Genomic DNA, 60,925 nt, shown 5'->3' with positions numbered 1-60,925 from the left:
TGCCAGGCGACTTCAGTGGGGCCCATTGGAGAAACTGCCCGAGGAGGAAACCAATGTCACCTTTCAGTATCTGGGCTGCAGGAGGCCACTAAATAACGGGAAGTAAGAGTTTGAAATCTGTAAAATGCCAAATGGGCAGAGGCTGTAATTTGGAGAGGATTTCTCCCAGCTCTATCAAAAGCTTAGGACTCCAGGGAGGGGCGAGGTGGTCCTGAAGGACTGGTGATGTCCCCAAGAGCCAGGCATCTTGTACTGCAGATAGGTTTCGATGAAGGATGCTTGTAAGAAGGCTGTTTCTGCATGTTTCTATAGAGCAAGAGTATTTCTCCCTACATTTCTAAATAGAAAGAACATTACTCCCTGTTCTTACAAACATAATGATCCTTTCTGTGATCAGGCTGGAGTATCAGAGCCAGGCAGTGACATTTAAATTTATACATTTGAAATTCAAATAAGCACACGTTACATGATCTGGAAGAGAAAATGGCGCAAACTTTAGAAATAAAGCCTATTTTATCTTTAATTACCTTTAACTATGTAGTGAATGGTGATAAACAGAATGATTTTGGAAGCTTATAGACAGGAAATGTGACATTAACCACTTCTCTGTATCATCCTTCGTCTCTCAACATAAACGCATCATCTCAGTGGCTCATGGTTAAGCACTGACCTGTGCTTAAACTGGCTCCAGCTCTTACTCTGGACAAACTTGAACACAGTACTCAGTCCCTCTTTGCCTTACCATCGGGGCAAGCTATGCAACTCTCTGACAGTGTAGTTTGCTATTTTCCTTCTCGTTCTCTTCCTATTGTTTCTCTGGGCTGAGGCTGGGAGATAGTAGTGACCAAAAAGAGGAGCACACTTTTATTCCTGAAGGATAATTTTGTAAGGCACAGATTTCTACTTGATAGGTTCTTTTTCCCCCCTCTCAACATTTTAAATATTTCACTTCACTCTCTTCTTGTTTGCCTGGTTCCCAAGAATTCAGATGTAGTTCTCATCTTTTTTTGGTACCAGGGATTGAACTCAGGACCTTGGGCTTGCAAGGCAGGCACCGGAACCACTGAGCTAAATCTCCAGCCCTGTAGTTCTCATCTTTGTTGCTCTATAGGTAAGTTTCTTGCTATTGAAGAGCATAACACCATCTGTAGGTTTTTATAGCTGAGGAAGCTACCCTCTATTCCTAGTTTGCTGCATGTTTTTTTAATCATGAATGGGCATTGAATTTTATCAAATGCTTTATCTGCATCTATTTATGTGATCTTGTGGGGTTTTTCTTTAACCTATTGACATGATGGAGTCCATGAACTGATTTTCTAGTGTTGAACCATAGAATAAATCTTGGTTCTGGTGGGCACATTTGCATACATTGCTGGATTCTACTCCCTAATGTTCCATTGAGGAGTTTTATAGCTATGTTCATTAGAGATATGGTCTGTGGGTTTCTTTCTTCCTAACATTTTTGTCTGGCTTTGGTATTAGGAATACTGCTGTCCTACAATGAGCTGGGGAGGATTCCCTTTGCTCTTATCTTCTGGATGAGATTTTAAAGAATTGGCCTGGCATGGTTGGTGCCTGACATGGATTTAGAAGAAAAAGTCATTATCACTTTAAATATTCCTTCTGATCCTTTATCTCTTCTTCTCCTTCTGGTATTCTCATTATATATATGTGGTATTTGCATAGTTGTTCCACAGTTCTTGGATATTATGTTACATTTTTTTTTTTGCCCAGACTTTTTCTACATTATGGAAGCTTTTATTAACATACCCTTAAGCTCAGAGCTTCTTTCCTCAACTATATCCAGGCCACTAATGAGCCCATCAAAGGCATTCTTAATTTTTGGGATAGTGAGGGTTTTTTTATTGTTGTCTCTAGCAGTTTTTATTTATTCTTCCTTCGAATTTCCATTTCTCTACTTTCATACCCATTTGTCTTCATAGTCTCTATTTTTTCCTTTACAACCAGTAGCATGTTAATCATAGTTATTTTAAGTTCCTGGTCTGAGAAGGCAGATATCTCTGCCACATCTGAGTCTGGTGTGATGCTTGGTCTGTGTCTTCAAGCTGTGAGTTTTGCTTGACAGTGTACCTTATAATTTATAGTCATGAGCTGGATTTGGTATGCTGGAGAGAGGAGCTGCACCAAGAGGACTTCAGGAATGTGGTGTCAAGGTGTGAAGGGGGAGGAAACCTCCTACAGACCCATGATTAAGTCTCAGGCCTGGTAAGCCTGTGTCCCCGTGTTGTGGGAAAGTGAGGCAGCTCAGTGTTACAGCCAAGTGTTACAGCTCTGTGTTACAGCTACTGTGATTTGAAGACATGAGAAAACTGAAAGTCACTCAAAGAGGTGGAGGAAAACCAAGCTTCATTAGCTGGCTGGCCCAGAGGAGTTTAATCACTCCAAATTCTGAGCCCCAAATAGGAATGGGAGCAATCTTATATAGAGATCTATGGGGTGGGGGTGGGGGTGAGCATGCTCATTCAAGTGGATGGGCAGAGTTAACAGAACATTCTTGAAACCTTAGGTTAAAACATCATGCAGCATGTACAAACAGTTACATTTCTTGAACAGAACATTTTATGGCAAAAACATGAGGGAGGGAGGCAAAGGCCTACCCTCTTGTGCATTATTTCCTTATCACCTGGGCTGTGAACTTTACAAGTACTCTTCAGTTTTAAGTTTTCCTTTAGTGGGACAAGATGCCCAGAGCAGGTAGGGTTGGCTATTTCCTTTCCCCTAGGTTGGTTAGCTCTGGTGAAGCCCCATAGTTCAGGCTCTGTAAAGTCCTTTCCCTTACAGCAAGCCTTATTAAGACAAGAGGATGCTCAGGCAATGTGTTAGGCCCTGGATAATCAACTTGGCAGGTAGAGAGGTTTATTTGGTTCATGGTTTCAGAGGCCTCAGTCCATGGTGACTTGGCCCTGTTGCTCTGGGCCTGTGGCAAGGAGACCATCATGGCAGGAGAGTAGGGTAGGGGAAGCTCCTTATCTAGCATGCATGAGGCTAAAAATATAGTAAAATAAAGTAATGCCAGGAGCTACAATAACCCAAGAGAGTTATGCAATTTGGCTTTTTGGCTTTTTTTTTTTTTGGTACTGGGGATCTAATTCAGAACCTTGTGCTTGCCAGGCAAGTGCGGCACCACTGAGCTACATCCCTGGCCCGGCATTATTGTTAATAGAACACTGTATATATGAAAATTTTGATTATAACATAATTAGATGATTTTGCTGAAATTAAGGTTATAAAATAAATTACTGAAGTTTTACCATAGTAGTTTTAATTTTATTACTTATCCAAACATCTCCAGCCTATCACCAGGCTATGCGGATACATGCAATAATAATTAAATCTATTAATCTTTGATATTTTGTTTATTCTAATAAAACACAGTTTTACATATTTAAAACTTTTTTATCTTCACAAAGATACACTTTTTTTCAAGGTAGGGCAGCACACACTTTGGAAGTTTGAGCATTTGATCTATGACTGTTAACTAGCTGGCCCACAAAAGCTCTATCCATGGCTCCAGTCTCTTCAAGTGACATTTGTGAATTTAGTGACACATTGACTTAACTCAGAGGAGCCTGTGAACATGACACAGAGGATAACCTTTATTTAAAAACTAACTTTCACATGATACCATTACCTGTTCTCCTCTCTAAAAGCTAATTGCTGCGGTGTTTTTAGCATGCCAGTTAACCTTTGGGTGTTATCCATTATGCTTGGCCAGAAATACTATACCTTCTAATTACTACCTCCAGTATTACCAGAAAAATAAAATTTTCAGTGCAGTAGTAACATGACACTGCAGGAGAGAGCCACATAGTTTAATGACAGTTTGATGTATTTGATTGCCTCTTTGGAACTCTGGTTTTGCAATTTAGAAATAAAAAGATTTATAATCCTGAAGAAAAACAGGCTCAGCTCTGTTGATGCTGTGAGCTACATTCTGGGCCTGTGCATTCACCCTGCTAGGTTTTGTTTCTGGTGGCTTCGATACTACCACCTGGTCATCTTTAGTATTTAATATCTTATTTTTTTGTAGAAAACCAGCTGTGTTAAGTGAAATATTAGAAATAGTATTTCCACTAAGGCTGCTAGCATCTAGCAAAGGGCTTTTTATTTCAAATTTAGTGGTTTAGAAAATAACTGAACAATTTTCTTACTATTTTCAACAACACTGATGGAGCTGGAGGACATTAACCCAAGTGAAGCAGGCCAGACACAGAAAGCCAAATACAGCGTGGACTCTAGAGATGCTGAACGTATAGAGGTGGAGTAGAAAGGGGCTGTCGGGGGCTGACCGCTGGGGAAACGGAGATGAGGTCAGAGGATGCAAACTTTCAGTTGTAAGAGGATTCGGTTCTGAGGACCTAGTATACACATGTGAGGGCAGCTGATAACACTTAGTTACTTCCTTCATTGCCAGGACAAAATACCCGGCAACCACAACTTAAAGAGAGGTTTATTCTGGCTCACATCTTCGTCTACAGTCAGCGGGCTCCCGCACTGAACAGCAGGAGAGAGAGCCTGGCGGAGGCACCGCCCACAACATGGCGGACCGGAAGCAGCGCGGAAGGGAGGAGCCACAGGGAGACGAACCCTTCCTGGCCACGCCTCTTCCAGCCAGGCCCCGCCTCCTACCGGCCACTCCGGGGAGCCTCCAGGATTTGATCACCTTCCGAAGTTCGCACCTATGAGTGCAGGAGGCTTCCGGGGGACAGACTGGTATCATCCATGACAGATACTGGGCGTGCACTTGAAATTTGCTAAGCGAGCTGATCTCTGCCCTCCCTTCACCCCACCGAATGGTAATTATGTGAGGTGGTGGATCTGTTACTCCATGAAATGATTGTGACAATCATTTCACAACGTGTGTGCCAGATCGCCATGCTGAATACCTTGAATATACACAAATTCAATTTGTCAGTTCTCTCAGTAAAGCTAGGAGGAAAGTACTAGAAGAAGGAAGAGGAGGAGAAAGCCCGCAGGGGATAATTGTGTATAGTAGGACAAATGAAAGAAACCATGAATCAGTTTTTCCCAGAAAGCGGAATTAAGGAAATGTTGCTACCTCGCAGTTCCGTGGGAACGATGATACAGAGCAGGCGGGCTCTGGGGCTGGCTGAATGCAAAGCTGTGAGAGACCCAGAGTTCCCAGCATGCTGCTGGTTCGCAGGTGGTACCAGGAGAACTTAATGCAATAGATCTTTCGTGTTTTCACTTTAAGGCAGAGGCAGATTTACTACGAACTAACAAAGCTTAACCTTCAGGGACCTTTCCAAAGTTCTATCCACTTTGATATTTGAAGTCTCTTTTTCTTACCACAGATGCCTGCAGTTGTGTAAACTGAAGAACCTGACCCTGGAAATGCCAGAGCTGAGACTGGGGAACGGGCTCCCTCGGGCGGGTCTCCAGGCAGTTCACAACACTCAGGAGTCAGGTTGATTTCCGTTAGAAAGGGGGTTAGTGCAAGGGGAGGTTGCAGGCCTGTTTAAAAATTTATTCATTACAAACCTTGTAGAAGGAATTGACTTTCACATTATCACTTTGACAAGACCGACAACTTTGTTTACCGCCTGAGGGGAGGCGGCCACTGCGCAGCCGCTTCCACACGAGTCCTCGAGTAAGGGTGGGCGCCAGGGCCAGCTGGGCAGCTGTGACCCTCGGCCTCTGTCCCGGGGACCCTGCCTTCCAACTCAGAGCTCATGGGACCCCCGCTACCTGGCTCGGCCTTCCCCTTCTCCAAGTTCACCATCTTCTCCCAGGCAGGACCCCCACCGTATCTGTAAGCAGAATGGAGTTGCCTTCGAGGTGGTTTCGGCCTGTAAATAATTCCTCTGATGGACAACTAAAATCACTATGAGGATGTGGGTCAGCATTTGTTTCTTTGTAAATATAGTTTGGGATGATCACTTTTATTGTAAGACATGACTCTCACTTACATGACTCTACCTCTGCTCACATTAAGTGGATTATAATCTTATTTTAAGGGTAGTATTTTATTTTAAAGGATAATATTTTATGCAAAAAGAGATGACTTAACAAGGAATCATAAATAAATTACTTCCATTTTAGTGACAACTCTGGGTAGGATAAAGGTTGCATTTTAATTGGATGAACTAATGTATCATTGTGTAAACGAGTACAGGAGAATTCTCCCTGCAGCTCAGCATCTAGGGACCCAGCATAATTATGAGACAAGGAGGAAAGTCATTCGGTGCTTTCCTAAACAAAACGTTAATGGGTTTGCAACAAAAATGCAGTTGGCAAGTCTAGGCTTGATCTGAGTGAGATCGGGATGTGGGGAAAGGTCAGAGACAGATAGAGATGAAAGGTATATTTCCAAGGAAGCATAAGACACGGTGAGCTTTGGGTCCCTTGAAGTTCAATGGCGTAAAGGCCGTGTAAGGCAGAGACCCAAGGGCAGGGGGACAGTAACTTTTTTTGTTCACATGAAGCACACATTACTTTTAAAACTGTAGTGTGGGCTGGGGATTTAGCTCAGTGGTTCCAGTGCCTGCCTCGAAAGTGCAAGGTCCTGAGTTCAATTCCCAATACCAAAAAAAAAACCCCCAAAAACCCCAAAAAACACAACTGTAGTGTGTATACAAGAGCATAGGGCAAGAATGAAATCAAAACACAAAGGAAAAAACAATCAGAGTCAGGTGCAGTGGTACACGCCTGTTATCCCAGCACTTAGGAGGCTGAGGCAGGACAATTGCCCCAAGTTCAAGGCCAGCCTGGGCTACATAGTGAGTCTGAGGCCAGCCTGAACAATAATGAGATCTTGTCTCAAAAAAACCCCAAACTAAACAAAACACCAGTGAGGTACTATTTCACAGCTGTTACAACAGCCGAAGTTAAAAACACCAACAACACCACAGGCAATGGCAGGGTGGACTGGAAGCAGACGGCCACTTCTTGAGGACTGAGCTCATTGCCATCCAGTGACTGTGCCCCTTGGTGTTTCTCCAGAGAGCTGAAAATGCAGGTCTGCGTGTGTGTACAGCGGCTGTATTCACACCTGCGGAGACGTGGGCGTCACCAGGACTGAGGTGAGGGCCCAGTCCCTCCGGGCTGCAGCGTTCTGCTCCACCGCGGAAGTGGAGATCACCAGGTCCAAGCGCTCTTCGGAAAAGGGGAGACCCGAGTGCCCATCTGGAGAAAGCAAACCCCCAGGACAGGCGTAGATCAGGGGTCCCGGGGGCTGCGGGGAAGGAGGGGAGAGCAGGCGGAGTGCGAGGGTCTGCAGGGTGGGGAACCTGTCCCGTTGACCCCGTGGTGTGGAAGTGGGTCACGTGTCTGTCAAGCCCCTCGGGCTGCAGGACAGGGCACCCAACAGAGAGGCGGCTGTGGGGACAGGGATATCTCCCCACGTGGGCCACCCTGGCGGTGGCAGGGGGCCCGGGAAGGAAGGGAACATGGGAACCCTCACCCAACTGTCCTGTAACCCTAACCCTGCTCTAAAAACAAAATCCTGCAGTTCTGGGAGAGTTCCCTGAACAAGTCTGGCGTCTGCACTTTGAGAGTCTGAGGGTTAAAGCGGGGGAGAGTTAGGAGGTCCCTAGCAGCCTTTAAAAATTAGAGCCAAGGAGTTGAGATTACAGGAGTTTAAAGGTGTCCTGAAACACCAGTTAGGCAGTGGATGAACTAGAAGGCAGCGAAGCTTGTGGATGTTGCTCAGTGGTAAAGCACTTTGCTAGCATTCTCAAGCCCTGGATTTGACCCCCAGCACCAAAAAACAAAAACAAAAAAACCTCTTTGCTGAGCATAGTGACACACACCTGTCATTCCAGCTACTCAGGAGGCTGAAGCAGGAGAATCTCAAGTTTGAGGATACCCTGGACAACTTAAACTGAGGTGGGATATTAGAAATAAAAGATAGGGTAGAAAGGAGAGACAGAAATCATAACTAAAAATTGTAATTTTAAGAAGACCGTGACTTTTGGCCCTCAGCTGAAGTCATCCAAGGCGATCCCTATCAGCATTCCTTTGATTGAATTTAGGTTCCTTCCCTTCCAGAACCATCACACCCTGAGTTCCTCAGGAATAGTGCAAGTCCGTAAACGGGCTTCACTGAGACAGTAAAGAGCAGGAGCCTGATCCTAAGATAAAGGAGCAGGTTGGCAGAATCCAAAGACTGTTTAAAGTAGCTACTCAACAAAACAAAACCCATGGCTGCCCATACCTGTGGTGCGCTGGGACCCTCCTGGGGGTGGCTGCCTTTCCACAGGGGTTCCAGGCCTCCTACAGAAGCATAAACGCTCCCCATCCCGGGACATGAGCATCTCGTTCCCCAGCCCAAGACCCACACTGGGCTCCCCAGTGTCCCGAGTCTCTGTCTGATAAACCCTTCCCGCGCCTCTTACTGTGCATCCTGAAAACTCTTTCTCCGAGATGGGCATCAGTGACCGGCAAACCTGCTCTGCAGAAGGGCTTCGGGGACTTTCTCAACCCCAGCCCAGTGAGTGGCAAGACCTGGCCTCCAAATAGAATGGGTGGGGGCTGGGAGTGTAGCTAGGGGTAAAGGCCCTGGCTCAGTCCTGGTAAGGAAAAGGATCTCAGGAGGGTGGGGAGAGGATTCCCCAGCCCAGTCCCCTATGGGCCTGCAGGGGAGACTGCATCCGGGTCTGGACAGATGGCCCTAAAAAACCAGAGCCCAAACCAGGCCACAACCGGCACAAGTGTGATCCTGCCTACTCTAATGGGAAGCTCAGACAAGGCGGGGAAATTTCTCCGAGAGTGTGTGCCTTGATCGAACTTCGTCCAGGCTGGGAAGCAGAACTCTCATTCAGAAACACACCAGAGAGCTGTACCTGTCAGACTGCAGAGGATGTTGGGATAGGCCTCCCTGGCTTTTCCTGTGGGAATACTGGTCTAGCTGGTTTTCCTGTTGGACTGGTCTAACTGGTGGGGTGCTGGCAGGCTGTGGGGTTCAACAAGAGAAGCTGTGGTTAGAGATGTTTTGCATCTGTTGCGAGCTGCAGGGAGACTGTACAAGGGAGGAAGACCCGCATCACCTTGGAGTTAAGCATGAGGATTGGATCTGCCCTGGTCACTTTACTTAGGACTTGGTTCCCTGCAGAAGCCGATTTTGTGTGTTTTTTCTAAACCTGATTTGCAGACATTTTTGGTTCTGGGTGGGATGGAAACTCTTAAACTGGGAAATTGATTTTCTTTTGGAATGGGAGCATTTCTTCTGCTTGCTCCCATGCCTTGGTAGTGAGCTTTTAAAAAATATTTTTCCTGATCATGAGTTCCTGAGTTCAATAGTGACTTTCCTCAGAAGTAGGCAGTAAGAAAAACGAGTCTAGGGCAGGAGAAACCTGGAAAGGGAATGAGGTGTTGGTGACATTCCAGACTGAAAGGGCCTGGGGATGGCACAGGAAACACGCCAGCGGGTCTGGTGGCTGTGAGTCTGGTCCCTGAAGGTGGCACAGGAGGCGGTGGCAGCGTGAGGCTAAGAGCGAAGGCTTAGCTTCACACATCCTGGGTCCCAGCTCTGTGTCTTGGAAGCCGGCTGTGTTTGTCTGTCTGGAAATCAGCTCAATAATGAGCACACATTTCCCGCAGGCTGCTGTGAGGCTGTGCGCTGCAGTGAGATGATCCTTTGCACACACCTTTGTGTGCACTGGGTCCGTGAGGGGAGCCCCGGAAGATCCTAAGCATGCAGCACCCATTTGTTTCTGCTGTGCCCTGCGTGTCGCTGAGTAGAGACCCTGCGTGCATCTGTGTCCAGCACCTAGAGGACAGCTGGCTGTCCTCGTGTCTTCCCTGAAGTCTCTCCTTCTCCAGTGGGCTAGGTTTGTTCCTCAGCAGTCTCAGCGTCCCTGGAAGGTGGCCTTTCCGAACCTAGACTCGGACCTGGCATCTCGCTGCTTCTGCAGCACTTCTTTTGGGCAAAGCGAGTCATGAGAGCAGCCCAGATTCAAGCATGGGGAAGATGCTGCCTCTTGGGGAGAGGGGTTCAACAGTTACCCTGCAAAGGGGTGGATGGAGAGAAGGGAATGACCACCCCTCAGGAAGCAATCGTCCACACTACTCCGTGTAAGAACAGCTTCCTCTGCATTTCTGGCTGTCATGGGTCTGCATCGCCTCCGAGCTGGCAGCTCTGTGGCCAGAATGTCCTTCCTTACGCCTCCATGGAGACCCCGCTTTGCACAGGGCCTCTGAAGCACAGAAACGAAGGTCACGCAGGCTGCATCCTGCACAGGAAGCTGCAGGAAGTCTGCAGTTTCCTCTGATTTGTCACAGTTCTACCTTAGAGTAAAATAAAACATTGTGTATTTGTGGCTGATTTGTTTTAAAGAGCACATGATCAAGACTCACTTGGGCACGAGACAGCAGTCACTGTCATTGCGCCCATCCATTCATCTGTGCATATTCAGCATCCACTAAACAGCTTCCGCAGCTCGGGCGCACAGCTAAAGACGATGAAGAGCCTGGGATCTCAAGTCATGAAGATTTGAATCTAAGCCTCAGTTTACCACTCGCCAACCATGTGCCTGGGAGAGTTATTTAATTTCTGTAATTCTCAGCTTCTCCATCTGAAAATGAGTGTACTTATCCCTACCTCACAGGGCAATTGTGACAATGAAATTAAATAGCAGGCATAGCGCCTGGCTTCCAGTAGGCACTCAGCTATTGTGGTCATTTTTGTTGGTGTCATGCAGGAGCGACTGCTGCCTTGGGTGTTTCCTGTGTCCTTGTTGTCTCTCTTGTTATCCCCTGGTTTTGGCAGTTCTTCCTTCTTTAGGATGAGCGGTGTTCTGCGTGGACAGTGTTGCGCAGTGTGGCAGTTGGAATAAATGGTCTTTGGAGGCTGATGTGTCTGCTACTGAATCCTGGGTGACCCATTTACCAGCTGTGAATTCAGACTCGGTTTATAAATCAGAGCAATGAGGAGTATAATGCGTAGCTTTCAAAGGAGGGTTACACAAGCAAATGCTCACAAAGACGCTCACATGGGGCCCAAGCCCAAGGCTTCCTGTAGGAAGCCGTGGATTCTGGCCCATGCATTTTTGTGTAGCGTAGTGTCACAGGACGGATCTGAAGATGCTTGAGTGAATCACTCCGGCACTGGTAGTCTGCGCCACAGAGTATGGAGAAAGGGACAAATTCTGTGGCCCCAGGGTACCTTGCTCCAGTGGCCCTGGGCTCACTTCCTCCCTGTTGCTCCTGTGTCCCTTCGATGAGAAATAGAATTCACTGGCCAGAGATTTAACTCAGTGGTTCCGGTGCCTGCATCGCAAGCACAAGGTCCCGAGTTCGATCCCTGGTACCAAAAAAAAGAAGAAGAAGAAATAGAATTCACTAAGAGTGTAGAGGTGCGTTTCCTTCCAGCATAAACAATCCATATTGCTGACAGTCTTAGCTTCCCAAGAATGTGCCAGGCCTCCCTGTCCTCGGTGACCGAGTAGGACAGTCGGGACAGTTCAGGTTGGAAAGAAACTGCCCTCTTCTATCTGAGCGCGACGCCAGTTTCCTGTGGTGTTCATCAGACTTCGAAGCTGCTGTGAACTAAAGGGACAGGCAGCTCAGTAGCATTAACTAGTGTTGAGGGGTCATCCCCTTTCACTGTCTCCAGTGTTGCTCCGTGGTGGAAAGGAAGTCTGGAGCAAGCCACTTGTTTCCATGTTTTGGTGCCTTGGAAGGCTTCGAAAATCCAAGTCTTGTTTTGGGGAGATGGAGAGAATAGAGCCTGTCTACATCTGGCCCTCCTGGCAGAAACCAACCACAACTTTACCAGCATTGGGCTATTTTGTATTTGTATTTGTTTATAGAATGTAGAAAGATATCTTGGGGCTTTTTTTGTTGTTGTTGTTGTTTTAAATCCCGAGTCTTGGCAAAAGATAGCTCCCTCAAACAGGACGAGAGGGAGAGGGCTGCAGAACGACCAACAGCCTCAAATTGGCGGGTTGTGTTTTGTTTTGCTTTTCCTTAGTGTCGAGAGCTTGCACTGGTGCTAACAGTGCACCCAGGGACGCCTGCGGAGCGAGCCCTGACCCTGCTTGGCTCTGGGGCGAGGCCTGCTGTGTCTGGGGACAAGCCACCACCTGCCACCAAGGGCGTGTCTGCAGCGCAGGCTGGCAGGACTAGGCTCCGCCTGAGCCTTAACATTCCTTTCTGTTTACCCTTTCCTCAGCAGGCTCGCTTGCCAGTTACCTAACAGTGCACCACGTCAGCCACGCAGCGGAGTGAGGAAAGTATTTGGTGGGTCTTTCTTCTCACCCTGTGAGGGAATTGCTTCACTCCCGGGCAGGCCGCACCCAGCGATTCTGACCTGAACTGAGATAAGATGCTTCCTCCTCGTGAGTGCAAGCATGGTAAGCACTTGTGCAGCATCTAACATCTCGATGAGCTGCTGGCGACACATGGGCTGCCTCCACCGTGTGTGAGAGATAAGGCTCTGGACAAAAGAGCTGAAGTGACTGGGAGAGCCCCGGCCAGGCTGGGTGGGAAATGCATTGCGTAATGAGCGAAACACCTTCGCTGTTAGATGTGTCACTATGCAGACATCTGTGAGCACCGACACAGATCTTATCTTTATGGATATGATAAAGGAAAATCAGACTCCAACACAGCACAGCGGGCCAGGGTTAAAGCCCCTTAGCATGTCATCGTGGTGCCAGACACCGCCCCGGGACAAAACCGGAAGTGGGGAGGATGTGTCCACGTCACTGTGTCGATTCCCACACACAGTGTTTTGACAGCATTGTGACTTGTGTCGCACACCATGATGAGGTCAATCATCATAATAGCGAGTCTATCCTAGTATAATAATTGAGTCAAGTAAAAAATACATCTGCACTGTAAGAAAAATAAAGGCACGCTGAAATTACTTGTGGACAAAGACGAATGACACAGAAAAGAAGAGGAATAAAAATGTGTTGCAAACAAGTTCACAGAATTAGACCTAAAGAAACATTTCGCGGCACTGGGCCACATCTCTCTGTGGATTTTCTGCATCTTCGCCACACCACTGCGAAGTTTCTGGAGTGCTTGTTCTGGTGACAATTACAATCACATCTAGGGGTCACGTTGCTTCATTTTGCTTTGTTTTTTAGTCATTCCTGGCTTTACTGACGGCTTCCAGAAATTGAGAGGCTTGCCCAAGGTCACAACATTGGTGACAGTCGGGCCACAGTGAAATCTGTGGGACCATCAACCCCCAACCCCTGCCACCACGTGCCTGTCTGCTGTCAGCTCCCGTCCTGCCTTTCGCTGGCTGCTCCATGCTATGCAGTTCAGAAACCACAGTGAAACTCATGTCAAATTCCAGGAAACGGCAGCGCGGTTGCTTGGGCTGCCAGCCCCAGCTCTGGCACGCAGCAGTCCTGCATCACAGGGCACAGGCGACCGATCGTTTCCATCACGGCAGAAGACTGCAGCACAGGACTGAATCCTGGGCCTTTCAGGAAACTCCGGTGCCTGTGGGCAGGGCTCAGGCCGCAGAGAAGCTGCAGTCTTCCTCCGTGGCTGTAGTCACACTCCAGGGTGGCAAGCCCGATGACCCTGAGACATCACCTCCCTGTTTCTCTAGTGGATTCCCCAGTTACTCTGCTCCTCCCACCCTCCTAGCACGTTTGTAACTACAGTAGTCCCTCAAGATACAACCGGCCTGATATACAAACAACTTGGGTTAGCACAGACTTTTAACTTATGACCAAAGCCTTGACTATACCCTTTCCCGTGTGGGGTTAACTGAGAAATCCTGGGCCAGTGTCTCTCTAAGGACACCGAGATCTCCCTGGAAGAAGGTGTGGCCTAAAATTATACAGGATAGAGACTCTGAAGACACCTAACCAACTTGAGTTTCAACCAGTCCTCGCAAATGAATTGAGTTCGTAAGTCAAGGATCCACCATATTCGTTTTACTGAATCCCCTCTCTGAAACATCGAGGGTATTTCTGACTTGATTCTGGCTCTAAGTTCTTAACCTGTAAGCCACGCAGAGTGGTGAGAAGGGTTAGGATTCAGCATGAGAACAGTGATTCTCATCTGGACCCCAACAGAGTGATATGCAAGGCAGCCGGGGATCCAGGCCGGCCCTGTGCATGTTAGGGAAGTGCTCTACCACCGAGCTGCACCTCCGCCCTGAAACTGGAGTCATTATTGACCAGCACGGCTGCCTCAGCAGCCACTGTACTTTGGGAAGAAAAGATGTGCCTCTATTTTTTTCCATGGCAAACATTTATTACTTACATAATTTAAAAAACTTTAAATGTCTGAAGTCATAGATCTGCTCTTAGGTTTTAGTCTCATCACATTTATTTATTTATGTATTTATGTATGTATGTATGTATTTATTTATTTATTTGAGACAAGTTCTCACTATGTAGTTCAGACTGCCCTTGAACTCACTATGTGGCCCCGGCTGGCCTCAAACTGACAGAGATCTTCCTGCCTCAGCCTCCATGAGTCCTGGGAAGAAAGGTGTGCACCACCATGCCTGGATCTCATGGTAAATTTTTGCCTACCAGAAATTAAATCTGATTTCATACGAATGCTAAAAAGTTAATTAGGCTAATTTCACAATTAATCAACTGCTCTCAGCTCCAACAAAAATGATGTTGCACGCACCGTATGTAACACACCCATGGTAATGCCACTCGTCAATAGTTAAAGGGCTCGAGGCCACAGAGGCCAGGATGCCCTCGGAATGGAATCTTTCCTGCGTTGGCTGAGCAGAGCCTCTCCCCAAAGGGGAAATGTGCGGCCACGAGGGCCTGCTTGCTGCCCTGCCCCTCCCGCCGCTGACTGGGGAAAGACAAGATCAAGGCTTCCGAAACCACGGGGGAAGGCGCTCCCCAGACAACCAGCAAAACAGCAGGACATCTGCAAAAGCATTTTAAAGTTCACTTGTATGCTTTAGAAATTGCCTGAAGAGCATGTGAAAATGGGAAAATAAAGAAAACCCACCAGATTTCATTAAGAACAGCAGCGATTCTTGGCATGTGAGCTGTACCGGCTGTGCTGAGCCCCAAAGCTGTGCCCTGCCCGACCCCAAGGCCACTGTGAGGGCAGCTGCAGCACCCTGGGGAAGCAGAAGCCCCCGTGTGGCCTGCAAGACCCACATGAAGAGGCCACAGGCAGCCCACGCCTCACTGCTGCTCCAGGACACATAGCTGCTGGAGGTGCACTGCCCGGAGGGACTGCAGGCACCACACTCAGCCTCTGGGCCATCCTCTGGCCGTGCGGCCTGACCACCCACCCGCAGCCCACCCAGACTTCTCCTGGCCCCTCGCCCTCTCTGCACCCTCCATGGGCTCTCCATGTCCACCCTGGGATCTGGGCAGAGCTGGAATCCAGCTCCAGCCAAGCGCCCTAACCAGCGGAGCTGCAGATGGGTCCAGCCGCCAGGTTCTGTTGGCTGGCTCAAGTCTGCCACACTCTGCCTGCACAGCTGTCTCCAGTTCAAGCCTCAGCTCTGGCATGCTCTGTATTGGTGAAGTTTTAAATAATATGAAAGCTGTAATGCCAAAAGAAAAATGTCAGATGCAAAAATTGTATACACAGTGTGATTTCAGTTACATGCACATATGTGTACAGACACACATCAAAGGAAATGTGGAAGCGAGGTACCACTGTTTACAATGGTGATTTCTCTTTGTTGAGATCTTTCTCCTTTTCTCTCCTTTTTCTCTTTCTTCTTTCTTTTGTACTGGAGATTTAACCAAGGCCTTAGCATTGACCTAAATCCTGACCTGTATTTCTCTTCCCTCTCCCTTCCCTCCTCTCTCTCTCACTTTCTCTCTCTTTCTTTCTTTCTTTCTCTCTCTCTCTGGATCTCTCCCTTGCTCTCTCACTTTCCCTCTCTCTCTCTCCCCTTCTTTATCTCTCTCTCTCTCTCCCTTTCTTTCGCTCTGTTTGGGAAGTTTTCTGTCATTACTTCTGTGAACAGTTTTTTATGTCACTTGTACTTTCTCCTGATTTTTCATGGATTCCTATCAGTCTTATATTATTCTTCTTTGCATCATCTAGGAGCTGCTGGATCAATTTCTCATGGTCCCTTACTATTTTTAAGAGATCTCTCTTTTCATGGTCACTGACTGCAATCCTGTCTTCTATATCTGATATTCTGTCTTCACATTTGCTTATTCTGCTGTGAATGCTTTCAATAGAGTTTTTAATCTCCTGGGTATCTATTTGAATCTGTTTCATGATTTCCATTTCTTTCCTATGCTGAGCATTCATGGTTTCCTTCATGGCCCTGAGCTCATCTTTTTTTTTTATCTGTTTCTGTTCTAGAGTCTCTAATCATGTCTCTCATTCTGCTCACCATCCCTGTGGCTATCTGGGAAATTATTTCTGTTTTGAATTTTTCTAGAGCTTCATTCATCTGCTTTGTTACTTCCTGTGCCATCAGTGTAGGGTGTCCAGGTGATTGATTATTAGACTTTTCCACCTCATTTCCCCCAGAATTTGCCTTTGGTGAGCTGGTAGCTTTTGTGTCTTTTGTGTCTTTTTGTGTCTTGCTTAGATGTCTTCTCATTTTTATTTTTGTTGTTGGTACTGTTTTTGGTTCAATTCCTGGGTTGATACTTCAGTATTGCTTAATGTAAGTATCTTTATTGCTTGTATTTAGAACCTTTATGGAATGATTGTTTCTCAGAAGTGTCTTCCAGATATATCTGGCCTTTAGGTTTTGAGTTGGTAATGATTCTTAGGCCATCACATTTTCAGTATACCTGGAAGGACAACTGATTCGATCAATCACAGCACCTTAGACCAAGTGATACAACCAGCAACAACAATAGCATCAAGCACAGTTTAGAAAATGACAATTTGTGGAAGTTATCAACCTATCACTTTTAAACATGTGAATTAAATCAAAATCAAGGGCCAGCCCAAAATATGTCTATAGTGAATAAAACCTTCAATATAGAAACTTCACCCTCAGGATGGGGACTTAGAAGGAGTTGGGGAAGGAGAGATAAGTAGGTATGATAGGGAAAGGTTAGAAGTGAGGCCAGAGGGCACAGGAAGATCATGCAAACTCTAGAAGGCTCTTGAAGAGAAGAGTAGAAGACAGAACGAAAGAACAAACACAAAAACAGAACAACCTAATAGCAATAAGGAGGCTAGAAATTTTATTCATTTTCCTTTAAAACTAATGACAATCAAGAGAAGGAAAAGAAAAGAAAAATTAAGAAAAAAAGAAATTTGAATTAGGACAGGAACGGGAATAAAAAGGGAGAGAAATGAAGAACAAGGTGGGAGAGGAGAGAAAGAGAAAGAAAAGAAAAAAAGAAAAGGGAAAATAAGGGGGAAAATTTGAAAAGAAAAAGCTTAGATAAAATTAGAAAAAAATGTTAAAAATAAGAAAAAATTACTTGGAAGATAAAAAATAAAAATAAAGGGCCTCCTTCAGGATATGCCTCTGCTGTCACAATAGACAACGTGCGCAGTGTGCAGATCTAGGTCAATGAGTCTCACCAAGCCAGCAGCTGTCCCCTGAGGTTCAGGCTGATTTCTGCCTACAAGCCCCAAGTTGAGCTCCCTGTCCTCCTGCAGGGCTGAACTCTGCAAGGCTCTACTGCAGGTTCCAGCTGCCCTTCCCCTGAAGATAGTCCATGTTCTGATGGGAGGTGGTGATCCCTCCAACTCACCAAGCACCATGGTCTGGTGTGTCTTTTTCGCAGAGATTCTCTTCACTTTTCCAGTGGGCTTCAGTTTTCATCAAGGAGTCTGAGAGAGGCCCTCTTTCTCTTGTTCACTTCTGCTCTATCTTCTGGAGCTCAGAACAATTTCTTTTCTGACCCACCGCCTCTCAGTGGTGTGGATCCAAGTGCTGGTTTGGCCCAGTGGGGAGGGGGCATTGGTGCCCGTGCTGCTCTGCTCCTCTGTGGCCGGCAGCTGGAGCCACTAGATGGCCCAAGTACCGCTCGGGACCTGTGTTCCTCTGCGGCGAAGGGGCTCTCTCTCTCTCTCTCTCTCTCTCTCTCTCTCTCTCTCTCTCTCTCTCTCTCCTCTCTCTTTTTCTTTCTCTCTCTCCTCTCTCTCCCTTCTTTTCTCTCTCTCTCTCTCTCTCTCTCTCTCTCTCTCTCTCTCTCTCTCTCTCTCTCTCTCTCTCCTGAAACAGGTTCTCTCTGTCACAAAATTATCCAGGCTCAAACATTCAATTCTCCTGCCTCGGCCTCCCTGAGTGCTGGGATTGCCAGTGTGACCAGGCCCCAGGACCTTCTGAATGAGAACCTTTGGGACTTAGCAGTCTGTTTCAAGCAGCTCTTGGGTGATTTTGATGTGCACTGAAGGCTGGGAAGCACTGATGTAAAGGTGCCATCAACCGGGCATCCTGCAAGTCCCTGGGACGGTTCTGTTGATGGGGTCTAACATCTTCAGTCCTGTGAAAGGCGGGATCAGGTTATAGTACAGCTGCTACAGTGAGGGAGGTGAGGGAGGTGGGCACATGTACTTGTTAAGTGATGTCTAGAGGTTCCCCAAAGCCTCATGCACTCAGAGGTGGGGCTTCGGGGCTGGATCATGGGTGTGTGGTGCTAGATTGTGGATGTATGATGCTGGGTTAGTCCACTGCTGAGTTTGTAGCTGGGTGTGATGCCAGGAGGTGAAGCCCAGTGGGAGGAGGGGGTCATGGTAGGTGTGGCCTGAAGGGTTTATGTCCCTCCTCCTCCCTGATGGCCATGCTGCTTCCTACCTGCCATACCTTGGACTGTTTCTCCTCTGCTGTGCCACCCTGCTTTGAAGCCAGTGGGCTATGGACTGAAACTTCTGAAAATTATGAGCCAAAATAAATCTCTCCTCCTTTAACTTGTGGATGTCAGGTATTGTGTCCCAGTGATGAGAAAGCAATTAAGACAATACTCTATTTTTAAATCCCTGGTGCACTTAATAGTCAGAAGCCTGGACTGACTGAAACCTAATTGATAGCCACCACCGAACATCAGATTCCCAGGGTTAGAAGAAGCTTGGTTTTCCTTTTTCCTGCTCAGCTTGCCTGACTGCTTCACATCCTCAAGTTGGATGCTTCTTCAGTAATTCTCCCTGCTCACCTGTCTGAAGAAGTGGCAAATTCCACCTGTGTGGAGAAGACCACAGCTGCTGGATACAGGAGCCCTTGGTTTCTCCTTGGAGCTGGAGTTTGTTCTAATGCACTGCACTTGGTTGTGTGTGGTGCTTTGGTCTCCCCTGCTGCACGGAGACCCAGACCCTGGCATGCAGGCAAGATTCACACCACCTTGCACACCCGTCTGGTTCAGAGCACAGGGCCTGGCTGACAGCAAGGGCTCAGCATGCAAGAACAAATGGACACTGCAGCTCGTGGGACACATTCATTCATCCCTTGGACAAGTGCTTTGCACAGTGAGCTTTAATACGAGAATGCACATCAGTAACTTTACCTATAGCAATTTACCAGATAAACAATGCATGCACTTAAATACCATGTGTGGTGCCATTTGTCATTCTGCTCATCTTAACTTCATCAATTTTTCAGGAACTCCCGGCAGATGGCACCCATAATACTGTCATGGGCTTGGAAGCTGGCTGGTTTCAACATGAACTTAAAAGTCAAAATGAATAAACCTTCCTTCATTCAATTAATAATAACTCACATTTATTTGGCATTTTCCCATTTACAAAATGCTTCTAAATCCTTGTGTCAGTTCTGTGACAAATTCTGTCAGCATACTGAGAGAATTTTACTATGCACTTCAGATTCCCGTGGATGTGCTGTTTAGTTGCACTGCAGGATAATTTATGCTGGTTAACGACGATGCCATTGGTTTATATTCTAAATACACCAACCTGGCAAAGACACAGATTGTCTGTGGATCCTTCAGACATGATCCTACCAGTGAGAACCAACAGAGCTCGGAGGACTAATAACTCCACGAACTGCTTCGCTGGCTCGTCACAGTCAGTAACAACCCCTCCCTCTATGCAGTGTGCTGTAGGTGCAAAGCTGTGTTGCATGGATGCAGCATCCTTTGATCCCTGCCACAGCCCTGTGGGGGCTGAACCTGCATGCGGAGGTGGCTGCAGGGCGTCGGCTTCTCTCCTCTCTCTCCTAAGGCTGATGCCAGCCTTCTGCCTACCCAGCAACTCTCTGGTGCTGTCTGAATAGCAGTATACCAGTTTCCCTTGGAAAGGCCACAGCTCATTTCTAAGGGCCCCAGGCTGGACACTCCCTTTCTCTCCCCTCCCAGGTAAACTGAGTCACACATCAGGAAAAGTGTGTCCCGGTGTTGCTCATTCTCTGCGGACCATGAGACTTCATGTGGTGCTGACAGGCCTGGAAAGAGGTCACGGGGAAATGGGAATTTTTTTTTTTTTTGGTACCAGGGATCGAACTTGGGTCCTTGCACTTGTGCAGCAGGCGGCGAAACCACTGAGCTAAATCCTCGGCCCGAGATGGGAGTTTCTAATGCAAGAAATAAATTGGTAATGGGCAACTTCTGGCACCCTGAAGATAATTCTAGACAATTGGCAAATGAAAGTCACTGCCGGTGGGTTAAGACACAAAATGACTACCTCTCAACCTAGCAATCCTTACTAATTCAGATTTGTCTACCATGAGATCTGAAAGGCAACCAGAGGTGGGGACCCTTGGGCCACCCAGCTCAGTGCTTTCTGGTGGCACCTGGGGGCTGTCAGTTCTGAACCTGAAGCACCATGGATGTGCGTTTTGAAGTTTGTTTAAACAAATCTTTTTTTTTTTGAACAGGGTCTCAGGGTCTCACTGAACTCACTGTGAGCTCAGGCTGGCCTTGACCTCACTATGGAGGCCGGGCTGGGTTCAACCATAGGGTGATCCTCCTGCCTCTGCCTCCCGAGTGCTGGGATTGCAGGAGTGTGCTGCAATGCCCAGCTTGAACAAGCTTCTCAGTAGGGCTCAGGTCCTGTAGAGGACTCAGGTAGCTGACTGGATCAGGCAGCAACAGAACCGTGTGCAGTAGCTGGGTGGGCGGTGGCTGACATCTGAGTGTCCCCTGAAAGTCTCAGGGTGCAAGGTGTTTGTAGGACAATGCTGTTGAGTCACACTTTCTAGGCCCTAAGAGAGGCGGCGATCTGATGGACCCGAGGCAGAAATGAGTCCGGACACACCAGACTGTCCCGGGCACCTCACTGCAATGAACTCCCGGGAGCTCGGGAGTCGTGGGCGTCTTGGATTTTTTTTTTTTTCTTTTTTTCCGATACCAGGGATCGAACTCAGGACCTTGTGCTTGTGAGGCTCGTGCGGCACCACTGAGCTAAACCCCCGGCCCTAGTCATGGCCATCCTGAGTGCTGTCATTTCACAGATGAGGAATCATTTCCTCTGGCCAGAAGTGTCTCGTTTTCAAAGGGACTCCAACAGGATGGGTTTTTGATGACTTTGGGGCCATTTCGCCGGACTGTTTAAGGACCCCCAGAGCTCCAACAGGAGGCTGCTGGCGAGACCCCTAATCCGACACCAGGCAGGACGGAACGGAGCGGCTACCTGGGCTATCCTCGGTGGGCTCCTGTGCAGGTCAGCGGGTCCCACGACCCCTGGCGATGTGCGGCTTGAACGAACGGGCCGGCTGCCACCAGTGTCCGGGCTGCTCAGTGTGCAGTGGTGCACGCCTGCGTCGAGGGAAAAGAGCTAACGGAGAGGAAGGAGTCCAGCCAGAGTCCAGTGGGACCCACGGAGGGCCTGGGTGGCCAGGGGTCTGTCCTGAGTCTTTCAAGCTTCTTCACTGAGAATTCTGCCCCACCGCTCATCGTGAAGCGGCCAAAGGCCCGAGGGATGGAAAAGCGTGGGGGGGTGGCTGGGGCGGCCGGCCGAATCCTAAAGCGTTAGGGCTTGGCCTCAAATGTCCCCCAGAGACTCATGGGTTCAGAAGGGGGCTTTGGGAGGGCAAATGGATCAGGAGGGGCAAACCTCCCCCATAGGTCCACGCCCTGACGAGGCACAGCCAATCGGGATGCTCAGGGGCGGGGCCCAGCGGAGGAGGGGGAACCTTTCGGGGAGGCTGCTGCCTCAGGCCCTCTTCCGCGTCTGCTTCCCAGTCGCCTTGAGTCCAGCAGCTTCCCTACCTCCCCCACCGCCGTGTTTCGGCCTTGGAGCCAGCAACCACGGACTGACACCACCAGAGCAGTGAGCCTGAAGAGATGCTTCCTCCTTCCGCTGCGTGTGGCAGGTACTCTGTCCTGACCAACACAGGCCAGCAGGCTCGGGTCCACGCGTCTGCTGCAGGCTAAGGTGACGCTGCGGGAAGCCTTGGATGTCGCCGCTCCTCCTGCGATGCTGAGACAAGGCTTCCCACCCCCATAACACTTTCGCCCCTTAGAGTTTCCTGACACAGCCTTCATTGTGTGGCAGGGCCACCGCCATGGCTGCGTTTCTGGACCCTCGTCCAGCAAACCCCACTGCTGTGTCCGAGGACTGGAGCCAGGCAGGAGCAGGAGCAGGAGCGAGTGCCACAGACGCTCTTCAGTCACCTGCACCGGTGCGGGAGGTGCCTTCCGGGAAACGGGTGGAGACTGGAGCTGGCACCGGAAGTTCACGGTGCGAGGGGCGGGGAAGAGCAGCAGAGGCCAAAACGTCAGAACCGGAACACGGAACCCTAACTACTACAGGCTGATAGCCGAGAACTTTCTGCTGTGATAAAAGTCCAAGTTACAGCAAGAAAAAGGGGGGAAAAGTGGATTTTGATTCCTTGGCCTGGTAAGATTGAGATCTTACAGTAAGTAGTCAAATTCCTACGGAGAGGGTCAACTGCAATAATTTTGCAAGTCAGCAGGTTTTTTAGTTTTGTTCTTAAATATTTATTTATTTATTTATTTGCAGTACTGGGCATTGACCCCAAGGCCTTTGCACTGATCTACAGTCCCGGCCCTTCTTTAAAAATTAGGTCTCCCCAAGTCACTAAGTTGCCCAGGCTGGACTCAAACTTACCGTCTTCCTGCTTCAGCCTCCCAGAGTTCCGGGATAACAAGCATGTGCCACCGCGCCTGCCTTGATTTTATTTTTAATGGACAAATAGCTGTCCGTACTTATGGATTTTAGAGGCCAGCCAGTTAGTGTTAGTGGCTACCACGGCCTGAGTCCAGGATGGGGCTGGGGTGAGGTGGCTTCCTGAGAGCTGTGGCACTGGGCCCACTGGGGGCCTGGCGATCAGCCATCCTCACAGACGCCAGCTCCCTCGGGCCAGGCTTAGCTGTGTCTCACCCTGGCTCCTCACACACATACCCAGCTGGGAGAATTAGCTGGCGTGCTGGGGCTAGACACCAAGCACTGACCACACTGACTCTGAGGTTTCCTCTCTGCCCTCCATGCCTGATTTAGCACTTTAGTGACTTTTTTTTTTCTTGGCTGTGCTAAGGATTTAACCCAGGGCTTCCCCCAAAGTAGGCATTTGTTCCGCCACTGAGCTACACCCTCAGCCCCCTTTCTAAATGTTTTTAATTTGTTGAGACAGGGTCCCACTCGGTGGCCTTGAACTTTCAATCTATGACCTTGAGGATAAGTGTGTCAGTCATTGTTTTCCTCTCTGTCTTACATGGTGAATTCTTCTTTCCTTTAAAAAAAAAGTAGTACTGGGGATTGAACCCAGATGCAGGGGACCATAATATTGATTATGCCCAAGGCAGGCTGTGAAGAGTCAACCCCGCAGTTGGCTGGTTTACAGAAGCGAGTCTGGCCGAAGCCCACGTGCAGAGGTCAGAGTAACTCGCACCCAGATTCTGTTCCCACAACTAAAACCTTCTGATTAGGACAGTGTGATAATTACAACCATGTATTCTATTTTGTTCCTGATTTGAGGATGCTTTGTCTTGTCCTTTACGAGCTGTGTTTACATTAATTTCCATAGAAACTGCACGTAGCTCGGCTTTACCCCAACTGATTGCCGATAAAAGTCAGAGCCTGAGACTGGCCAGGGCCTTTGTCGGTTGCCTCAGCGTTGGTCGTCCTGGCCCCCGCCCTCTCTGCTGGTTCTGCCTCTTAGGGTATTTATTTCTCGGGCCTGCGTGGCATACTGGTTTACAAATTTTTCTCTTTTTTTGGCACTGGGGATCGAACTCTGGTCCTTGTGCTTTCGAGGCAGGCGGTGAAACCACTGAGCTAAATCCCCGGCCCCTGCGTGGCATACTGGGCAGGGGACTGGAACCTGACTGCAGGGGTCCCCTTACCCAGGGTCTTCACCCTGGGCTACATCCCCAGCCCTGCTGTCAAGAAGCAAAGTGAAACAAAGGTGAAAACTCTGTACAGTCGCATCTGCCAGCCCGGAAGTGCTGAGGAGCGGAGCCTCGGGTGTGGGCGGCACATGGAGCTCGGCCCACCACAGGCTGAAGACTCGGGTCAGACCCGGCCACAGCTCTGGCCCCACAACCCCGACCGCTGGTTTGCTCCCGGTGTGCGGGGGCTGCGGGATCGGGATCGCTGGGGCCGTTGCCACTCCTCGTGCTACAATGCGATGATTATCAGGGCAGATGCTGTTATCTACACCTGTCATCTCTCCTAATCCTCCAGGTGCACCCAGAAGGGTGTCCCTCCCAGGGGAGCGGAGGAGCTCTGAGGGGCTGCCCAGCACAGGCACCCGGGACACAGCTGGGAGGCTGGGCTGGAATCCGTCTCCTCTCGGGCCTGGCTGATCTGATGCAGGAGACAGCCTCTGGGCAAGGAAATGAAATGGAAAAGGGAACAGGGTCCGGCTGTCTCCAGGACACGGAGGTGTCACAGAAGGGCATGGATGGGAGGGACGATCTCGTGCACCTTGTCCTTGAGCAGGCTTCCTGGAGAACAGCTGCCAAGGCGCCCAAACCTGCAATGCAACAAATGCAGAGGCTTTGAGGGGGAAGCTGGCGATCCACTGCCTGATCAGGGCAGGCCCGAACAGCTCTGTGTGCCGGAGAATGAAGGGTGGGTTCTTTCTGGTGCTGGCTTCTCTGGTTTCCCGTTTTGGGGACACTGCAAGTCTGGGTGACGTCCCTCTGAACGGGCAGCCCTGCCCTGCCCTGTGAGACCCCAGCTGCGGCTGGCACCGGGCAGGTGGGGAGAGCTGGGGTCTGCAGGCCGAGCGCACCTCCTGCACCCAGGCGCCTGCTTCCGGGATGCGTGGAGTGGAGACGCTTCCAGTAGTGTGCATGGGGCTGAGGACCTCTCCTTGCGCCTTCCCTAGACTTTCTGCTGGATTCGCAGGGGTCACTAATGGAAAGAGCCTTTGAAGAAAGTCTAAACTGCTCTACATACAAATAAAATCTTCCCACACCAAGCGTGGCGCATGCCTGTAATCCCATCACTCAGGAGGCTGAGGCAGGAGGATAGCTGTGAGCTCAAGGCCAGCCGAGGGCACTCAGTAATTTCAAGTTCAGCCTAAACTGCGTATGGAGACACTGACTCAAATAAAGAAAAATTTAAAAGTTCCAGAAGATACTGTATCTATTTGAAATGAATCCCTTTAGTGGCATGGACTCTGCAATAGAAAGCGCTGTATTAAAAGGATAGGAAGAATCACTTCCTGTCGTAAATACACATGGAAAAAACCCAGAGAGTGTTCAGAGACAGTGGCTTCTGCCCACCTTCTCAGGGAGGAGCTGTTGTCCTGCCATCCACACCCTCCTGCGCAGGAGCGGAGCTCGGCTGTCAGGAGGAGCCGGCGTGGCCAAGGCTGAGGGTGCAGAGACTTGCACTCACCGCCCTGGCTGCCAGGAGGACCAGCCCTCAAGCCCTCAGGAGCATGGCGTCCTGCAGGTGGGGCTCCCACCTAGTAACTCCATGGGGCACCCAGGAGTCACAGGCTTTTATTTAAAAATGTTGAGAACAGGAAGTTCCTGTAAGCCCTTTCACAAGGAATCGGGATGGAGAAGTTAGGGAACCAGTTGTGTGCACTGTGGGCTCGTCCAGCCATCAGGACGCCCCGGCCTGTGGCATGACTCACACCCACCGGGGGTGAGGGGAGACAGCTGCGCGGAGCAGCCCAACACACTGCCTGTCCTGTGCTCTCTGCCTATCGGGGACACGGAGGCGACCGCCACACTCAGCCCCTCCGAATCCGCACAGCGGCTGTCACAGGTGGGCGATGCTTTTACCGTTATACAACCTGCCAGCAAAAGAAAGGAAGAATGGACACTACTTAGTTGTGAGTGAGGAGAAACCGCAGAGAAGAGGTCTGGCCCACATTACAGGACACAGCGGCTCCTGCCTGTGTCTGCTACACGCAGAGTTAGCCCTGCCTGTCTCGATCTCAGGCGTTAACAGTCCTTTTGAATCAGCTACATTATGTGGAGGAAAATACATCCAGCGGAACATGATTTTTAAAATGCTAGAAAATGATTCCTATCACAATGTCATCTACCCACGTCAGCACCTGGTGGGCGACAGCTCGATGTGTCTGCATCTGAATCCCACCAGCCAGGCACTGGCTCTCCCGAGCAGTTCCTCTGCAGACAGCAAGACAGCTCCCTGCCAGGGCAGTGGGCAGGGGCCAGGGAAGCCCGCGGAGCCCCTGTTCCCATGACCTTCCTCCCAAGAGCTCCTCCTAGCTGTCTTTGATCGCAACTGCAAAGGACCCCTAAGGACAAAACCCTGGCAGGAGCAGAGGGGAGCAGAGAGCTAGCTGCGGCTGAGCCCTGGGTGCCAGCTGGGACGCCTTGGCCCCAAGGACGGTGACCAGCGGGAGATGCTGAGGCGACGCGTCACAGAGATGCCCCCGAGACGCCGTCTCCAGATGGTGCTGGTGCAGCTGGTGCCCGGGGTGCGGGCTCTCACCTGCCTGGCACTGAGCTAAGGAGAGGAGACTGCAGGACTCGCCCTGGGCCTCGAGTGCATGAACAGCTGGGTTACAGTTGGGTGAGCAGGCTTCTCAGTGTGACCTCAAGGTCGGCGATGGCAGGACTGACAAGGAAGGAACGAAGGATGAGCCTGCCCAGAACACCCCGCGCTGGCCTGTTCCGGTCACCCGGCAGGGAAACACACCCACCCCTCCTGTCTCATAAAATGACCTGGCCTGTGGCTCACCCCGTCCACCCCCGACCTGTGACAGGGGCAAACCCAGCTGCGCCCTGGCCACCAAGGGCACAATGGGGCCGCCCAGCCCATCTGCTGTCCCGGAGCGGCGAGGGCTGAGCAGACCAGGGCAGCTCCAGGAACCCAGCAGTGTCCATGCCAGGCAGGTGCAGGCGGCAGCCACTTCCGGGTCCCTCAGTGGTGACCAGGACCGAAAGAGACCCAGGGTCCCTGCTCCTTCACAGGCCACCGCTAGTTGGTGCAGTTCTTTGTGACTCTGTTGCTTCTGTCCACCTTTCGAAGGCTGTCTGGCACGCTAATGGTGACTTCTTTTGCAGACATCCACTTTGCGTCTCTTTTTGCCTGTGGGAATGGAGATGGTGAACTGAGTTACTGAGAATCAGCCACGAGTCCTCACGTTTGCGTCCTGAGCTTGTTCTACACTCGTGGGCAGAAGGATAGCCTGCAGGAACAGTGCCCACAGCTCCTCCTCTGAGGTTTTCTAAAATTAAGTTTCTTTTTAACATAAGACATAAACATTGCGCATGCTTGTATGAACAGGGCAGCGTGACATTTCGGTCACTGCTCCGATGCACTGTTATTCCCGGGGGGTTCCTCTGCTGCCTCTCTGATACCAGCCTGGCCCAGAGACTGGCGTCAGACCCGCCCATGGCGCCCTGGCAGTGAATGAACCGCTAATGTCCACCAAAGGCCAGTGCTGAGTGTCCACTGCAGGCATTGGCAGAGAGGTTAATGTTTAGAGTCAGACTTCGGTTCCAGTGCTGGCTGTGGAATCTCACTACAGGGGAGCTTTCTCTAACCTCGCTAACCCTCACTTTCTTCATCTGTAAAATGGGGAGTAATAGCTACCTCATAAGGGTATGCAGGGATTTAAAGTGGTGTACTTAGTATACTGCTTGTTGCTAAATAAAAATGGGAAGGAAAACCTAAAAAACCTGACTACCCATGTCGGGTGAAGGTGCACCAATAATAAGCCTAGAATTAATTGTGCACATTAAAGCACTGACTAAACTGTAATTTCTTTAGCAATATTGCCACCCCAGCCCAGCCCCCTGAAGACAAACCAGCTGCACTGTGGTGGGATGCTGCGTCCTTTCCACTCGGCGACTGTGGACCCCGAGGCAGTGTGCGTGGTCCTGGGTCACAGGCGTCTACTTTTCTTACAACCCGGCCCCTGAACACAGCCAACCTTGCCAACTGCCGTATATTGGGGATGCAGGGTTTAAATCTACAGCACCCCCAGTTCCAGACTCAGCGGCGGCACCACAGCTCACGTGCCTGCTAACCAACCCGACCCCAACGCCCGTCAGGTTCCGATCCACTCCTGGGCCAGGAGCCACTGTCCGAGGCTCTGCTTCCGAGGAGGCTGACCTGAGGCGAAGCTTCACGGTGCTGGGGTCATGAGGGGCCTTCAAAGACAGCCGGACGCCACCTCTCCCTGTCTGTGATCGAAAGAGAGAGGAGGGTACTGCTTCTCTCCAAGTGCTCCCAGTGCCTGGTGCAGGCCTGAGACACGGCAGCCACTCGGTGCAGTCTGATGGTCACAGGGATGGAGGGTCAGGCAGTGCATGCACGCACACGCTCACACACACACACGCACACTGCTGGCCATCACCACCACTTCAGAGTCATCTTTCTCATAGGTCTTCAAACCCCTCGTGGGCAGTGGGGCTAGGGAGACTTTTGTGGGTTTACTGTTTTCCCCCAAAGCAGAGACCCGGACTTCTCTGACCCTTTAAAGCAGACAATTCTGGCTGTGTCTGCAGCTCCGCCTGTACAGTTATCTGCAGGGTCCTCCCGGGTTCCTTCATCTTCCCACTTAGCCTTGAGTATGGTGTTGCACTACCTCATACAGCTAATCACACACACACACACACACGCATGCACACGCACACGCACGCACATGCACACACATGCATGCATGCACACGCACACCTCGAGCAGGAAAGGAAGGAAGGAATGAGGCCATGTGTGCGGAAAGGTGCAGCCACGTCCAGGCATCTCTGTCTGCCTTCCATCAGGGTGTGGTCACCGCACAGCCTGGAGGCCCAGCCAGGATAGAGACAGAGGCTGCATTTGAAGAGAGCCAAACGGATGGCAGATTTCAACCTCACATTGGCAGAAGGTGAGAGTTTCCAGGATGGAAATGTAAACTTCCTGCACTGCAAAAAGGCTTTTCTTCAGAAAAGGTGGTTGGCAGCGATTATCAGATTACACAGAAAACTCTCTGCTCTATTCCAGTCTATGTTTTAGTTTAAAAAGCAAGGTGAGAGCCTGGGTGTGGTGGCCACACCTGCAATCTCAGCACTCTGGGAGGCCGAGACAGAAGGATTGAAAGTTCAAGACCAGCCTGGGCAATTTATTGACTTAATGAGACCCTGTCTCAAAATTTTAAAATAAAAAAAGGGCAGGGCTGGGGATTTAGCTCAGTGGTTCCACAGCCTGCCTCGAAAGCGCAAGGCCCAAGTTCGATCCCCGGTACCAAAAAAAAAATAAAAATAAAAAAGGGCTGGAGATGTAACTCATTGCGAAGGCCCTGGGTTCAGTGCTTCGTACTTAAAACACGCACGCACGCATACACGCACACTATACAAAAATTCAGTAGTTGGATGACCTTTAATTTCCAAGCCTGCATGGAGTCAAAGGCTACACCCAGTCACCTGAGAGAGGGCACAGCACACAGCCACCTGGGGTCCCAACTGCAGCGACACCGGCCACACACCTGCTCAGTGTGGTGTGCAGAGCACAGCCCTGTGCCACCCGCCCCCCTCCGAGTGCAGACATGTGCCGCCACACAGCTGTGTCCTGAGCCTCAGTCCCTCAGCAAAAAATAAGGAAATAATGCCCAATTCTTAGATTTTGTGAGAATTAAATGTGTCACTTAGCATTAGTAAGATGATCAACTTCTGGTTTGCCCAGGACAGACTTGTTTTAAGAACTAAAAATCTTGCCAAGCATGGTGGTGAATGCCTATAATTCCAGTATTTGGGAAGCTGAGGAAGGAGGATCACCTCAAATTTGGGGCCAGCCTGGGCTCCTTAGTGAGTTCAAGGCCAGCCTACATGGTGAGACACTGTCTCAAAAAAAAAAAAAGTAAAAACTAAAAATCTCACATTCCAGAAACCTCATCAAGCTGACAAACCAGGGGACACTGACATCTTGATTCTAGCTATTGTCATTCATTTCTGGCACAGGCCGGGCTGCAGTGCAGGAATACTGCACTGGTCAACCATGCATGGGGCTCCAGGTTTGATCCCCAGTGCTGCAAAAAAGAAAAAGAAAACTCGTGTAAGTCAGACACACCGACCCGATATCAAAGTCCTTGCTCTGAAATAATGCCGACCTCACGGCTGCCTCTAAACAGCAGTGGCAGCCACGATTCTGAAAACCATGCTGCGGCTGGACAGCAGACCTGAGCCCTGCGTCACCTGGATGCGCATGGGACTCCCCGGCCACAGCAGGAGTCAGACACTGACACAGCACACTGAGCCCCATGGATGGTGTCCGCCCTCTGACACGCAGCCCCTCCTGACGACAGGGGAAGAGCGTGTTCTCCAGCAACAAGACCCTTGAAGAACTCCATGATCCTCATGGGAGCTTGCAGTGAATTCGCTCAGCCTGACCCAGCTTCCCCCAAATGGCCGTCAGGATGGTCTCAGCTTTGTGGGATGGGACACACAGTCTGTCCCTAGCAGGAGATTTGACAAAGCTCTCACAGTTCTTGGCAGACAGCATGGAGAAGCAAGCCTTGCCCAGATGACAATTTATCAGGCACCTCTCTTTGCTATTTTTCTAGTATTTTTCATTATGAAAGCAACAGAAACTGAACTTCAAGAAGAGGGACCCAGGCTAATTTTGTTCACTGCAATATCCTCAGAATGCAGCGGGGTGCCTGCCACATACCAGAACCCCAATAGATGACTGGAGGGTCACCTGAGTGGATCCTCCCTACAAGGGAACGCGTCTGCAGGCCCTGCCTGGCACCCAGGACTTTCCTCCCGGATTCGGATCAAGTCCAGAACAGATGTCCTTTGTGCCATCAGAGCGACGCTGGGGATCTCACTGTGTCGCCTCTGTAGCCAGGCAGCCGCAGCCCCTGAGGCGAAGGCAGTCCACCCAGGGCCAAGCCGAGGGCGGTGGCCCAGGTCCCACACCTGCCTCCTGCAGCTCCAGTGCAAGGGAGGAAGGCCTGGGGCTGGGGGCAGACAGCCTGGGGGCTGAGTCCACCACAGCCAAGCCCCCACCCCTCCACGATGGCCGCGTGGCACCCTCGGACCAGGCTTTCCCAGGGTAAAGATGACGTCATGGGAAGCCATGGGATCAGAGCTCGGTGGGCGGCGGCTCAGGATGTGCGACTGTTCATCAGGTCCCCATGACAGGGAGCCAGCCAGTAAGAAACTCCTGCTATCCCAGGGTTCCTTGCACCCATTTGCTGCTGCTCTTCGCGTGAAGTCAGTCAGGGACCTTCACAGCCAGGCCTGGCCTGAGGCTTGGAAGGAAGGAATTAGACCTCGCTTCAGACAAAACTCACAGCCCCTCAGGTACTGGGAGGAGGCAGGGCCTCCCTGCCTGGACCGCAGGTGAGTGATGCCCAGCGAACGACCCAGTGCCAGGAAGGCAGCAGCACCTGCGTCAGCAAAGCCCTGGGCCGACGGCAGTCACCAGGTGCCAGTGCTGGGGCAGGGGCAGCTGCCCGTACCTTTCCTAATCTGGGTGAGGACTGGGCTGCCCCACTCGGCCCACGGGCAGCCACCGGCCCCTGTGAGGGTGCAACCCGAGGGAGGAGTATGGAGACCACTCCCTGACCGGTTTCCCCGCAGACCTTAGAATGAACAGTGAGCTTCGAAACTAGAAAAGCAGCTGAATGTATCGGTGTGATCAAAATGTGCGGTGAGTGTTTAAATTTTTAAAAACCATCACAGTAAGATACTTTGCCATTAATCCCTTTCAAAATACTTCCCCTCCTTTCAGACACACTTATTCCAACATTCTTGGGACTTTGTGCAGCAGCTCTGGAGTCCTCTTCCTCAAGTGTCCTTGGGAGGTGTGCTCTCAAGCATGGAGAATGGTGCGGCCAAGCGCCATCTAACAGAAACACGCGCTGTGTGCCCATCCACCTTCGCCACCCAGTCTGGCACCGAGTGACTTCCAACTCTTCCCCAAAGTCAAGATGACCGTGAGAAGAGTTCGATCCCCGGTACATATATATATGAAAGGAAGCGATTTGAATCAATTCAGGACATCGAGGCAGCCAGGACAGCACAACTAAAGACCCTGAGGAAAGAAGACTCCAGATCTGCTTGAGAAAGTGCCAAGGACAATGGGATGAAGGTGTTTGAAGCCAGGCAAAGGACTTTAAGAGGGAGCAAATGGCAATGCGTCTTTTACTGTCATGTTTGTTTAATATAAACATTCACCATGTTTTTGATCACCCCACATAGGTACGGCTCCCTGTGCTGCTAAATCCCTTCTTTTTTGGGACTTGAGCTGCGCATTCACTAAAGTGCAACTTCCTCTCTCTCTGGCTTCACTAACGGTCTCTTTTGTTGTCTCCTTTCTTTGCGTGCCTTGTTTTTCTTCCCGTCTTTACAGTACTCTCAGACCCTTCTGTGAAGTGTCTCCCAGGGCTGTTGTCCAGCAGAAATCCCAACCTGGTCCTGTGTCGTGGCTCAGCCAGTGACACCCACTGCTCCTAGCCCGGCCCACAGACGCCCGGTGGGGAGGGCGGGAGCAGGAGGCCGCCCTGGCTGAGCCTCGGTCCACACAGGGGCCGGTCCTTTAGCATGGTCTGGTCACGGTGCCAAGAATAATAAAGCAACTGGCGGACACGCCGCTTCTGAAGGCAGGCAGGGGTTCCCGGGGAGCCAGCCACACACTTGGAGCTTTGTCTTTGTGGAGCCAGAGCCACGTGTTCATCTCCTCCGTCGCTGCACGCTGAGGCGGCGGCCTTCGAGCTGGGGGGGTGACAGCTCCAGGGTTAGCAGGGAACGCTGGGGGCGGCCCGAGCTCCCAGCAGCCGGTTAACAGAGCGCCCCGCAGGCTTCTCCCGTGTGGGCTGAGGCGGGCAGGGAGCTGGGCGGGTGTGTCTGAGGCAGAGTCGGGGAGGGGAGGCCCCCGTGATGGCGGAAACCAAGGCCCAAGAGCGAAACGGCTCCGCAGAGCCTGCGCTCCCTGGGGGAGGTCACTCCCCGCCCGCCACACTCGGCCAGTTCACCCAGGGAGGAGGCGGAGGGAGCTGGAAAACCGGTGGAGACCTGGGGTGCTGTTGCTCCGGGTCACGGGCTCCGCTGCAGAGCCCACCGACCCTCAGAACCCAGCGATGCAGCGCTGCGGGACAGAGCAGCTGCTGCCCCCGAGGGACCCGGCTCCTGGCAGAGTCCACAGCACTCGGGCCGAGCTCCAGTCCGGTGTTCTGTCTGCCCTTGCCCTGATTAAACCTGGCGGCTGGTTCAGCACAAACAGCACGTCGCCCTTCCCACTCCGGGTCCTTGGCAGCAGAGGGGCACTGGGTGGACATCTGAGGAGCAGCCGCTAAGGGGGCTGGCAGGACCTGCTGAGCAAACCCCCAGCCCGGCACGGAGGGCCTCACATGCACTCTGAGTGGGGAAGTGGGGGCGGGGTGGACCCCAGAGGGGTCTTTAAAATGAATGCCCAAAGCCCCAGCTGGGCGAGCTGCTGGAGCTCAAGGGGAAACCGTGGGTGGGAACAGGGAACGCTCAGGCCCTGAGGGTCACCGCCCTGAGCCATCACAAGCCGAGCACAGAGTCAGTCAAAAGCAGGACCTCGGGCTCACAGCTCAGCACAGAGGGACCACCAGTCGCCTCCTCCTGGGCTGGTTTACTGGGAGCCCTGCTAGCTCAGGAAAAATCCAAACTCAAAACCTGAAGTCTGGTTTCTTCTGCTATGCGCACGTTGTCTCAGAATCATCACCGTGAGGTCAAGAAGTGAGATCAGCCGTCCTGCGCTGGGGGCTGGCGTAGGTCACCCAGGGATGCGGGACAAGCACCAGAGGGAAGGAGGAACTGGTGATGACTCGGGGAAGCTGTGGCCTAGGGCAAGAGGTCAGCCAGGGAGAGACCTGCACCAGGGCATCAGGAAGCAGGCAGGACTTGAAGGGAGGGGAAGCCGCTGGCTCAGGGATCTGGGCCCGGGCTGCCTGGCTCTGGAGTGCAGGTGAGTGACCAAGGCAGCGAGGGCCAGGAGCCAACGAACCCACCACTGTCCTCACACAGAGCCAGAGGCAGATCCCAGGGCAGAACCCGGCGGGGGGGAGCAGGTACACGCCCTGTGGACAGCGTGGAGAGGCCAAGGCTCCAGTCCAGAGTCCTCCCATAACCAACCGGGCCTGAGAGGCGAATTCCTGGGAGTCCCCTTTGTGCTGCTGTCTGTGTTCTTTCCTGTCATCATCTTTTATTTTAACCTGCGATCTCCATCTGTGTGCAGCCGAGAGCCTGTGCTACCTGGTGCCTGGGCCAACAAGGGATTAGGAAGAAAGTCCTTTCTCTGGCAGATTCCAAACAGTCACCAGCCTGCCTGCACGTCATGCAAGATGACAGACACTTCAGTCAGAGGTTGAGTGTCCTTGAAAAGCGACACCGTAGACAGCAAACCTCTGCCTCCGGCTTTGAGGGACTCAGCTGGCTGGTGATGTCTCAGATGCAGAGCTCACGATGAACTCCTGACTGTCTGCACACCTAGCAGTGGAGTTAGCTGCTCCCAGTCCTAGTGGGGAAACAGCACAGCCTTTGTCCCAATGCATGAGAACACAGCTGCCGGGGCTGCTTATTGAGCTGCACAGTCACCGCTCCCCCATGACACAGGTCCCACTGCTGCTGGAGCTCCAAAGGGCCCCTGCCTGGCCCGATTTACTGCCACACAGGCTCCCAGTGCGTGCCTGTACGTGTGTGTGCATGTGTGTGTGTGTGTGTGTGTGCACCCGAGCATGCGTGTGGTGTGGGAAAGAGGTTTCCTTAGCTGTCTCTGAGTCTTAGTCCTCAGCTATGAACTTGAGTCGACAATTCCAGCATTTTAGACATTGATCCAAATAGTCTGAGGACTGACGAGGTAAAACAGCAGTGCTCAGCCTTGTGCTGTGCCTAGGACACACACCCGTGCATACGCAGTTGCTGTCGTAGGCCCGAGGGAAATCAATCAGGCACACATCTTAACTGGAACTCATCCACTGCCAGTTAGAGTGCAGAGTGGCACAGTCACTTTGGATAACCGCTTGTCAGTGTCTATTCAACTCAGACATGCAAACATACACCCCAAGGAAACGACTCTGCCAACAGGCATGCACTAGAACGTGGACGGCTGTTTTGTTCATGACAGCCAAACTTGCCCATCCAGTAAAACGGTTGAATCATGGTCTATTCATAAAACGAAACCCACAGGTCAGTTAAAATGCGGACATTGCTGCAACTCCCAACAGCAGGGATGATTTCCACCAGGATCACGGTGAGCAGAAGAAGCCAGATGCATCTTGGAAAATCTAAAACACAAAGCAACCTGCTCTATCGTGGGCGAGGTCGGAAGAGAGGTGACTACTGGGGCTGGTGACTGGGAAGGAGCAAGGGGAGACTTGGGGGTGACAATGTTCCTTCTTGACCTAGATGAGTTCACATCTTGTGTGTTCTTCTGTGTGAGTTCCGTGTAGCAGACCCCATGACTGCTGCTAGTTCTCTGCTCTCCCTCCCACTTTGCTGGTGTGAGGCTCGCCTCTCTGACTTGCATTGGCCACTGGGATGCTAGTGGATAGAAGATGAGCAGAAACATGTTCAGGCGGCTGGCCTTGCCCTCTTGGGTTTCCATCATACTGGTAGTTATGAGAACACACTTCGGAGAGCTGCTGCTTTCTTGCCCTGGTTTCCAGAAGAATACACTGTACTTGGGACAGACTGAGCCGGACCTGGATGCTAAAGTTGGGTGTGAACCCTGGAAGCAACAACTGATCATGAGGAAAAGAGGAAAGGTCAGTATTTAAGCCAAAGAATGTTGGTGTGCTTGTTATGCAGCACTACAGTGGGAACAGCTGACCAGTACATTCGCAGAGTGCTTTAAGAAATGCTCCTCCTTTTGAATCATTGCCTTTTTTTAATGAAAAATTATGACACCCATCTCCAGAACTTATATGGCCACATCCATGACCCTGTTCATATGACTCAATCAGACAAACCTCACACTTCAATTTCCTGTCCTTAAAATGGGGACAGTACTGACTTCACCATGCTCTTAGGGGGTGACAGCCAATAGCCCTAAAGTACTTGCTAAAGTACAAAGCACAACTTTCCCATGACGGGCAGATGGGGAAGGAGGTGGGGAAATGTGCCCAGGCCATGCTGTCCATTGGGGGAAATCTGCTCTTCCCACCTGAGCCCAGCCTGGCCCGAGTAGGGTCCTGGGTGTGGGGAAGGACCCCAGGGACAGATGTCTGAGCCTTCACTAGAACTGTCCCCAGGCTTCTGAGGGCCAAGAAGGCCAGCTCATGCAGAGGCAAAGTAGGCAATGTGGGGCTCAGGAAGAACAATGCCACCCCAAATCTACCCATTGCCTTCTACAGTGCCAAAGGCCCCCTCGGTTCACATCTATTGTGTGATTTTGTTTCCATTGCATGGCCTTCCTACAAGGTGTCTTTCCTAATGAACACTGTAGCTGAATCTTGCTGACCGGGGAGCAGAGAGGTGGCTCACGGATGCAAGAGAGGTCCCATCCATAGACAGCCGGTCATGCCCACAGCACACAGGGACAGGGCCTGGACCGCTGACGGGACACTGAGGAAGGCAGGCTGTAGACCGAGTGAGTGGTGGCCTTGCGAGGGGGTGGGAGAAGGAAGATGGAGTAGGAGGGAGGAAGAGGCTGCAGCCCCCTCCTCCTGGGGTGTGAAGAGCGTTTGCTCCGATCGGGGAGGACCCAGGGCAGCAGGAGGAGCACTGCCCAAGCGTAGCTCTGGGAGAAAAAGGTCAGAGAGGATGCCAGCCTGGCCCAGGGATTCCACACCCTGCTTCCGCCCAACAGTAGCCATCGGGGTGACATTGCCACCCTTGGGGACCCTCCCTTGCCCACTCCCCTTCTGCCATGGAGACGGATCCTATACCCAGCACGGTGGCTGCTGCCCCAGAGGAGGAGACCTCTGAACCAAGCTGCCCTGGGCAGACCCATGCTTCCTTCAGAGTGCAGCTGCCAGCTGGACCGGGTCCTCAGGAGCCGCTGGGCCAGGCTGGCAGCCACATTCCCGGGACCTGCCCCTGCTCAGCCTTGCCCTGTACTGGGCCCTACCTGTGTGCCCCAAAGGCCATTCTGCTTCTGGGCCAGAGGCCCCGAGCTGAGGCTCTGGATGCCGCAGTTCATCTTCTTCTCCAGGTTGGAGATCCCACTGGTGACGGTGGCTCGAGGCACGCCACTGGGGGACGGCCCATCTTCCAGCGCACCTGGGGAAGAAAGCAAGGCTGTGACTGGAAAGTGCAACCCAAGTCCTGCATGGAGGACGGAGGACAGAAATTTAAAATGGCAGCTGGGAGCCACAGGGAGGGCAGGTTTTCTCCTCAGCCACAGCACCTGGCTGTCCTTGGTGAAGGTGGTCACAGTGTCGGTCAAAGTCACCGGAAACCACCCGCAAGGTGCTCCCTTCAGTGACAGAAAACCAAAGTAGCAGGCATGAGCAGTCTGTCTGGGCAGAGCCTTCTGCTGTCTCACAGAGGAGATGGTGCATCCAGCCTCGCCTGCCCTCAGGTCCATAACACACGGCTGATGACACTTCCTGTCTGAACTGAGCCGGGCAGGAATTAATTTTTGACTACTTAACCACTGACTGAGAATCTGCCTCCTCATATTTCAGAATGACCTAGAACAGAAAGGTGGCTGTTGCTTCTTCACTTTGATGAATAATTGTCAGCCACATACTATGTATAATGTGATACATGACCCTTTGCGAATCTATTATGAAAATATCCTATGAAATGTTGAGCATCCCTTAACATTTTTGGTTTTGGACAAAGATACCAAACTAATTCAATAGGGAAGAAATAATTTTTCAACAAATGTACTGAGGCAACTGGATGTCTACATGTAAAAGTATAAAGTAGATCCTACCTCCCATCACATACAAAAGTTAAATTAAAAAACGTAAATCAAAATAGAAGGAAAAGCTATAAAGTACTTTTTAAAAAGCATTGGTACAAATTTTCATGACCTTGAATTAAGCAATGATTTCTTAACAATGAGCCCCCACACCACAAGCAACAGTGACCACAAATAGGTCAACTGAACGTCATTAGAACTTAAAATTTTTGTATTTCAAAGAGCACCATGAAGAAAGTAAAAAGACGATCCACAGATGGGAGAAAATTTTTGCAAATTATGCATCTGATAAGGCACTCTTACTCCCCAAGAGCTTTTTCAACTCAGTGATTAAAAAAAAAAAAAAAAAAAGGCCCAGGTAAAGCCTGAGCAAAGAATGGGAACGGGCATTTCTCCAAGGGAGACACGAATGGCGATGGACGCTCTAGCTACCAGAAAATGCATATCACAAGCAAGCAGGGCACAGTGCTTTACACCCACCAGGATGGCCAGCACTAAAAAGATAAGAAGTGTTGACGGGGCTGTGAGGAATGGGAGCTTCCCACTCAGGGGGACTGTCGGGAACACTGCTTTCAGTCTGGTCGGGAAAGTACCACGTGACCAGCACTGGGGAGAGCCACTCCCAGCACCTGTGAGAATGAAGGCCTCCATCCACAGAGAGGACTCACACCAGTCCTCGTAGCAAGCCCATTCCAACAGCCGAGGAACCGACCTGAACCTCTACCAACCCACGGATGCTGAATATCATCTGAGTATCCAAAAACTGAAGCAGAACATGCAGAAGTGTGAACACATGCTAGTGAAAAGCCAGTTTTAGAAGGCCACATGTCGAGTGACTCCACCTTGGGAAACATTCAGAAATAGCCAATTTTATACCTAGAACAGCAGATTCCTGGCTGCCCAGGGGTAGGTACTGGAGGAAATGAGGAATGGCCATTCATAAGTAAAGGTTTTTGAAGGCATGAAAATGTTCTAACACTGACTGTGGAGATGGCAGCACAACCCTGAGAATGAAAAAAAAATTAAATTGCATGGTTTACAGAGGCCAATTGTATGGTAGGTGAATTACAGCTCCACAAAGCTATCATTTAAAAACTGGTGAGCACCACATTTTAGAGAGTTTTATTGAGAGAAGAAATTAAAGGAGCCCCTTTGGCCTTGAACAGCCGTGGTGGAGGAGAGCGAGGGTGAGGGACACGTATCCCCCTGCAGGACACCTCCCGTCCTGAGTGAGCTGCCTTCTGCAGTACTCCGCATCTTCTAGTTGGTAAGCAGCTGTGGACCAACACAGAATATTTGTCTGTTCTTAGTTATATTACATCAAATGTGCTATCAAAAATAGCCAGGCATAATGACACATAAGGACAAGATCACACCCAAGGGTCAGTACCCTGCTGTGCCAGCCTACTTCACAAAAACGTTCAACCTTCTCCAATCAAGGGGGAGCTACGCGATTAACTCCCTGGACCGTCAGCGGGTGGTGTTCCCTCCGTCTCGTCCACCAGGGCATGTGGTGGGATGGAGGCTGGGTGTTGGCTGGCTGAGTCAGGCATCGGTAGCTCCCCGGGAGCCCGGATTCTCAAGCAGGGTTTACACAGGAAGCACTGGTGTGGCTGACGTGACGATAAAGGAAAGGAAAGGAAAAGCAAAGCAAAGAGAAGAGAAAGATTCCCACCTGTGGGCTCCAGCTGGCCCACACGGAAGCAGAAGGACCCGGAAGGGACTAGCAGCTCAGGCAGGAGCTACTTTGTTGCCATAGAAACCCTAGATGGTCTGCAGCCCCTCCCACCCCCGCCTTTTTTTTCTTAGGAGGGGAAACTGGGTCAGTTAGGTTCCCAAGCTCAGGTTTCTCTGCTCACCGCTGACCAGATCAATGGAGGCCGTGTATTTGGGTAAAAAGGAAAAGGATTTATTGAAAGCTGGCTCCAGGGAGAAGGCGGGGCCACCGTCTGGGGTGGGGGTGGGGTCTTTTGTAGCAAGGAGCAGAGGGAGGCGGGAGACCAGGCTTCAGCCTTCCGGGCGGCGTCTGCACACTGGGTCAGCTTTGGGGCTGGGGGACGCTTGGAGGAGGTGCTCATCTCTAAGAGGAAGAACCCTAACTTCCAGGTTCCACTGTGCAGTGCTGGCTACAAGGTGGTTACGAGGCGGGTTAAGCCCCTTTGCCTGGGGCCCAAGTGGGCGCCTGGGCCGGGCCTCCGTGCCACGCCCAGCCTCTGACCCTCTGCTGCTCCTGGCCTCCCTGTTTAGGGTCACCTGGGAACTGCTGTGACTCAGTGTCAGACCCAGCAGCCACAGGCAATATATGGTTCTCTACATGATGGGCTGTTTGTGCTGTTGGTGTAACCCAGGGCCCAGACCTCTGCCTGCTCCACGGTGGCTCCTGACTTGGAGACCCATGGCTTTGGGGCCACGGAGGCCACACTGCAGGGACCAGTGAGAGATGGCCTGTGCAGCTGGACCGCGGGGTGCCTGTCCCTTCCCCAGACCCATGAGGTTGTCCTCCAGGGGCTCGGCCCCGGCTCCCTCACCGAAGATGAGACACATGTTCCCTGTCACCCAGGCCACTGCCTGCTGGCTCCTTCCACGCAGCCACTTCAGTTGGCTCCCTGCCAGACAGGTCCCGACCGCCTGCGCCGAGCTGGGGGACCCTGCCAGCTGCCCCACATGGGACCTGACCTAGCTGTCGCGCTCTCTCCTGTCCCTTGGGCTCACGCCTGCCCCACTGTCCTCTCTGCTCCAGGCTCATGGGATGCCAGTGATCCCCACAGTCTTTACACCACTGTCCTCCTCCTCCTGTGAATTCCAAATCTGACTTCAGCACGGTCTCAGAGGGGCTTCCTGCCTCCTCCAACTGGGGCTGGGCGACCTGTGCCCTCCCGAGGAGGCAGCAGAAGGGTCTGTCCTCTGTCCCGCAGCCTCCGGGGCCTGAGAGCCCCACAGAGCCAGGATCGGCCCTCGCTCGCTTCCCCGCCCCAGCCCCAGGCACTTGAGCGCTGGGCAGGCCGCAGGAGGGTCACAGGCAAGGGAAGGCACCGTCCGCAGACCTGGGCGTGACACTGGCCCTTTTCCCCAGAGTTCCCAGAAGGCTGGAATTCCAAGGATGAAAGTAGGGCTGCAGGGAGCACAGGAGGGCCCACACCCAGGGGCACAGCCCAAGGGGTTCTGTGCTAGGTCTGCCACCCGCCCTCACCTCCACAGCTTGCTGTGGCTCCCGAGGCCCCCAGGCCAGGCTGGGATCTGCCCAGGAGCCAGGGCTGGGGGCCAACAGGGGCAGCACTGCCAGTCTCCCCAGAGTCCAGTCCTGGAGTTTGTCCTTCAGGGGCTGTAGCAGCAGGAGGTGGGGATCAGAGGCCTCTGGCAAAAGTGGTTCCTCCAGGGGCTCAACTTTGTATGTGGGGAGGGCTGCCAACAGGCTGGATGCTGCAGGCCCAGTGAGGGACAGGCAAGGGCCAGCAGGGCTGCCATGCTGGAAAGGGGAGGGATTTGCATTTTTAGGGTATGTTTGCAGTCATAACACATGCTCCCATACAGTGGGAATTGCTCTTCATTATAAATTACCCAATCTCGGGCACTGCGTAGCAAGAGCTCAAACTGATACAGGGAACAGCATCTCCTAGGCCACAACTGGCATGAGGGTTTGCAATGTAGTTCTCTCGCTCCGGGAGAGGACGGCGCCTATGGGATCCACCCCTCTCTTCCTCCCCGTCTTCTAGGGCTTTGCATGATCTCCCGCTTGCTTTGGGGTGAAGAAGGGGAGAAAACACAACAGCAGAAATTCACCTTCTTCTGTACCACGGATGAAATCAAAGATATTTATATCGTACACGCACTCATACCCTCTCTTGAAAGCACAGGGCTTGTGTGTGCTAGAGCAGACTCGGGGGTTGCTTTGGGACTGAAAAACCTAGGCAGTCAGCCGCTGGCACGGAAGTCAGAGAGAAGACGACACTGATGTATCTAACAGGGGCTGGGGAAGGGGACGGAGAAGAAGGTGGCATCAAGGGAGATTTGGGGTAAATCTCTGCCTGGTTTGTAAAAGGAGGGTAAGAGCATTTCAGGGGGGTTTTGTTGCACATCAAAAGGAAGCTTCTTTGGTGGTATTTCTCCCATGATTGAATTTGTTGTCATTTTCTCCATTGCCATATCCGTTTTGAGAGCAGCCCTCTTGGGGCCCCAGCATCAGTTCTCAACTGCAGGTTACGCCGGAAGCACCCTGGTGGCACCTCCGCCTGCACGGGGAATGGTGTGTGGCCGCAGGGCACCCAGCGCTGCCTAGAAATAGGGCAGTGGGAGTTCAAAGCCAGCCTGTGCCTTGCCAGCTGTGTGACTCTTCAGAAGGGACTAATAGCACGACACGTGTCGTAGCTACTGAGTGTCACACATGCAAAGCGCAGCTTCTGTTTCTGAAAATGGACATCATTGTTCTCATTTTCCTGACGAGGACACAGTGGCCCGGAGAGGCCAAATGGCCTGTGCGAAGACACAGTCAGCCGAGATGGAGTGAGGGTTCCGCGCCCCGGTCTGTGTGACCAAGGCCGGCTTATTCCCATCCACTGCCGTAGTCATCATCCTACTACTCAGCGTTGCTGAGTCTCAATTTCCTTGCATATAAAGTGTGAATCACGATATCTACATCAAAGACTGGTGGTCAAAACAGACTGGGTGAGCTAGCACCCGGCAGGGAGAGCCTCCCATCTCCCGCCCAGCACAGCGACCCTGAGAAGTTCGATTTCAGATCCTCTCTCAGAGCAGACAGAGCACAAAGTGGTGAAGGAAATGGAGAAGAGGAGGGGCAAGAGACTGTCACAAATCAACTCTGACAAGGCAATGACCTTGTCCCAAACCTGGCTGGGGTGGCAACCGCCCAAGGGACTGACACCCCAGACTCCGGGGCCCCGGGCCGAGCGGGAGGAAGGCAAGGCTGAGTGGAAGTGCAGACCAGGTCGCCGAGCACATTGCTAACGCTGCGGTCACTTACCATGTGTGTCAGGAAGGCTGAGTGGGCGGCATACAGAGAGAGGGCCCCAGACTTTCTGCAGAAGGACAGGACCTTGGGCACGGCCAGGTGCACAGTGTGTCTCCTACTGACAAGGAAAACCTGCTGGGGGCAATCAGGCAGCACTGCACCCGTATTTTCTGGCCCCTCCGATGGGCCCGACTTGTCTGGAACTAACTGGAGATGCAGGCAAAGAACCTGGCTCCTTGCCCCCTGGTGGCAATGGTGACTGTGTGTCCCTGGTTCAGACATCTGATGTGGGCAGTGGCGGCCTCGGGAGGGTGCGGAGGACCCATGTAAAGAAGGGGAGCCCTGCCCTGTCTGAGTGTCTCCTGGTGATCTGAAGGTTCCAAAATCTGAACCTCCCTGCCGGGCTGGGGGAACTGGACACCATCCTCAGAAGCCCACTGCTCACAGTTAGACCACTTCAGAAAGACGCCTTTCCCCAAAGCTCGCCAGATGAGAGCAATTCAATATTTAGAAGGAGGAGAAAAAACAAGGCAATAGTGAATCAGTCTGGATAATCATCTACAACCGCATGTGGGTGAAAAGGTTTTCAACACCAGTTTCAAAGGGACAGGGTCAGAATGGACAGGGTAATGCTCCCCAGGTTGCTCCAGGCCCAAACATTCATGAAGCTCCCTTGCGTCTTACAGATTTCCAAGGGCATCACCCAGGGCTCCTCTGGCCCTCGTCAGCATCCAGCTTGTGGGACCCCAGAGCAGATGCCCAAGGTCTGGCAGAAGAGACAATCACACGGCACAGGCGCCTCGCCAGGGCCTCGGCCCAGGTGACCTCAGGCTCAGCTCCGGGCTCGCCTGAGTGTGCGCTGGGTGGAAGCATGGATTGGCTTTCTCCTTTATCCCCAGGCCACAGTGGCACTTTTTGCTTCTTTTTTGGTGCTACAGCAGAGGGGTTGCCCTGACAACCACATTGAACCTTCTGCTCTTGCGCTTTCCTGCCAGAAGCTCAAGGAGCGGTTTCGAGACCCAGTTCCCGGTCAGTCTTGTTGGCCTCCAGCTTCCAGGGTCTGAATCCTCTGCAGCCCGCTGAACCCTGGCCATGCGTTTCATGTCTGGGCTGGGTGCGGATGAAGGCCACTGCATCCCCTGCAGGGACAGCCTTGCCCGCCTGCTGCGACAGTGTATAGCAGCTCCTCCTCTGTACATGGAGGGGCTGAAGTAATTCTGGGGCTCCCTCTGGTCCTGATGGGGCCTGCAGGGCAGCAGTGGAAGGCCCACGCAGACTGTGATCTGCAGATCCTCACTCTGCCACCCCCCCCCTACTGGATGCTTGGATTCTAGCTCAACTTCGTCAAGGGTTGAGTTGAGTAACATCTCCCCTGATCCCTTTTAGTTTCCCGAAACATGGAATCACTGAGAGGTAATTGAATCCGAAACACAGAATCCTTGAGATCCTGTTAATTTAATCTTAAATGTAAAGGTGGGAAATCTCTGGCCTTTGTGGAGAATTGGGATGTTAATTTCATAAAAACTTAATGTGAACACACCTCTCCAGCACTGTCTATACATGCAGCAGGCAACGAACTGCTGGGGCTTTAGGACGTCTTCCGCTTCCATTTGGATGACTGCTGTGAAAGAGTCATCACAAGCGAATCTGGGACCATCCAAACGACCTGAGGTTAGAAGTCCAGTCTTTCCACATCAGAAAGAGCACTGGGGAGGCCGAGGGCAACGCCAAGGGCGGATGGGGATGAAGGGTGTGCAGCCAGGAGAGAGAGCGCTGTCACGAGCCTCGAAGGCTGACTTCCTCCAGAAAGGAAAAGAATGGAGAGAACGCAATGTGCTTGAGCGGATGGAAAGAAGATTTATACAGCCAGAAGAGGGTCTGCTGTGAACTTGGGATGGAGTCAAGTAAAAAAAATCCACGAAACAAAATGAAATGTGAAACATTGTGTGGGAAAGGAAAAGTCACCGCAGTTGGGTTGTGTGGTTCAGCGGTGGGCAGGTTTTCGAGGTCCTCGGATGAGCCCGGACCTAATCAAGTTGTGCTCCTGCTCCTCTGGGCGTGCGAGGAGACAGTGAAATCGGCCTTCCGTGTGGACAATCAGCAGACAGGCCTGAGAAGCTGATAGGCTCAGAGACTGAGAAGCAAATACCAGCACAATCCGCGTGCAGAGCTGAAGTCGGTACCCTAGGGAGCCGAAGAATTGGGAATCGTAACAGGGCTACCCTGGTTTTCATCACAGCCCTGACAGAACCAATCGACCCTCAGTCATGTGCTTGTATAAATTTGAGAGAAACGTCATCATATTGGATCAGGGTACATTTACGCTTAGAGCCCTTTGGCACCTTCTCACTGCTGTTCCCATTGCATCTAGATCCTTACAGGCATCCAGCCCTGTCCCCTCCTCCCTGCTGCCACCTCTGCCCCAGTGGCTTCCTGGGTATCTGGGAAGTGCTGCTCTTCCTGCCTCAGGGCAGGACACACGCTGCTCCTTCTGCTGCACAAGCTTCCTACACCAACCCCAACTCTGGCCCAAAAGCCCAAGCTCACCCCATTTTAGCTCACATAATGGGATCCCAGCTCCCTGAGGTGAGGTTACGTTTGCCAGTTGTATTTTCCCCTAGTACCGGACTTGTCCTTTGTAGCATTTACAACAATTACAACTGGTGAACTGTGTGACTGTCTTCGTTATCCATCTCTTCTTCTGTTCGTGTTGTCTGCTAGCTGCACTGGGCCGTGTAAATTTACATGAACACTGCAGTTCTCAGTTCATTAGCCCACCGCAGTGCCCTGTGACACGACAGGCGCAGCCCGCATGGTCACAGAAAGTCCTCAGGACAGCGCTGCTCTAGACCTCAGCGCTACCAGCATCGTCTCTCCGTCCAAGGGCCAGGAGGACTCTAGCACTTCAAAGGCGCCTCCTACCATTTAGGGTAGAAAGTGCAGGCACTGCCCTTCAGCAACCAACAGCACAGAAAATTAAAAGAGGTAACAAAATTAATACAGACCACTAGCACAATAGTAGACCTAAGTGACTCATGAAGCAGGGCCCCTGCACCCAGTTATTGGAATCCTCTTCCCACTGGTCTTGTGGCCAGTGCTGAGCACTAACTGGAAGTCAAGTGTTCTCAGTCCCTCTCTATTGAATGCATCCTCTGTGCCGGGCCAGGTCTCTCCTCATCTGCACGAGGAGCCCAGGGTGGAAACTGTACTGAGCATGCACACAAAGAAAGAGAGTAAGAGGTGTGATTTCCTTTTCAGAGGATCCTCCCCAGCTCCTGGGAGGCGCTCTCGCATAATTGGTTCCTGTGTTCCCTGGGTTTGAACAAATTCAACCCGGAAATGGAGTCAAATATATTTTTATGCATTCTGGAGATTTAGAACAAAAATCAAGTCAGCTCTTGCAGGACAACAATGAAACTCGGATTTCCCTCTCCTTACCAGGGGCTCCGCCTCACACCTGATCCAGGGAGCCCTGGAAACAGGACATTCCCGGGCCCAGACCACCGGCGGGGGGAACAGGGCTCTCCCCCAGCTCTTCATCAAGAGCGGCGCTTAGCTTAGCTTAGCTTCCTTCCTTTCCTCTCCCTCTTATTCTCCATCTCGGTGATGAAACCACCCAGAGCTGCCTGCTGCACTGTGGGGCAGAGACCCACAGGAGAGCGAAGACCCCAGAAGCCGGTGCGCCCCAAGAATTGAGCAGGGCCTGCAGCAGCAGAAGTGCACATTTGGGGTCCTCGGGGGACCCGGGGTGGAGGTGACCCCCTTCCCAGGACTGTGTGGGCCACTCCAGGGAATGCAGAGCCTGCTGGGGACAGTCAGACCCGGACAGCGCTCGCACACGGGCACGCTGGCAGCTCGGGGGTGGCCGGCAGGGCACGGGGTGCCTCAGTCACAGCCATGGTCGCAGCCCAGAGTCCTGGACCTTCAGCCTGCCACTCAGTCTGCACCTGTGTTCGGGCGAGGGGTCATTATGAGGAAACTGAGGCCTTCAGAGCCGTGTGCCCTCCTCTACCTGAGTGCCCGGGGTGACCCCAAGGATTCGCTGGGTTTGTCCCATGGTTACAACGGTGGTGGCCCGAAGTCGGTAAGACGCTCAGCTACACAAAAACAGATCCTGTTTTACAGGAAGAAAGTGCAGGCCAGTGTCGAGTCTGTTGCGGAAGGCTACGGCACCCCAGGCCCTGGGGCCAGTGTCTCCCTGGTGGCCTGGGGTCTCGGTGTCTCCCAAAGACCCCAAGGTCTGCACCCCGGGGTCCCCTGGATCACTCAGGCCCCAGCTCCTTTGCAGTTTCTCTTTCACCGATTGCCCCTTGCTTGTCATCTTATTCCCCCATGCACATAACCAACTGCACAGGCAGGAGAGGGGCTCGGAAAGGGACAGGCGTGCCCTTGGCGCCCTCATGACAGGAAGCCACACTGCCGTTAGGAGACAGTGCAGGAGCAGCCTCCCATGGGTGTGGACTGAGACAGGCGACAGGGGCCTCCTGGCTGGAGAGAAGCAGACCACAGGTCGCCGCTGTGTAACCTCGGCTCCCAGCAGTGCTGGGCAGGGGTGCAAGTCGAGGCCCAGCTGCTTCGGGCGACGGGGACCTGAGGCTCCCGCTGACGAGTCAGCTGTTGAGCAGGGAGTCGGAAATGGGGTCTGGGGTCATTGGGAGGGGACCACGCGTCCCCTAGGGGAGCCCGCAGGGGACTCTGAGCCGGGGAAGGCTGGGAAAGGGGCCAAGAATTGCATCCTCATGAGCCAGGAATGGGCACCCGGAAAGAGGAGCGGAAGAGGAGAATGGGCCAGAGGAGCCACACTCAGGGCAGAGAAGCAGGGGCGCGGCGCCGAGGGAGACGCTGGGGTTGCAGGGCGCGCGGCCGGCCCATGCTGTGCGCTAGGGCTGTGGAGAGGCCCAGGGAAGCTGCACGGCTCTCCAGGGGCTCACTGCTACCTCCGAGGGGAGAGCGCAGGGACGGAGAGCCCCGGGACACCCAGCGGAGGCCCTGGGTGCCTCACCACATGGGACTTGGGGGGCCGGCACCGAGCGGGGTCTGCTAAACCCGGGGGCGTCTGAGCCGTCATCATAGACTGCTCTGTTTCTGACCCAGGAGTTTCTGTCTTTTCCGGATCAGGGAAACCGCAGCAGGCTGACCTGTAAGACCTGAGATCCCTCCTGCAGTTCTTAAACCCAGGCTTGTGCAGAACCTCCCTATGCCTCCATGGCAGGCGGAGCCTAATCCCCTCCCTGAATGCAAGAGAACACAGGCAGCGGCAGGTGCCACGGAACCCCTGCGGCCAGGTCGCACTCCCGGGGCACCCCGGAGCTCACCCTTGTGCACACAGGCTGCACGGTGCCGTGACGGGCCCAAGCTAGCCACACAGAGACCCCCGGACGGTGCGGAGAGAAAGCTGCCCGACCAGCCCCAGCTGCTCCACTGACGGCAGAAGCCCAGCAATGGCCTCAGGGACTTTCTGCTTCCTGAAATATCTCGGTTGTTCTCAAAGGACAGAGCCATCCAACCAGGAAACGGGTCCAAAGAACAGGCCTGGACCCATGGACAGGCTGGACCTGGGGAGAAAGGCAGCGAGAGGGTCTAAGCCATACTAGTGTCACACAGAAACGAGAGGTGACCAGCCACTGCAGGGCTCCTCCGGCCACTGCAAGAAGCACAGCCCAGGAAGGAGTCTTGCTGAAAACCCGAACCCCATAATCTTGTGGTTGTAACGGGGAAGATAGAGATTTTTTTCAGTGTATTAAATTTTAATTGACAAAAAATCATACACATGGTACACAGCATGATGTCCTGATATGTCTACACCATCAAATGGCTAAATTAAGCTAATTGACATATGTATTACCTCACAAACATTATTCTGAGGGGAGATCATTTAAAATCTACTCTCCGAAGTTTTCAAGTACACATTATGTTTTAATTAAGCACCAGGTCACACGACAGACATCCCGAACATTTTCCTTCTAATTGAATAAAAAAACATTTCATTTTTGTTTGGGTTTTCTTTTTTTTGGTACTGGGAATCAAACGCAGGACCTTGCGCTTGCGAGGCAGGCAGCAGAACCACTGAGCTAAATTCCCAGCCTTAGAAGAACATTTTAAACACGTGAGGGCTGCAATCCACACAAAACAAAGCATGGGGGATGACAAGAAACAAAAACACAAGTCTCTTCAGCAATAAACGGGGTAGGGGGGAAATGGGAAACTCATGAATTAAAAGAAACTTACGCAAACCATCAATCCAACAACATGGAGACATTGTTCCCTGACTCAAACTAATTATAAAAAAGAAAATTATGAAGCCACTGGAGAAATTTGGATAGTGATTGGATTTTTATTAGAGAACGCAGGCATTTTCATTAATTTTAGTCATGATAATGGCTTTGCGGTTCTACAATGGGTTGAAACACATGGAATCGCTGATAATACACTATTTCAACCTACAAAAATAACTGTTCAGACGGCCTGACTGAACATCTTTTAAACAATCCCTAGTCCCTTAGTAATTCATACTGAAGTGTGTGTGATGAGGTCACACAGCTTCCGGAATCTGCTTCCAAACTGTCCAGCTGGGGAGGGAAGTCGCAGTAGAGGTGGAGAGAGGTGCCGTGCGCCACGGCTGGGCCGGGGAGGCTGCCGGACACTCTCTTCTTCTCGTTTTCAGGTTTTGTATTTTTACATGTTTAGAATTTTATGTTAGGGGCCAGGGATTTAGCTCAGTGGTTCCGGCACCTGCTTCAAAACACAAGGTCCCAAGTTCGATCCCTGATACCAAAAAAAGTGTTATGTTAAAAATGCTGACACTAGGGTAAGAGGCCCCAGCACCATCATCTGGAGGGCGTGTGTGTGCATGAGTATGTGTGTGTGTGTGTACATGTGTAAGTCACCTCGTACAACTTTCTGCCAGTCTTTCGCATATGGCTATGGGACTTAGGGGTTCCAAGAATCGTTTTGGTTGACTGTGAATTCATGTGCAAATAAAAATACTGGGGCTAGGAGCACAGGTGCACTCTCTGTGGGTCCTGTTGTTAACATTTTTAGAAACTTCTATTTCAGCGACGCCCCTTCTAGGAGTGCCCTGGGCATGCTGAGGCTTATGTGATGGCTGGCAGCGCCCTCTTGGCCAAGGGACACTGACTCGAGAAAGCAAACACACGAACAGAACCCCGTTCATTGGCTGCCAGGCTCAGGGCAGCCAGAAATGCAGAGACTTTTGAAAAGCCCTCTCCTGGCACCGCAGTCTGCAGCCGTCCCGAGGTGAAGGAGCTGACGATTCCCAGATCTCCGCACAGGCAGGGCTGTCGGAACAGGCCGGCTGGGAAACAGCAGCTGTTCTGGCCGAATCAACAGTGGCCTGTGCTGACAGTGGGGGGCTCAACACTTGGGAACCCCAAGCTGGGAGAACCCCTGTGGGAACCAGAAAGGAGGTGAAATCAATCTGCAGTCACCTCTGCCTTATTTTGAGTGATGCCACAATAATCCCCCCAAATCAAGAATGTGGTTTACAGGGCCAGGGATTTATCTCAGTGGTTCCAGTGCCTGCCTTGCAAGCCCAAGGTCCCGAGTTCAATCCTCAGTACCAAAAAAAAAAGAATGTGGTTTACAGAACAAAGCTGAAGTACAGCACCCCCGTGGCTGTAGGTTGCCAGTGTTGGAAATAAGCCCCAGACTCAAATTGTCAGTGCTGGAAACAGACACGGGGCAAGAAGTCTCAACCAGACAAGGTTTTTACTCCTACAGAAGGTGCAAGCATGAGGTAGCAGGCTCAGGACGAAGGAGGCTGGCCTCATCCCTACCGCAGGAGAAAGAAGTAGCTGACCTTTCCCCGCTGGGCTGAAGGTTCATGATCTATTCCAGCTGCTCTGGTTTAAACGGCACGAAGTGGGGGATGTGAGGGGTGCCGAGGGGAAGGAAGAGCAGGCGAGGGTGTGGGAACAGAAAGCCCCTGGCTGTCCATTGGCTATCTTTGGTTTGTAGCTGTGTTCTCAGCATTTTTCATAACTTAGTGTGTGCAGGAGGGGCCGCCCAGGGTGGACCACAGTCCAAAATGGAGACCCTCTCCTGTCTGTATTTTTGATAGATAAGACCTTGTTTCTTACACCAGGGACGATCTAATCTCCTTGGAAGCTGCAATCATGGCAGGAAATGAGCCTGCCCCTGCAGCTGTCCCGTCCACATCCATTCTGGCAGACTGCAGGCATGGGTGTCCAGAGCCACACAGGGTTCGTTAGGGCTGAACTGCTCCTGTCTTCCACCTGCTACAGGGGCAGTGACGGTGATCAGCCTGATTCAGCCTGAGCCACCCGGACAAGACGGGGCCCCGGGACATGAGACACTGACGCACTTGCTCCTGGACACTCCAGAGCTGCCTCGGCTCTGAGAGCAGCAACACCCACGAGCTGCAAGGAAATCACGTGGCCCCAGCAGAGCCTGAGATGCTCACCGCCTGGCCAGCTGACAACCACACCCACCATGGCTGCAGGCTCCCACCTGAGTGCCCGTGGGCTGGCACCCCGAGTTGCTGGGGAGCCTGAGACTCGTGCACTCTCGGACCACAGCCTCCCTCCCAGCCTTTGGTTAGGGCCCCGTGAACCTCAGGGTGGAGCCCTAGGGAAGGGGACAGGTGGCCGGTGACCATGGCCGCTGCCTGGAGAAACAGAGGGGGCGCCCTCCGCCATGTCACTGCCTGCACCCTGGGCCCCCAACAGCGGGGAGAGCCCGCTGCAGGCAGATGGCACACATGCTGCAGTGGGCACACAGAGCCTTCTGTTGGGGCGTGAGCCAAGTCGCCCCGACATCATCCCAGGAGCCCAACGTCGAGAACAGTGCACACGGGGGCCATGCTGGGACTCGCAATGGGTAACTTTGGGTTGCGGTGTGGGCACTCAGCCTTGTGTGATGAAGTCTGGATACTGAGCAGAAAGGCCTGAGGCGGCACCCCTGGAGGAGAAGGACTGGGGTGTGCAGGGATCTGGATGGCTCCAAAGCTGGGGCAAAGGTCTGGGTGGAAGGCGGAGAGGAGCAGAGTGAGCCGCAGCCTGGGAGCAGGTAGAGGGGAAGGAAGGCCGAGGGCTCCCACCTCACAACCTGTGTGCACAAGGACAGGGAGCCCCTCTCGGCCCCCCTCCATACGGTGACCGACATGCAGGGCCTGGCGCACGCTGGCACTGCTGAATGAAGCCACGCTCCTGAGGCCTCAGCTCAGACGTCACCCACCAGCCCAGCAGGCCTGTCAGACGGCTGGGAGCAGCCTCGGAGGGCGATCTATGGAGAGCTGCAACCTGCATCCATCCTCCTTAGCTTTGCTGTAACTGAGGCCCTGCCCGTTGTTATGGCAACTGTCTCTCAAACAGCCCGGCTGTTTTCACAAACCCTTTCGGTTTCCTCCTGCGCAGAGTCCAGTCCTTAGAGGCAACAGTGGGATGATTTCACTGAACACAAAACACGGTCACCTCTTTAGACTGCGGGTCGGCTGTCCACAGCTTCCCCCTGCGAATCAGCAAGACCCTGCCCGGGACCCCCATGAATATCCCCGAGAACTGGAAATCGGTGCCTGGGGACATCAGTATAACAGGTGGGTCTCCGGCTGGCACTAACCTTCCAGGAAAGCCCACCACCCATTCCTGTCCACAGCACTGAGTCCAAGGTCCAAGACCACCCTGCAAGACTGACACGCAAAGGGTCGCTGCATTTTTTAGGAAGTATTTAGGAATTAGCACACGTGGCTTTGTCAGCAAACATTCACCTTGTGCACCCATTTGACACATGAAAATATTAAAACACTAAAGTCATAATCCCGGCAGTCACGCCGCCTCGGTTTCCGGCAGCCTCTCCCCTCCTCGCTGCTTCTTTCCTTCCCCCTTCCCCCGGCTCCGCTCCTCTCCGACAAGGCAGCCGCCCTCCTGCAGCCTGCTGGCCTCTGCTCCCTCTCTGCTCCCCTCTTGCCTGCAAAGAACACTGATGCATTCAGCACGCTGCCTCTGCTTAGCTGGAAGCTTGATTTCTTAGACTGCAGCAGGAGCCCCAGGGCACACAGCTGTGGGGACTGTAGTTCTACAGATAAGGAAGAGACCTGGGGTGGGTGAGGGTGTCTGCACTTCCTCTTCTTCCCGTCTGAAATAAGCAGTCCGAAGGATGAAATTCACTCGCCTAGGATGGCGAAGGAGCCGAGGTCCTGACCTCACCCCCTCACAGACCGGCCCTGGCCTGCAGACTTCCCTGGCACGCACAGCACGCAGCCTGCTTGCTAAACTCCATTCCTTTCTGCAGCCACACCCAGCCCTCCTGGCCCAGACGGTGGGCGGGGCCCCTCCTCCAGCCCCCGCCCACTCTGCGGCTCCATGCCCAGTTCTGGTGTCCACCTGAGTCCCTGAGCCCTCTGGCCAGTACAGTGAAGGAGTTATGAGTGCCGGGTTACAGGCGTGCAGCACACTGGCACTGGAGGGAGCCTTAGAGTGCAACTTTCCAGGCCAGGGCTGGAGTCTGGCTCTCTCTGACTCCAAGCCCACAGGGTGCACTCCACATTCCCGGGGAACGGGCTGCCTTACCATGGGGTGCGCAGTGTCCAGGCCAGCCTCTGGCTACTTCAGACTGGCCCCGCAGCACGGCTGTCTCTTCATCATCCCTACCAGAGGAAGGAGCCCTCCCCACTCTTGAGGGGGCACTTCCCATGATCCTCACCTGCTGGACTCACTGTGCCAACTCACCTGGCGCTCAGCCCCTCCCGAGCAGCCAGGCAGACCGCTCCTCGTGGGTGAGACCAGGCTAGCATTTGTTTTTCTGTTCTTGTTGCCACAATACCTGGATGACGCATGCTGAGCTTGTGATTAGTTAAAAGCCCGCAGATCTTCCCTGCAAACTAAACTGGAGGTCTGTGACATCAAGCACACGGGGTTTTTTCTGGTGTGTGCCCGCACCTGGCCAGTGACTGGGGACTGGCAGCGCTCCAGGCTGCGAGTAGATCCCGCACGAGCGCTGTGGCTTCAGCACTCCGTCTGGGATTTCTGCATTTACTCTGCTGCAATTCATCTTGCTGGACTTGGCTTGATGTTTAAATTTGCCAACTCGGCACAGGTGGGCAGTGCTAGGAAAAGAACTGGGTTCTCATCTCCCTGATTGGCTGCATGGTGAGAAAACACTCCCATCCTCTCCATGCCCCCTTTGCCAAATGCAGGCCTTTGCTTGTTTCGCAGCTACCCCAAGAAACACGAGGTGATGAATGGCGCAGTTTATAAAGGTTTGGGAAGTCTCCTGCTCTTGCAGTGTCTCTGGCAGTGTCACGCCTGCTCCGAGAGTCCCTCTTCACAGCCCGGGCTTCTTCGTGCTGTCTGCCAATAGCCTGGGATCTCTGCCAGCTCAGGGGCCAGACTGCTGTTGCTCCCATGCCTGGTATTGGCCACGTTTGTTGAGTGACTGTCAAAATGAGCAGCCGAATGAGTGCGCCAGCTGTGTGCATGAAGCTGGGTCTTTCTTGTGACCTCTTTCCTGGGCTTGATTTAGAAGCTTTTGTCTCAGACACATCCACCCACCGTCTTCATCGAGCATCACATAAAACAACTCTAACCAAGGATGGACAAGGGGACTCCACCGCCAGGTACGGTCACCGAAGTGCACTCTGGTCGCCATATCACTTCTTAGGGAATAAGATCAGCTCCTCTTCATCACCAGGGATCTTCTCCCGACTCACCCTGCACTCAGCAGGGCCGGGCTTGGACCCCTCCAGGCCTTGGCTCTAGGGCCTGAGTGTCTGGACACATCCCTGCTGGGCTCCGCAGTGAGGGCAGCTGTCTGGCCTGTTCTTGGCCGATGGTGCCTGGCTCTTCCCGTGTCTGGCCATAGCTGCTCCCAACAGACCATGTGGCTTCTGTCGCAGCACTGTGCTGCCAGCTTGACTCCCTTCTTACTGCAGACAGGATAATCAACTGTTCCGGTTTTTACCTGGATGTCCCCAAGCCTCACGCACTCATGGATGGGGAAGTGGTGGATTGATCCCCACATGAGTGAAAGCGGCTTGCTGAGGAGCCAGGGCCTGGGGCACAGGTGGTCGCTGGGGGCATGGCCAGATGGAGCACCGCCTGCCCCAGGCTCCTCCCTTCACGCGCCTTCTGGCCACCAGCCTGTGAGCTGCTTTCTGCCCAGGCCCTCCTGCCAGTCCATTTCTGGGAGCCAAAATAAACCTGCCCCGGTGTGGGTGCCAGGTGTTGTGTCCCAGGGAAGAGACTGACCGAGACTCCAGGACACCTGAGCCTGTGGCCCAGATCAGGCAAAGGCCCCTTCTAGCTCAGCTCCCCTGAGCTCTTGCTTCTGCCCATGCCCCATCTCTGTACCCTGCACCAAGCCAGCACCTCATGGAGATGAAGCCCCTTTGGAATGTTGTGGTCTGAACTGCCCCCTTCACATGCTGAAGTCCTAACCCCGGTCCATGAGAATGTGGGCTTGCTGGGGAGGGGACGTCTGCGGGGTAACCAAGCTACTGCTAAGCCAACAGGATCAGTGTCCTCGTAAAACTGGGAATTCGGAGCCTGAGACCAGTGCGCAGGGAGACCTCCGAGGGAAGACCTGAAGAGGGAGGAGGGATCCTTCCTTCCACAGGCCAGGCGGCACCAAAGAGGACTGCAGCCCTCAGGAGCCAGGGGAGATGGGGTGATGGGATCTCCCCTCAGCCTCAGAGGGAACAGCCCTGCCGACACCCTGACCTCGAGCTTCCAGCCTGCAGAGCAGGACGAGGGGTGTGAAGCCATGTTGTTCTTGGGACTTGGTTTCAGCTGCCCACCATTGTTTTCCAGAGAAAACTGGCGTTCTGTGAGATCAACAGCTCAGTCTCTTGCTCTGGGTCCAGGGCAGCGCCCCTTGTCCTGTGGTGGCCGCCATGGACAGATGCAGTGCTCCCTGCACCTCGTCTGTCTGGGGTTTTGCATGACACCAAGGCCTTGGTGCGGGAGCCTCCTGCTAGTGTTTCCAGGGGAGAGGACGCAGATCTGCAGCTCTGTGGCACCTGGTAGCCGGTGACATTTGCCGAGAGGGGCTGGGGGCTGCTGGAGAATCCCCGGACCACAGCACCAAAGGAGCCTCTTTAGGAGGAATGCCGCGTTCTGGTTTCATTTTCCAGCATTAGACACAGCAGCAAGCGAGGCAACAGTGGCTTTGGCAGTGCTGGCGTGGCCACGTCGAGTCCTGTCTTTTCCCTCTTTGTTTTCTTGAGACAGGGTCTCCCTATGTAGGCTGAGTTTAGGCTGGTCTTACACTATGTAGCCCAGGGTGGCCTTGAACTCCTGGTGATCCTCCTGCCTCAGCCTCCTGCATGTTGGAATTATAATAGGCATGCACCACCACACCCAGCTCCGTGGGCATTTCTGTGACAAGTTAGGCAAAACAGGCTGTGGCTGCTGGCCAGATGCCCTTGGGCTGCTTCCCTTGGCCTTGCTGTCCAAGCTGCTGCCCAGAGACTTGAAGTGTCCATACCAGCGGGCCACCTAGAAGATCCAGGACTTCACACAGTCATGAGCGGCTCCTGGGCATCATGGCCCAGAGTCCTCGAAGCTCCCTGCTCTCTTCACTTACTGCTCTGCTTGGGATGGTGCTGCCCTGTGGCTAAGGACCCAGCCAGAGTGCAATGGTCGGTGCTGTGCAGCTGTCCGCAAGCGGGGTTCCTGTCCACTCCAGGCTTCAGTCCCACATGGCCCCGTGGCCATCCCTGAAGAATCAGCCCAGATCCCTGCACTGCCGCAGGCCTCCGGGGCTCGTCGTGCCAGGCCAAGCCTGTGGCCACCACGCCCCTCTGCCCCTGCGTCGCTGTTTCTGAGTCACATGGCGCTGCTGGAGAGGGCGGTGAGCGACAGTGACCATGTCTCACAGCGACGCAGTCCTGGAGCCCCGGGCCCATGCCGTCAGGCAGGCCTACTTCCTCTCCTCACTGCCATCCCGAGCTGGACAGTCGCCGGCCTCTGCCCTGGCTCTGAGCTGTGCCAGGAGCCTCCCATCCCACAGGCTTCCCCCTCTGCTCAGCTGGAAGGATTCTGGGTGACATCCACTCCTTAAAGGAGGAGAGGTCCGTTCTGGTTCACCTTTTCAGCCCATGACCTTCTGGCTCCAGAGCCGAAGGTGTGGTCCCCGGGCCTGGACACAGAAAGAACACAGCCAGCACACTGACCGACAAGGATTAAACCTGCCAGGCCAATGTGATGTCCTTCTTCGACAGAGAAACCTATTTGGTGACACCAGAAGCAATGGTTATCAGATACAGTGGCTTTGGTTAAGTCTTAAATTCCAGCCTACACAACAGTCAAGTCTAAAACCTTAATTGAATTCTGCTGACTAGTGGAAACAAGCTCCAAAACAGACCAGAGGCTCAGCAGAACTTCTTTTATTTTTCATTTTCTGGTGATACTCAGAAAGGAATCTAGGCCTTTTACACTGAGCTACATCCCCAGCCCTTTTCTATTTTTTTTTAAAATTTTGTCACAGGGTCTCACTAAATTACTAAGTTGCCCAGGCTGGGCTCAAACTTGTGACCCCCTGCCTCCGCTTCCTGAAGAGCTGGGATGACAGGTGTGCACTTCAGGATCACTTTTTGAGTAAGAAAGAGGAATGATAAACCCTTTCCTTTGAAGAATTGGCAGAAAAACATGCTTCCCACCTGCCCGCCTACAGTAAAATGTAGAACTCATTCAACAGATATGTATCCACCCTCCGTCCTGCTCAGGAGACACCGAAGTGAGATTTGAAGGCACGACTGCAGGATAGGGAGATGGCCGGAGCTGGGCCAGATGTTTCAGTGAAGGGGGCAGAGTTGGGACAGAGGCTGCGGTGGGGTCAGAAAGTGACCTGGGAGAACCCGGGCTAACCGGGCTCAAGGGGGAAAGTTTGACAGCAGGAAGGGCCAGAGGAGGGTTCCAGGGGAAGGAGGGGCCGTGCGGTCGAAGGCTGGCTCCTCCCACTCACCCCCTGGACCCCAGCCTCGGTCACTCTTACAGGAGCTGCTGGGCCTGAGGAAGGTGGCTTCAGCCTGACACCAAAGACTGAGGGAGAGGGGAAGGAGCAGCTTGGGAGCCGTGTGGGTGTGGGCGTGGAGCCCAAACGCCCTGGACAGGGAGCCACTGTGGACTCTCCCGACCCAGGCTCTCCCGCCCATCCCAGCCATCAGAAAAGCACTGCCCTAGACAGCAGAGTGGCATCTGGCTTCGTCACCCCCAGGGCCACCCAGTGTCCCCAGCAGCCAAGGGCCGCACTCTTGGGCAAAGCCCAGGCAGGAGGTCGGTGACCCAGGCCCACAGCGGCGAGACCCAGGGGTGCGCGGCTCTCCCCGATGGCGGGCTCTGCAGGCCTGGAGCTGACAGCAGCAGGAACCTGAGGGCTGCTTACTCCATCCCTGTCCTCCAAGGGAATGGAGACAGCGCTGCTCAGAGAGGCAAGGGGGGTTGGAGCTGAACAGCCCCAAGGACCAGGCATTCGGGACCCCTGCTGGCAAGGTTGCCCTGCTGCCAGACCAGGAATGCCTGCTGGAGGAGACGCAGTGCACACACATGTGTTTTGCCAGCCCATGGCAACTCTCACACTCACACACGTGTGTGCGTGCACACACACATGCACACGCACACCCCCATCATGTGCTCCCGACCACCAAGGCAATGCTCTGGATCAGTACTTTGTTCTTCTCAGCTGGATTTTTGCTCCCATTTGTCCTGGCCAGGACCCTGCAGAGAAGCGCCACACTCCCTCAGGACCCTCAGCCACCGACACGTCCGAGTGAGCGCCATCCAGGGCCCTCCTCATCCTCACCCTGATGCTGCCGCTGGTCCATATCACGTGGCAACTCACTGAAAGTGAGGGCAACACAGAATGGCCCCTATGACTGTCACTGTGGCTCGGGAAATTCAGAGGTGAACCCAGTGTTGTGCGAGCTTTCACAGACAGCCCTGGGGTTTAAAAAGCAAACCTGGGTTTATGTGGAAGAGAATCCAGGCCAGCATGCACCTGTGGTCCCAGGCACTCGGAAGGCTGAGGCAGGAAGATCCCTTGAGCCCAGGAGTTTGAGGCCAGCCTGCGCACTAGAGCCAGAGCCTCTCATTAGGAAAAAACAAAGAAAACAAAGAGGAGGCATTTTGGGTCCTAGAGGGTGGAGAGACCTGTTCCGAGCTTAAAGGGGAGCTCTGGCTGATTTATGGGCACGGACTTAGTCTTTTAAAAGTAGCTCATGTATCTTTCCTCCTCCATCTAATCTACATTATGTTCCTCATTAACTTCCATTTTAGGGTTCATGATTCCAATGCCAACACAAACGGTCAGGAAACAGTTACAACTTTTAAAAAGCTAAATATCGATGGATCCTCCACGGATTGGCTTTTGCCAGCATTCATGTGCTAAGCACCCAGGGCTTTGTCTTTAGCGTCACCATGTCTTTAGCGTCAGCAACTCTTAGCTCGGGGTCGGGCTGTGGCTCCTAGGTCTGCTCCGAGACAGCCTCCTGACAGCGAGGCGAGGCCGGAGCGCTTCCCCACCACATCCCACCGTCCCTCTGCGCCCGCCCCACCGGCACCGAACCGCAGGCCCTGGACGGAGCCACTTCTGAGAGCAGCTGGGCCGGAACCACAGGCCCCGGACCAGGACCCCAGGCGCTGAGGCCCAGGAGGAGCCGGCGCCCAGCAGGGGCCGGAGCAGGGGCCACACCCGCCGGCCGCAGGGAGAGAGCGCCAGTCCCGGCCCACAGGCCACCGCGCGTGGGGACAGGGCCCGGGTCGGGCCGGCCGGTGCGGGCGTGGGGTCTGGTGTCCCCGCCCCACCCTCCGGCGGACCCCGCGACCCCGCCACTCACCCGCGTCCGGGCCGGCGTCCGTGTCGCTGCCCGTGAGCCAGGTGGACTCGGTGTCGCGCGTCCAGCTCTCCAGGTAGCGCGGCTCCAGGGCGTCGGCCCGGCTCCCCCCGCAGCCCATCCTCGGCCTCAGCCTGCGCACGGCGACATCGCGACCGCGCGGCCGCCTGCGCCACCCCGCGACCGCGCCGCCGCCGCCCGCGCCCTCCCCCGTGCCCCCCAGCGCCCCTCCTCGGGGCTGGAGCTGAGAGCCCCCAGCACAGGAGAGGGGCCGACCGCTGTTCCCAGCGTCTCCCCTCCATCCACCCACTCACCCACCCACCCGTCCTTCCTTCCTTCCAGGGACCAGAGTGCTTGGAAGGGGGCCCCACACCTCTGGCCACTTGTTCCAAAAAGGTGGAGACCCACAATCCCCGCTGCTGGGGCGACAGTGTTTCCTCTGAGAATTAAGGGCTGGTCTGCATGCCTGTCCTGGACATTTGGGAGCAGGCGGGCTGGGTGCTTGTGGCCGGGGCTCCTTCAGCTCTGCTCTGAAAGCCAGAGGACCCTGCGGAGCAGCACCAAGCCCTGGCTGCACAGCTGGGAGGCAGCTGCTCCCTCCTCGCCTAGGAGCAGCCTTGCCTGGGGAACCTCAGGTCCACTGGGTCCAGACCCAGAGCCTAGACTCAGGCAGGCTAAGATCAGCCATCCCGAAGAGCCAAGAGCAGGCATAAAGGAAAGAAAGGTCCTTAAAGCAAGGAAAGAGATTGGAAGAATAAATCCTCACGCCGGACTGTGTGGAACAGAATTCGCTGTTGACTATCCAGCGCACGGCTTCAGAGGACATATTCTAACCCCCACGTGGCAAATGTGGTTCTGGTATCTGTGCCTGTGATCCGCTGTGACAGGCTGTGGCGTGCACACGCGTACACAGAGTTGGAGCTGGTCAGGCCCACATCAGTGTGGATTCACACGGATGACACCCATGACCAAGTTCAGAGCACCGCCAGCACGTGCTGGGCTCGGGAAATGCTGGCTGAGGGAACCATAAAGTAGCTGTGGGGAGAGATTCCACTTCCTTGAGGTGCAATTTTGGCTGCAGAGGGTCAGGTCTAGGTGGGGCTGTGCTAGGCACC

General features: G+C 53.0%; 1 protein-coding gene and 1 long non-coding RNA gene across 5 annotated transcripts; one reads left to right on the top strand and one right to left on the bottom strand.

Annotated features, from left to right (window-relative positions):
• The first annotated feature begins 4,095 nt into the window (after nt 1–4,095).
• On the top strand, nt 4,096–19,567 carry LOC110350361 (uncharacterized). The gene is made up of 5 exons (XR_002396903.2): nt 4,096–4,817; nt 5,337–5,880; nt 6,985–7,064; nt 7,806–7,869; nt 18,866–19,567. It is a non-coding gene; the product is annotated as an uncharacterized LOC110350361 (long non-coding RNA).
• Nucleotides 19,568–25,720: 6,153 nt separating this feature from the next.
• Nucleotides 25,721–59,961, bottom strand: Baalc (BAALC binder of MAP3K1 and KLF4). 4 transcript variants are annotated; one of them, XM_087190762.1, is made up of 4 exons: nt 59,814–59,959; nt 37,237–37,388; nt 28,333–28,403; nt 25,721–27,303 (listed from the first exon to the last, which is right to left on the bottom strand). In XM_087190762.1, the coding sequence occupies exons 1-4, from the start codon at nt 59,929–59,931 to the stop codon at nt 27,180–27,182; spliced, it is 465 nt and encodes a 154-aa protein (XP_087046888.1). In that variant the 5' UTR covers nt 59,932–59,959; the 3' UTR covers nt 25,721–27,179. The 4 variants fall into 4 exon arrangements, with proteins under 4 accessions (XP_087046888.1, XP_004850302.1, XP_021118410.2 ...); XM_004850245.4 differs by lacking the exon at nt 28,333–28,403 and having other exon boundaries at nt 59,814–59,961; XM_021262751.2 differs by lacking the exons at nt 28,333–28,403; nt 59,814–59,959 and adding an exon at nt 53,551–53,683.
• Nucleotides 59,962–60,925: the final 964 nt, after the last annotated feature.

This window comes from Heterocephalus glaber, unplaced genomic scaffold (assembly GCF_053883595.1).
Source record: "Heterocephalus glaber isolate CG9 unplaced genomic scaffold, H.glaber_assembly_v1.0 deba00001556, whole genome shotgun sequence".
In the NCBI taxonomy this organism is placed as follows: Eukaryota; Metazoa; Chordata; class Mammalia; order Rodentia; family Bathyergidae; genus Heterocephalus; species Heterocephalus glaber.
Note: the sequence above shows the minus strand (reverse complement) of the source record. Positions and strands in the feature narration are given on the sequence as shown.

Excerpts from the sequence above, each read along its gene's own strand:
- Baalc (XM_004850243.3), bottom strand. The coding sequence starts at position 59,931 with ATGGGCTGCGGGGGGAGCCGGGCCGACGCCCTGGAGCCGCGCTACCTG. Across the intron at positions 37,389-59,813 it reads GGACGCCGGCCCGGACGCGG|GTGCGCTGGAAGATGGGCCG; the intron begins GTGAGTGGCGGG and ends TTTCTTCCCCAG. Across the intron at positions 35,909-37,236 it reads ATGGCCTTTGGGGCACACAG|TTGTTGCTTCCAGGGTTCAC; the intron begins GTAGGGCCCAGT and ends CCTCATGATCAG.